Source organism: Bidens hawaiensis, unplaced genomic scaffold (assembly GCF_021521415.1).
Source record: "Bidens hawaiensis isolate Kalapana, Puna unplaced genomic scaffold, B.hawaiensis_p1.1 tig00040240_1, whole genome shotgun sequence".
Lineage (NCBI taxonomy): Eukaryota > Viridiplantae > Streptophyta > Magnoliopsida > Asterales > Asteraceae > Bidens > Bidens hawaiensis.
Window position 1 is genome coordinate 84,127 of NW_027497111.1, and position 72,089 is coordinate 156,215.

The window sequence follows — 72,089 nt, forward strand, 5'->3', positions numbered from 1 at the left end:
GCACTTGTAACATAAACTTATAAACGATTTTTAATATATTTATTATTAACTACATTATACCTTTTTGATAAACAAAGCTTTAATAACACTGAATGTATGTTTACACATTTCTTTTTTCTATTTTCTTTTTTAAAAATGATACGAAACATAATTTTCAGTTATCGAATACTATTTTATTTTCTTAAAAACGAATTAAAATATGTGTTTTAATTAAGATGTGTATACGAATCAATTTATGTTAACTAGAGGCGCAAAGATATTTCTCCATTATTTTTTTACTTATATTTATTTTACTCAATTTAAATTGTTTCCAAACTTAGCAACAAAATTCACAAATTTAGTTGTGGTCTATATAAAAAACAGTATTTTGGTTTTTAAGTAAGATCATACAAATTATTTTTTTATATTTTAATTTGAACTAAAATTTTCATAAACACATTATGCTAAATAAAATCAAAAAGACCAAAATTATTTTGACTCATAGATTGGTTTTAAAAGTCCATGTGCCAATAATGTTAATAAGCTATGTGAATCAGAATAACGGTTTGTGTAATGAAACTAAATTGCGAGTAATTAATTTGGGTAGGCGTTTTGTTGAAGTAAAAGTTATTTCAGGTACTAATACTTGTTATCGCACTTATATAATTCGTTGTGGTCAAACACCTTCAGATAAGAAACTTTCGTTTAAATTGAAGAGAATATAGTTTTTCTCCAATTGTGGTCTGTTTTGCAATGAACATTAACAAAAGTCAAGGTCAATCTCTAGCAAAAGTTGACATATATCTCAAAGAACCGGTGTTTACACCTAGATAACTCTATGTAGCTTTATCAAGAACGAAGAGTGGTGTTAAAATTCTTATATTAAACAAGGAAGACAAAGTTTCAAATAAATAATAAATATGGTTTATAAGGAAATCTTTTTTGTAGCTTATAAATTTTACATTTTTAACATTTGATTATGTTTTCAAATATTGTAATTTGAATGTTATTTGGGTTTATTTTTGTGTTTCACAATCATTTGTTTTCGTACCAATATCATTTACAACTTTAAGGATGTTGTCGTCCCGAATAACATATAACAACTTATGTTGTCCTTTCAAATGACATGTGTTTGTTCAAAAATATCAATATTTTCACACTTGTCGTACACGGGTTAATAACCTAGTATTCAAAATAAAGTGTTTAACATAGCCTCAAAATATTGAGAATTGCCTATCATATCTCATAGATTTTACCAGCTTGTCATCCTATTGAGCATTAATCTTTTCCCTTTTTCAGCAACCAACTCCGCAATTATTCCTTTTAACCTTTCTTTTTCTTATTTTTCCTTTGTGTGCCCCTTAAAACAAAGTTCAACTTTTCAATCTATGTTAATAACGGATCAGAAATTCAGGTTATAAGTTTTGCATAGAAAAAAAGGGTTAAAAAAATCAGGTTGTAAGTTTTTGCATGGTTAAACAGTTGATGAGTTGTGATGGAGTCGAACTATAAATGGGTTGTATACAATAGGTTATAAACAAGTTGTAAACGGGCCGGTAACTTATAAACAAACCTGTAAATGGGTTTTATTGTAATAAACAGGTTTAACGAGTTGCAAATGGGTTAATAAGTTGCAACTAATTTGTAAATGTAAACATGTTCAATAAAAGAATAAATGAGTTGTAAAATAGGTCGGTGACTTATAACCAAACTGTATTTTCGTTAATAAGTCTTTACTAAAAATTCATTAGAAACTGTATCTTTAAACGAAACGAGTTTTCACTAAACCAGTCGAATCGAGTTCCATTTGAGTCAAGTCTCATTCTAATTGAGTTTCATTCTGATCGCATTTTGTTGGTGCATAAATGTCAGTAGTTCATATGTCTAATGTCTGTAATATTGTTTATGTATTTGTTTGTTTAAAGCGAAGTTGTTGACAAGTTCGCTTAGGCGAACTTGTTAACCAAGCGAAGTTGTTGACAAGTTCGGTTAGGCGAACTTGTTAACCAAGCGAAGTTATGGACAACTTCGCCTGAGGCGAAGTTGTCGTGTATTTATATAGGTTACGGCTTAGTAGTTCAAGTAGTGAGTGTAAGTCAATTGTTGTTCGTGTGAGTCAAGTGACGTGAGGTTGAGAGTCTGTAACTGTGATTATATCACGTGTTGAGTTATTAATATAACGTGTGTTTGTTCGTATCGTATTCGTGTGTTCGTGTGTTTGTGTTCCACGTCCGTAACGATCTACACAGGGATTCCGCACCTGTGTATATCGGGATATCTCGTGTGATCCGTCCAAGGAACCTACACATTTCATTATAATCGAATCGCGTTTCATTAAGTCGAATCGAGTTTTCTCAAGAACTCGATTCGAATATGCTTTTCCATGCCTTTCAGCTATAAACGTTCTCTTTTAATCTTATATGACTGTCCAAACAACTAGTTCATCCCGACTAGTTCGTCCCTTTCAGCTATAAACGTTTCAGCGTTCTCTTTCAATCCTATAAACGTTCTCTTTCAATCCTATATGATTGTCCAAACAACTAGTTCGCCCCTTTCAGCTATATCACTAGTTCGTCCCGACTAATTCCAAACAACTTTTCTTACCAAAAAGTTTATATTTTTCTTACACCTCATCCTACCAAATCGTTTTGCCAAACGATATAAAATACACAACCTTTAAGTTAAAACTTATCTCTTTTGGTTTCGGGTTCGAGCATAGATGCAGATTTGAATGTGTTTCTTGCTTCGGATCTGGTTCAGCACTCAAATCTGACTATGATTCTTGTTGCTAGACGATGCAAGACTAGAAACCTACTCTCCTTTAGCTCGGATTTGAATCCAAAAATAGAAGGAGATATGTTTGTGTGTGTTTTTCAGTGTGTATGGAGGCTGGTGATGGAATGAGAGTTGTTTTAGGCTTTTAGGGCGGTTTAAGGGTGTTTAAATACCCCTAGACTTATGACCCATGGACATAAGTCTCATCACCATCCCTTATTCAATCTTTTATTTTCCAAGCTCACACTCTATTATTATTAGTTAACCTAATTAAATAATAACACACAATTAAGTAAACAAAATTCTTTTATTTATTATTATTAAAAGTAGAATGTTACACTTATAACCAAACTGTAAACCGATTTCGTTATCGAAAGTCAAAAAGTTTTTTTTTTTTTGAAAAATGTGTTCGTATAACATACCTCACGCTCTTGTCTGCCACATACAGACAGTCAGTCATTAGCATTACTTAACCCATACACTTTTTCTTACTTCATGCCCATCGACAACTCATGACCACAAGTATGTCAAATTGGGATGTTTGATACATTCATCATTGTATTTCTCCACAAGATTTCCATCGTAATTAACATGCGGGTATAAACACGTAACCACATTATTGAAGTTTCACTATTTATTTTTTTTGGTAATATGTTGTTTGGATTTACTAATTACCAGTCAACTTACCCATGTCTCCTCTCCTCCATCATCAACACAATTCAAATTTTCTTCTTGAACATTTCCTTCCGAATCAACATCTAAAAATATCAAACCACTTAGATCTTTATCCTACGGCCTACTTCCTTACTTCCTTTCCTGCAATGTGATTGCTTCCACATCTCATAAGATGTCAGTTCACAGACGATTGTCTTTTCCTACAACAATGGAATCATCAAATCATGACTACTTTAACAAAATATAAACTACCACCAAAATCCTATAGAGGTATAACAACTTTTTATTTGGAAAGGCACAACCATAATTATCAACATAGAGGGCTTTTTGCGCTTAAGCGCATTTAATGGGCGTGGCGAATTAATTGCGAGTTCCATGCCTCAGATATATAAAGCACAGAATTTGCTCCCAAACTTCTTGTGCATATTAAATATCATTTAAACAACATGTTCCAATTCTCTAGCAAAACCTAAAACTTTATTATCTAAGGGGTTCCATAATAAATCTTATAGCACACAAAATCATCAAGAAACTCAGAATTTACAGGTTAGTTTTGTAGTCTAGCAAAACCTAAAACTCCACTAGTTAAGCCTAAACGCCACTATCAAGAAACTTCATGTTTTGGATTTTGTATTTTGGTTGTTCTATGAACTCTTTCAAGAATGAATGTTTGTTTTCTTATTAAGATGTTCTACGTTAGTTAAAATTTAGGTTTTTTAATGTGAGCTTTTGTTTAAAAATCGAGCGCTTTTTTGCGCTTATTGCCTGGACGCTAGGCCCCACCTCAACGCTTTCGAACGCTTATCTCATTTGATAACTATGGGCACAACTATAATAAGTTTTACATCTTCAACCATCTTTGATTTCTTTACAGCAAAAAAAATCAAATTACAACTTAACCAATTTCACATATTTGAAACTTTTGGCTAAGCATATATAAGAATTAGGAGGTTTAGAGGTAGGAATATACAGTTTCTTATAGACAGTTTCTACTATATGAAACTGTTCAACAATTGATCATGTAACCCACTAGCAAGAAGTTATGAGAAGCTATAATGGTCAGCACATAAACACATTGGATCTTGATAAGTTATTGTTCCTATATAGTTTCCCATGGTAGCAAATTAACTAAATCATATTAACTAAAACCATGATTAAAGTTACATACACCAATTCCTAAGCATCCAGAAACAGACTAAAATCGATATCATAAGTCATAACCAATGTATTACAGTATGGCACATGTATTCTAGCTATATTTTTTATGATCATCAAACAACTAACTAAACACTAGAGGCACTAACTGAGCATTTCAACATCTGAAAGGATCTTAACATCCAATTGTCAATCAATCGCTTCAAATTCTATAACTCTATAAGCTAACTCATACACGAACTATAAACGAACAGTGCACATACAATCAAACTTACAAACGAAAATTACATTGTGCAAAACAATAGCCAAAGAATCTTGACATTCTCCCAAATCCATGAGCCCACATATCTAGTTGAACATCATTAATCCAAATCCAATATTGATTATAAAATATGACAAGCATAAATCTAACCTTCCTGGTAAAAAAACTCCAACTGGAGACAACTAATTCAAACTCAATTTGTAAACAAAATAGCATCTAAATAACATTAAAGCTTCAACTTCAAGTAAATCAATCAACTACATGCATGCAACAAATATCAACTATCCAAAGGTCATTTCAGGTATTTTAAAAACAGTAAGCAAAAATTATAAGAAAAATCAACAGTATTTTACCGTTTTTATTTTTGCAATCACATAGGTTTGAGATCCAAGTGTATGTTTGCCACGGTTGATTTACTTCTAAGATCACTATTTCTTTTAGGCTTTGCTTTCCATTCAGGTGTGTTCCAAATTGCAAATTCTTCCCATTTTGCTAGGGACACTTTACTTCTCTTTGAAGCTATTTTTCTGATTAAAGTTAGCGCAGTACATAATTAAATTAATATGTACGTATTGCTTATTAGCAAGCAAAGAGTCACTATCATCAAGTGTATGATGTGCTGGTTAACAAGTCGGAAAATTACAGAGAAATCAAAGTCAAGCGTGTGGTGTGTCATGTGTCAAATTTAGGATTCACTTTTAACAGAAACCCGAAACCTGACCAAAAAAACCCAAACCCGAACTAACCCGACCCAAAAAACCCAAAAATGAGAAAAGACTAACCATAACCCTGAACTAACCCGACCCAAAAAACCCAAAAATGAGAAAAGACTAACCATAACCCAAACTAAAGTAAGTCTGGTTGGTTATTGGGTCTGATTTTTGAAAACAAAATATGTTAAATAGGAAACTACTCACATGACATCTAAGTTGTCATATTAATAGTACGGGTTTCATCTATTAACTACTATGAGGTCTATAAAAAATTTTATGTAAGGCCAATTTTAATGACTTACGATATCGTATTACAAAACCCATTATATATATATATATATATATATATATATATATATACGGTCAAGTTAATAGTTTAAGCCGACGAGGAATCTGGACACGATACAAGAGCTTCGGTGCACGCGTTTAGCTTCAACGGGAGATCTTCTTGTTTATTTGTATTGTGTTAGGCTATAAATATGTCATTTTGTAGTCATTTATGTGTGCGTTGTCTGATGTAAATCACCACCCAAGGGAAGCTCACCTTGGGTGGGTCGGTTCTTCGTTTATCATATACATATTTTAACTGATTACGGAGTCGTTCACTATACTTTTTATCTTTATATTTTTGTTCAATCGTTTGATTTACCGCACCCGTCTCGAAAACCGTATCGAGAGCAAAACCGTTCGATGGTCGTTTTGGGACCTACAATTGGTATCAGAGCGGGTCGAATCTTATGATTCAACTTTGCTCTTGATATTCTGGTTATGTTTCCGCTATTACCCGAACCGAGACGTTAAAACCCGTTGAAGTTTTGAAAAAAAGTTTGAAGATCTTGGATATAAAGTTTGGAAATAAAAGTGTCTGAAGTTGTCTCTAGTTTCAGATCTGGATTCTTAGTTTTTTTTTAAAGGATGATGTTGGCTTTCCGGTTTTGGGTAAGCTGGTCAACGACGGTGACGAGTGGTTGTGGCTGATGGATCTAAAGACGGCAGCTGGTGTTGGATATAATGTTCGGCGTTTGGAGATGGTGGCACGAAATTGTTTTTCCGGCGTTTATTATTTGGTGGCGGAGCTTAAATAGAAAACAAGTAAGTCCTAAACACTTTATATGAATGCATAAGTCAACAAGACTAGTAAGTCCATGGTTCAACCTTTACATATTGTTTGAAAGAAAAGTTTGCAAAAAGTCTATGAAGCTCAAAATATTTTGATCAATCAATAGGGGGTTGGATTCATTCGGGGTGATACTGATGAACAAAATTATGCCCGATGTATGATGGAGTATGTAACATGTTGGATTAACAGGGGACCACACAAGTATTGTGCACAATACCTTAACGTATCATGGTGAAATCAAAATACTTGTTAAGTTTAAAGTGGACCAACATATCTACAATCGACTTTGGGTTCTTCGTAAAATAATATCCAAATAGAAGTGTGATCTATGACACTACAGACAATGTGATTCCCTGTTGTGATCTTTCTCGCAAAATATTAAACTCATTAGAAAATTATGTAAATATTATTGTTATATAATATTAAATTCATCTTTACTCCTATTTTTTTCATTTTTCTTGTTTTATTTTATGTTTCAACTTTAATATATTATGTATATATATATATATATATATTTGAAATATTTGATATATGAAAATTCCAAAAAGATTATAAGTTTTTATGTGTTCGTACATATTTTATTAAACCTTTGTTTTTATTCAAAATCATGTGTTTTGTTGTCAAGGTCGTTCATACAAAGTTCGTTGAAAACCTGGGACTTAAACAGATCATTTACAAGTTGAGAGAATAAAATTGGTATTTTATGAAATGGATAACAGTCTTTGGAACATCAACTTTGAGGTCGATTTCCGGAAATGGATAACAGTCTTTGGGACACGCCTTGTTCAGATCCATGAAATCTATGCACATTCGCCATGCCCCGTTGATTTTAGGGAAAATGACCGGATTGGCGACCCAAGTCTGGTATTGGATTGGGCAGATGATTCCAACATGTAAGAGGTCCTGAACTTGTTCGTTCATTGCTTTCTTATGTTCCGGACCCATCTTACGCTTCTTCTGCACAACTGGAGCAAACGTTGAGTTCACTCGCAACTTGTGTTCAGCAATCTTTCGTGGAACCCCGGTCATGTCCGCGGGTTGTCACGCGAAGATGTCAACATTTTGTCAGCAACTACTTCAAAAATGTCCTCACTATCTTGGAGATAGCGGGTCCAATTGTTACAGTTTTCTCTGGGAATTTCTTGTTCAATACCCATTTCTCATGTTCAGTCCTCCGAGTCTGCTTCGGAACTTTGCTGGGTTTAGAACTCTCTGTCGTGAAGCAATGGAGATTGATATAACTGATAGCCACACCAGTGCGAGTCAGAACTCCAACTGCGCCGTGTGCTGTAGAAGGATGGGCATTGAAGTCACCGATCGCCTCCCGACCCAAGGTAATGTTATGCTTCGATGTTGCTGGTAGAACTAGAAACTCAACCTCTTCCGTTTTTGAATGGATTCCGTCACTGAGAGTGACCTGAAAAGATATCACCCCTCGCGGGTGCATTATCTCTCCTCCGAATCCAGATACAAGAGCATGAATAGGTTTCAATCTCTTCTTATCTTCTTCATCTAGCTGCTCGAAGCACTACTCGTACATTATATCCAACGTGCTACCAGTGTCGAAGAAAATGTACTGTGAGCGATAATGGCCAAAAAGAGCAGTGATGATCAAAGGATTCTTGTTGCAAGGGCCTCCTTTGACTCGTTGAAAACTCACAGGCTCATTCTTTCACTCTTCGTCCAGGAATTCTCTCCGCTTCCCGCCAACCTTGTGTCCACCTTGAATCATGTGAACGTTTAAATCTTTGATTTGCTTTTTGGGCAGGCCCTGGTTATCTCGCGCGAGAGCCTTACCAGTCCTAGGTTTTCCACCTTTTAACAAATGTCCGACTATCCCAGATTTCACAACGACCTCAATCTCATTTTTTAAAGCAACAAACTCGTTCGTATTGTGACCGATGTCATCATGGAACGAATAGTGTTTTCTCGTGTCAAGGAACGATCTCCTTGTGAGTGGCTGTGGTTTTCTGAAATCATATTCTCCATAGTGAGGATTTCAGCAGGAGTTTTTGAAAGTGGAGTCTAATATTTTGAGCCTCGAGCCGAGGAGCCTGCTTTGTTCTTGTTTCCAATCAAGGATCTGGCATCGAAAGATTTAGACGTCTCCGCGGACGGCTGAATCTAGACCAAATAATTCCTTTCGCCTGCCTGTTCGGCCGCGGAGTTTGGAATTCGACTTTTAAGTTCTGTTTCTGATTGTTGGTTGCCAAAATCTTTTGGGTTCTTGCAAACAACTTTTCCGCAGTCTTGATTTCATCCCAAGACTTGGGCATACCATCTCTTCCAGTTAACGGCCAAATTAGTTCGTCGCTTTTCACATTCTTGAGAAAAGCTCCTCGCAACATATCATCACTTACTCCGCCGCTATTAAGACTTTCGTTATTTAAATGGGTAATGAAATCTTCGATAGACTCATGTTCCGCGTAACGACGTCTAATATCTCGGACAGATCTCTAGTGTGTTTTTTCTGCTGGCTAAAGTATTGTGAAAATTTTGCAACAAAATCATCCCAACTTTTTATTTGTCCATCCGGAAGCTTCTCGAACAACTCCCGTGCCACCCCAGTGAAGGTTAGTGCAAACATGTGGCACCAATATGGAAGAGTCCAACCTCTAACTCCTCCAACGGCAACAAAGTTCATCAGATGGTCACTGGGATCAGACATTCCGTCATACTTCCCTACAGATGTTGGGATCTTAGCATTGACTGGAAACGGGGAAGTTGCAATCTTTGCGATGAACTTCGACTTTTCAGCAAAAGCAGCCGGACGATATGGCTTGGAAAAGTCTTCCTCGGCATCACTATGATAACCCGCCCGACGAACTACCGCCTACGGACGGCTAGTTCCCACATGTAGGTGAAGGCAGCTATCACCAGTGTAGTAACTGATATCACCTGGATTGTACGACGCGTCGTAACTGTCATACTCGTCAAGGTAAGATGGTATGTGCATGACCGTACAAGGACGGTCCCGCAGTCTTCGAACTTCTCTAGGATCTCTCTCCGCCTGAATACTATGGCGGATCTGACTCCTCCTTACTGCTGGAGGAGGGGAGAGGGGTCTCCTAGGAGACTCTTCATAATTAAGAGTTCGAGCTTGGAGTCGCTTTTCGCGTACCCGTCACTCATACTCTGCTACCACCTTTTCTTGTTGGAGACGGAACCAATCGTCCGGAGACAAGGGTCCCCTACCTCTAGAATCATGATGATGGGTTCCTCCTTGCTCAGACTCGTCAGAATCGTCCTCCACACCTAACTCTTAATGAGTCCGACGAGTTTCTTTCATAATCCGCCCGGGGTTGCCGGATCTGGAACCTCCTGGCGCTGTGACATGCCCTAGGTCCGTCAGAGTAGGACATGCTGGGATGGTGACATGTCCCAAATCGCTTGGAGCAGAACTAACAGGAGCAGTGATACGTGCGAAGACACTCGAGGCAAAGCCTATGGGTGTTTCATTATCGGTAACACGTGAAACAGGTACAGGAGTTCCCGTTGGCCTTTCAGGAAGCTTACTCATATCGTACGAACCAAAAAGCAACGAAAACTTGTGCAGTTCTAACACCAAAACTGATGGCGCCAATGAAGAAACACCGATACAATCCCCTATACGGGTCCTAGATCTAATGAGTCAACCGGTAGGTTACAATAACAACCAACACGATATGAGCACAACTTCCCAAAGTCCAGTGACCGGAACCTGCAAAACAGACACCGTGAGCTCGTTACGGGAAGGACAAGAGTGGGGGTCTTCCCGTAACCACCCTCCGGCGTGAGAATAAGTACCGTTCTGACGTAGAGAAAGTACTAGAGTATTGAGAGTAAATACTTGGGAGTCAATGTGTACCTCATGCAGATGGAGAGGGTATTTATAGCCGAAGGATGTGGGAATTGTGATTGGGCTAGCTGTCCCTTTCTAGAAGATCTCTGATAACCGTCTGGACGCGTGCCCTTATGTGATAGGTTGAGCTATACGTCCCATGTGCATGGGTATAACAACAAACAGTCACCGTGAACTCATTACGGGAAGGACAAGGGGGGGTCGCGTAACCACCCTCTGGCGTGAGAATAAGTACCGTTCTAACGTAGAGAAAGTACTAAAGTATTGAGAGTAAATACTTGGGAGTCAATGTGTACCTCATGAAGATGGAGAGGGTATTTATAGCCGAAGGATGTGGAAATTGTGATTGGGCCAACTGTCCCTTTCTAGAAGATCTCTCATAACCGTCTGGACGCGTGTCCTTATGTGATAGGTTGAGCTATACGTCCCATGTGCATGGGTATAACAACCTGGACACACGTCATTCTATGATAGGACGAGTTTATCCCTGGCCATGTGCACAGTTATAACAACCTGGCCAGGTGTCCTCCATCCATTGGTTGATAAGTCACGTATTCTGCATGTAACAATCGTGGTTATTCTTCTAGAAGATAATTAGTAATTTACAGCTGTCCTGTTTGGCATTGCCTTCAGGTCAACTTGGCGAATAGATGTGCTATCATGCGGGTGACGTCTGAGGGTGCCCGATGCTTCCACGTGTGGTGTAAGGATATTCTTCCTCTACCATGTTGTGCAGGTGATCTTTATGCCCCGCGGGTGGTACATGAGGGATTCCTCTCTGACCCGTGGGTGGTACTTAAGGGTATTTGGGTCCTTTTAGTACCCTATCTCTAGAATATCAGAAGATAAATTTAAAACCTTCGAAAGTGTATAGTAAACATAAAAACAACAAATAATCTAAATTCTATAAAAAGCCATACCTTTAAAGTATGTAACCTTGTCAAATTGGAACCCGAACTCAAAGCAACCTTTTTAAGACTCATTTTCATAGGGCTTAACATAAAACAAAACTAGTGAAGATTATTAACATACAGCTGTTTAAAAACTATGAATATATATATTTGGGTCATTATACAATCAAAAACATATTTAATCATACCTGACCAAGTGCAGCCTTCTTCTTTATGTTGTAATTATTGATATCTATTATGAATGCAAACTTCCTATCTAAGGGGTAGGAGTGGTCCAATTTCCATCACTCACCACATCCAATGATGGTGTGCCACCTCACCCCACCACATTTAAGTAGGAAAACAAGCTTTAGATGCGCTTGGGTTTTATTTTTTGACGCGGTCCACACACAAAACCTCGTCTAAAAAGGTTTCTTAATACCCATAAAAATTTGTTGGGTAAAAAAACCGCATCTAAAGCTACAAAACCACATAAAATATTTTGGATCTCATTTTTAGCCACGGGTTTTGTAAAAACCGCATCTAAAGCAAGGATATATATTTGATAAAAAGAATAAAAGAGCTGATATAAACTATGTGAATTAAAGGGACGGTTAGCAGTTAATATAATAAAGAGGCTGTAAACAATTAAACATACTCCAAAACCCTAACAAGTTCGTTTGTAGCAGTTTTCAAAGGATCATCTTCTCCCTCTGCTCCCAAATCACTATGAATGGAGCTAATTTTCGCTGCGATTATGAAGAACATCCACATGGTATTATTATTCCGCCCCAAAAAAAAATCAATTTTTGCTCATTCATATTGTTAATTCGTTTTTTCAAAATTGTTGACGGGGTTTTGTTTTTCAATTTCCGTGTTATTGTTGTTAGATCTTGGTCGTTTTATTACGATTAGTGTCCGGTTGTTGGCGACTTAACTAAACTCGGTTAAATAAGGTTAACCGCCACCTCTGGATCCATGGGCGGTGATGGTTCCTGGTTTCTACGGTGGAGATGGTAAGTTTTTCCATTAACCATTAAACCTCTCTTGAGAAACCGAGAGTGCTTGGATTGGCTATGGTTTGCATTTGGTAAATTTGTGGATTTGGTTATGTTATATGGAACTCCAAATAACTTTGCAGGGTCAATGTACAAAAAACGAATGGGCAATCATGGAGACCAATGGGTTCTGAGCTGGGTTTCATGTGTTTTCACAGGCTTGTTGTTCTACGTTTAGTGTATCTGTATCTTTTTGTTGTTGTGTACTTCTCAAAGTCCTTTGTTATAGTTATAACTTATAGGAGCATAAAACTCCTTTAATTATCAGGTTAATATTTGAGTGACCAAGAAACTTTGTTTAGTGCTCTTGGATGGGTGCAAGTTTGAATCTATGATCATCAATGATACATGTTTAATTTTCCAAATGTGATTTGAAGGTAAGCAGGACAATCTGGTAAAACTTTACTAAACTGAAAGTAGAGAAAAACATAACTCTAATGTGTGCTCGAGCACAACCGATTTATCTAAATGTTTCAAACGGTTTGACTGGTAATAATCAAGTTGATGACTTATAAAATTATTATCGATTTAAATGGGTCATAAACATGTTAATAGGTCCACCTGTTTTGCTTAATGTGTAACAAGTGAAACAGAACACAACCCGTTTAGTTATGGTTATAACCATGTTCATTATTTTTAATATGTTTAATTGAAATGGTCATAGTTGTCAATAGCGACAATAGCGCTCGATATAGCGCGCTTCATAGCGTATCGGCCATATGCCGCTACGTGTTACTTGGCGGCCAAATGGCCATAATATAGCGACTTCTGGCGGCGGATTCCAGTGTCGGAGCTGCAGTTTTGCCGGAAACAAAGAAGAAGAATACCTAGCTGCGTAAGCGGCTGTATCTTTGTTTTAGGTTTTTTAGGTTTAAATAACTTCACATATTTTAACATTTAACCTCTTTTATCTTTCAATTGTTCGTATTTGGTCTCTAAAACTTATCAGTTTTAACATAAAGAGTTTGAAATTAATTTGTGTATTTCAATATTTAACCCTTCTATTATTACTACTTTACATTTAGTCCTTAAACTTATAATTCTATACATAATTAAGTTTAAAATCGAAATTATATCTTTATAAAGATTATAAATAGATATTTTTTATATTTATAATTTTTTTTACTACTTTACTGCTAAACACGAAATAACGGTCGCTATTTACCGCTATTCGCCATGTAGCATATATGCAGTGTGTCACTATTTACCGCTATTCGCTATTGACAACTATGGAAATGGTTAACTTTTAACTATAGCTATACTTATATGATTAGTTGTTTCTGTTCATGTGATCTTTTGCTTATTAAAAAGTCTTTTTTTTTTTAATTTATGTCTTTTTCTTTATTTATATTTTTAATGAAAGAAGTTTGTCACAGTATGTTTGAAATCCCACAACCAAACAAACCCTAAATAATCAATGCTTTCACATTGGATTATCCATACTCTGCAGTTTACATGAAAAATCAGTTGCCTCACAAGTAAGAACCCATATTAATCTTTTTCATGTTATCCGACATTGCATTTTCTAAAAAAATTAGAAAAATATTACTCATTAAGATAGCTCACAGGTAATTTGCTATGTGGATATGAAGCCTGATATTCTTCAAGCTTAGAAGACTATGAGGACAACACCCTAAGGGTGTACGTGAGGCAGGTGAGACAAAGTATGTGCTTTAGCCCGGGTTTTGGGGGCTTTGGTCTGAGTGGCTGACATATTTTATATTCAGATATTGAGGTAATATATGCATATACATGCTGTAAAATTTAAAGGCTATAAATATATGCTTATATTTGTTTATTTAAACATTATATGGCTTTGCATAATATATGTTGTTGTGAATTGTTATGGTCGTTCGATTCAAGGAGTGCTCAATTAACTTTAGCTAACAGCCAGACATATCCTACATGTGATAGGTAAGTTATATATTAGTTTATCTTTTTATTATATTAGTATTCACTATAATAGTTTTTTTTTTGTTAATTTTAGATTTTAAGCGCCTTAACTCACACAGTGCATCTAGGCCATCTCAAACCTCACCCCAAACACACACTTGTGATATCAGAACGAGTGTTCAAGGCTGTGGATTACTAAACATGACATGTTACATGGTGATCAAATATATGTTTGCTTATGTGTATACTTATTAAAACAGTTTTCCCTACCTTGTAAGTATTTAATATTTCATAATTGTTTGTTTTTTTAATGTTGACTTAATATATTTATTTCTTTTTTAGATGGCTCAAGACACAACAGTTGGTTGGTTGCTACTGAAACAGATAACGAAAACTTAAACTTGCTCGAGAATATGATGCCACGCATTTTTACAAAGTTTGGTATTATTTAATTAGAAGTATTTGTAGTTTAGATTCATATTTTGTTTAATAGATTTTGACAGTCTATAATGTAAAATTCTAGATTTAATGCATTTTGGTCCAGTAGAAAATTGTATTTTGAAGTTTGTATTGTAAAATTTTGGATTTAATGCATTTTGGTTTATTGTGTTATTTTTGGCCAATTTTGGTTGTTAAAGTTGTGAGGTTTAAATAGATTTAGGAGGTTGAATTTGAAATTTGGCGCTATATTTGCAAATTAACGTTTACTAAATGCTCTTTTGACACGATTTAAAAGTGCATCTAATAACAATTTTCTGCATTACTTGTCGGGCTTAGGAGCATTTGACGCAGTTTAAAAGTGTGGCTAAAAATAATTTCCTACGTATGCTAGTTTCTTATTTGTCGCGGTTCGGTAGTATTTGACGAGGTTTTCAAAACCGCGTCTAAAGATAAAGGGAGCTTTTGCATCACCATTTTTTGTCGCGGTTAAAAACCGCCTCTAAAGCTCTTTTTCACCGCGTCAAAAGCTAGTTTTTCTATGAAATTTAGTGGGGTAGTGGTAGTGTGATGGGTTTTGATATATATATTTATATATATAGAAATAGGTTTTTGTGTGAGTAAAATAATTATAATTAGGGGTATATATATATTATATATAGAGGGAGAGAGAGAGAATGAAAGAGTTCCGTGATCAACATCACGCTGAAATCTCCACCACGGGTGATGGGGTGGGCGGTGTTCCACCCTCCATCACAAGTGATGGAGCCCCCATCACGGACCACCCCCACCCCCCCTAAGATTACATTGAGTTCTTGAGGAAAACTTTGCATGGGATCAAGCTACAATATTGATATGTAAATGTAATGAGTGTTACATAGACATACATAATTTAAAATTATACAAAGCAGTGTATATAGTTATAATACAGCCACAACTGAAAATATAATTGCCTCCACATACTAACTCGTGTGCCGACTTGTTCAACAACTGTTTGTGGTCACGATCAAAAAAGTGTGAGACACTGCACCAGTTGTGTCTTGCACATGAATTAGAATCTTTAATCTATTATAAGAAAAGATGATCATTAATAATATATTTTAATTTATTATTATAGGCAAAAAGTATATCAATAGAGAAAGAAATAATATAAAACAAAAATAAGGAATTGACAGTTTGTTTTGATAAACCATTTCTTGTAGTTTGTAATCTCGTATATATAGTCATTGAGTGGTAGTCTTGAAACAACGTTACCATATGAATTATAGCGTACGGGTTTCCTGTAAGTAGACACTTAATAGGGGGTATTTGGGATTTCTTATTTTGCCTCTTTATAACTTATTTAAGGCATAAGTTATAAGTTACAAAGTTGTAACTTATACACTCATAAAACCTAATTTTCCCAAACACCTTATAACTTATAACTCATAAGTTATAAGATATAAGAAGCTAAAATAAATAATCCCAAACACTTAGTTTCAGTTAATTATTTAGTATATATATAGTTGAGAATAAATAAATTATAAAAGAGATTAATGAAGATAAAATAAATGAAATTGTTTTAATAATACCACATAGAATTGAAGGACAATAATGAGATACTCTTCATTGGGATTTTCGGCCACATACTTAGTAAGTGGAACAAGGTTGCCCCTACATATTGAAGTATAGATAAGAAAAATTAATTGAAGTATAGATAAGAAAAAGTGTAATTACTCTAAATCAGCAAATTCCGTTGTCCTGCGATTTTGATATTGAGAATCACACAAAAATGAATTCATTTTCTTAAAAAGCATATGCTATCATGCCCAAAACATCTGTATAAAGAATAAGGAAAATTCTTTAAATAGTCATTTAATGTGAGAGAAAAGGAGAAATAGCCTAAAATCTCTACACATTCCTAAAATAACCCATTAAATTTGGACTGGGTCGACGAGATCTGCCGAAATCTTTAAAACAATAGAAGTCAGACAAGTGTAACCTTTTTTGAAAATCCGACGATTTATTTGAAAATCTTGGTGACCAGTCCATATTTTCCACTAAATCTTCTTATAAAAAAACAATCTTGTCCGACGGTTTAATAATGTTTTCTACCGGATCCCTTCAAATTCCAAAACCTTGGAAAATTGTGCCTTCAAACTCAGTCTTTCAATACGCATTTCGGGTGAATTTGTACCAAGAAGACGAGTTAATTAGTAGTTTATTTCTTATGTGTGTTTGAAATCTAGTCTAGACCAACAAAATTAATTTTTAATCTGTCTACACCGACAATATTTTATGAGATTCCATCTACTCCGACATAATCGTCTAAAGAATATACATGTGTTTATCTTCATCTTCCTCATTCATACCACCCTAAACCTTTAATGAACAATCCGGTTCATACCACACTAAACCTTCAACTTCCATTGAATTTGATTCAAGAATTAGAGTTGATTGTTGAAGAGATGTGAATTATTGAGGAAGATGATACTATACATATAATGTAAAATATGGACGGGCACGTAAGATTTAACTAATTTATCGTCTTCTTAGTATAAATTTAACAGATTTGTGTCTTGAAAGACAAACTTGGAAGGCACTTTTTTCCATGTGTTCATAACTTGTATGGGTCAGGTAGAAATTCTTAATAAACCGTCTGACAAGACAACTTTTAATAATAAGATTTAGTGAAGGAATATGGACGGGTCCCTCAATATTTTCTAAATTATGATCCACTTGGTACAAATTTGCCAAATAAGTGTCTTGAAAAACAAAATTAAAAAACACATTTTTCCATGTGTTTAAAACTTGTGGGGGTCAGATAGGAAACCGAAATAAACCATCTGGCAAGAAAGCTTTTGAGAATAAGATTTAATGAAAAAATATGGACGGGTCCCTCAATATTTACAAAATTATGGTCTTGTTGGTACAAATTCACCCGAAATGCGTCTTGAAAGACTGAGTTTGAAAGCACAATTTTCCAAGTTTTTGGAATTTGAAGGAATCCGGTATGAAACATTATTGAACCGTCGGACAAGACTGTTTTTTATAAGAAGATTTAGTGGAAAATATGGACTGGTCCCCAAGATTTTCAAATAAATCGTTGGATTTTCATAAAAGGTTACACTTGTCAGACTAATATTTGTTTGAAGATTTCGTCAGATCTCTTCAGCTTAGTCCAAATTTAGCGGGCTATTTTGGGAATATGTAAGGATTTTAGACTATTCCTCATTTTTTATCACCTTAAAATAACTATTTAGAGAGTTTTTCCTAAAAAAATATCATAAGTTAATTATTAGTGATTTTTTTTTCTGTTAATAAATTATGAGTATAGATGATATAATATAAATAGGAAAATTTATTTAAAAATATTATAAAAAATTAATAAATTACAAGTACCTATGGTTCCATCTTGAGATATGTTATTTATTTTTATATCAACAAAAGTAGCGTACGTTAACCCATATAAATGACCTTTAAATTCATATAAGAATGCAAAAAATTAGGTGTCATCATTGAAGCAGAGTTTGTTTGTTGGGGGTGGTCAATATATCTGTACTTAGACAAATTTGATCATGGGGCGGCTTCCTAACAATTAATGCCTTCTTCTCAGCAAGATGCATATCATACCTTGGAATACAAGCCTTCACAACATAGGCTTGGATTCGGTTTCTATGTATAATTTACACGTATAATTAGTATCATTATGGATGAAAATTTAAGGTACATATTAAATAAATATGGAATTACCATCTCTTCTTGTAAAGTCATATCTATGGACTAGTCTTCACCAGGTTTGTTATTGTCTTTTAAACGCCATAGCTTCATAATGCGAACCTTCATAATATAATCATTATTGAGGACGTCCAACTAATTCAACAATATGATTTTGTTTTGTGACTCCATTTTTATTGTTCTTTTTGTAAATTAACAACAATAGAAAGAGGTAGTTATACAGATATTCATTAAATATTAGTAATTAGGGTATAACCCATGTTACACACAGGTGAAATACATTGTTTTGGTCAAAAATCGGCTAAGTATATTGTAACCAAATTAGTTTAGTGAGGTTTAGTGCTAAGGTGACAATAATGAATATGTGAATAAAATAGAGATAAACACCGTGATTTGTTGCGAGGAAAAACCCCTTGATCTTGATTAGATCAAAGGAATAAAACCCCGGGTGAAGACAAATCGTCTATCACCACTTTATTAATATTGAAAAAAGGGTTACAATGGTGGAGTTTATGATCAACGAATACAATGAAGCTAAGTGTGTGTGATTATCGAGAATTATGAGGTAATGTATGCGAGTATATGCTAATCGGTGCGTGTGTTCCTAGTTTATCAATAACTCATTTTATACAAAATCACAACTAACTATCTTTCCTATAATTGCGCCATCTTCTCCACTAGTCGTTTCTTCTCTCTTGATCAAATGCGGGAGTTGTCCAGTAGCGCAAGAATAGGATGACTTAGTCTCCCAGCCGTTATATCTATCAAACACAACACCATTCAAACACAATTATTAATAAACAGATAATACCAAGAATCCTTGATCCTTTACAATCTGGAACATATCACAAGGATAAGTGATCCATAAACTATTCAAGGATAGAGGATCCTTAGCATAATTTCTATGCCCTAACATACATGTCAGCAAACATAATAAATTTAAACAACAATTTCAAGAAACAAAATACTTCTTCAAACTTTTAGACCAAAATGTTAACCATTTACATTGTCTATATATTAAAAGTTAAAAGTTACAATAAATTAATGTACACCGAACCACCAAAATACATCAACAAAATATCTAAACATGTTCTTTCATATTAAACCACCATCAACGTCTTCAAACATTCTACCAAAAGAAACTCATTTTTGCTAAACCACCTGACATCCAAATTAAATATACAATTAATAGAATAATATGTTTAATAATGAGTAACATTTCAATATTAATAAAGTTGTTAAATACAAGTAACAAATCTTCAATCAATCATACCCAGTGTAGTCCCACCAACAACAAAGCTATAAGTAGGGTCTGGAGCGGGTAGGATGTAGAAACATCGTACCTCTATCCAAAGGGATAAAGAAGTGGCTTCCAGAGAGACCCTCAGCTCTAAAGTACATATGTATGAAGTAATACAAAGAAATCAAAGTTCAACAGTAATATAAACATTAATAATAATAATAATAATAATAATAATAATAATAATAATAATATATGTATAGAAAATATCATTATGGTGTGTGACAAAAAAAGGAAAATAGAAGCCCTAGGGTAATCATTTATCCCTAAAAATCCTTAACTTTAATTATACTTCTCCAAGAATTCCTATCCTCAACCATATCCTCGGAGAATTTAGGTCTGTCAAATTATTCCTAATCCTTTCGTCCCAAGTCAATTTAGGTCGTCCTCTACCCCTCTTCCCCTCTATATTAATATTTTCTATGGTTCTAACAGGATTCGTCGTCAGTCTTCTCTTCAAATGTCCAAACAATCTCAATCTCCACTCTCTTATCTTGTCTGCTATGTTCGTTACCCCTAATCTCTCCTGAAACACAACGTTTGTTATTCGGTCTAATCTTGTGTGTCCACACATCCAACGTAGCATTCTCATTTCTGCCACCTCCATTAAAATAAACTAATTAGAAACTCTATACAGGTTTAAGCATGTACTACTTGTGTTAACCTTAAAAAATAGTCAAAAGTCAGTTATATAAAAGAATATTATATAAGATAGACTATAGACTATATTTAATTTGAACATTTATTACTATTGATGTGCTAATAGTAGTCAAAAAATTATTAATTAAAAATAAGCTAATCTAGACACTAAGTAATAATTCTAGACTCTTAACTTAACTAAAACTACTAACTGGCAAGTGAACAAGTCGACTCTAGTACAGCTAAGTAAGTCCGGATATCGAACCCACGAGACTCTTTAAATTACGTTAACTAGCTAACTTAGACTTACTATTGACATGACTATTTATTTATTATTATTAAGGGGGATTTTACTAATAACTATACTTAACTAATTAAAACTATTTAATAAAACTTAAGACGACTTAACCCGGACTTTATTCGGATGATGACGAACAACCACCTAGGCTGTTATCCCTAATGTATCAATTATCAAATAGTTGGAAAATGCTAAGTTATGGAACCAGGATCTTAAACTATTCACTTATGGAAAACCGAACAGGACCCTTGACCCTTCTCAAGAAGACACCTATGGAATCCCAATAAGCTATTAAAATTACCGGTTTTAATTAGACTCCCTTACGGTCGCTAATTTATTTTATGACAAGTACCTTTATAAGAAATCCTACCTTACAACGCGGAAATCAAAGGTAGTTTAAAGAATTCACTCGACTAGATAAACAAAGCTGATAAATCAAACCTAGACGGACTCCTTACGAAGAACTAAATCTAGCAATTTAAACAACCAAGACTTATCATATAACCTATCACCTTACATCTATTTAGATTAGCAGCACACTTAAGTCTACTTGATTTATTAATACTGTTCCTATGGTATTATTGCAAATTAACCATAAACTAGTCAAAAACACACAGTAGATCACCTAACAGAATCCTATTATATGACAGACAATCATCAAGGAAACTGTGAAACAATAAAATTCATCAAACAATTCTAAGCACATATATGCATCGAATGAAATTCAAGAAACCTTTTACTTAATGATAAACCATAGATGAAAACAAAATCCAAATCAAAATCCAAAATCAACAAAAGTTCATCACATGCCTAGGCGATTTAAGGATTTAGACAACAACCATACTCATGTACAAAAGAAAATAAATTGGCTTAAATATGAATTCATAAAGATAATAATAATTCAAACCAATAATAATGATGTTTGGTTGAGTAGATGTTGAACCCGAACACTTTTATCCTCAGTTATATTATATAGATGTTGTAATATAGTTGATGTGGTCTAAATTATACATATTATTATATAAATATTCTCTACACTATGAAGTACTTTGGGCCAAATTATCTATAAATATTATAAATGTTTCATACAATTTAAGTACTTTTGAGCTAGGTTATATTGAACATTACTCATATTTAAGTTTTAATGTCTCAAGTGATAACAAAATGAAAAGAAAAGAGTACTTAAATTTTACAAGGACATGTCTATATTTTATGAATGTATCCTTAAGAGAAAGACATAATTTAAAGCTATTGTAACGAGAGGATTTCTTGATAACAAAATATTAATAGTTAAATAACAATAACAACAAACTAATAATATGCTTTCACGTGCACATGTACAGCATGTCACATTCTTGTGATTAGTTATTATTTATTTAATTAGTATTATTTCTTTTTACATCTTACAATTAAAAGAACATTATCAAATTTACATAAAGGTTAATGGGTTGTGAGGCCCATCACGTGAACTCTTTTACAACTCAGGCCGGCGCCATATATTGTGGAGAGATAGGCTGATTTGTAAAAATAGATCCCTACGCATAAAGTGAGAAACACAGACAGGGGGTTCGATATTAGGAGAAGAGCCGCAAAGTAAAGAAAGAAAGATAAGGAACGAGTCGTTGGGTCGAGCAGAGAAACAAATTCTTCTCCTAAAAGTTATTGAAAGTGTGTTACCTTAAACTTCATTATCAGACTCAAAATATTCTGTAACATCATCAAAATCACTTTCATAGTTAGCACATTCGACTAACCATTTAACCTTCAAACTGACTTCCCATTCCAATTCAACATGTGCATTTCTTTTCTTGCATTAGACAACTTCAAAATGTCCGGCTCTCTAAGTAGAATCAAATCATCAGATTGCAAAAGTAATTTAGGCTTCAAATTCTTATATTGTACATTTTCGAACTTGATCACAACCTTGTTTTGATTCGGGTAATAAAACCATTCTCTTACATGTACATACGGGGAAACCTCCTGCTGATGATCTTCAAGAAAATCCTGCAAAACATTGATCAGATTTATTTTCTCTTCACATGGAAACTCTTTCCTAACACCATTATGATGAACTTGATGTTTAAACAGATTGTTGAACAACATCATCGATTTAATATTATCCCTTTGTATTCTAGCTAAATTGCTAAACACAAACTCGTATTTAGCCAACGCGATACAAAATTTCCATATCACAATCAAAGATATTTTGAAAATTTTAGATATGTTGAAAGAGATACAAAAACCTTTGGATTGCAAAACAAAAAGAAGATTGAAAATCAATATTAGCAATAAAAATCAGGCGAAGGTTGTAGGTTTCCAATGTATTGAATCATTATATCTATATCTAATGGAGTATAATCAATAATTAACCCTATTTTTGTGATTTTTTATTAGATAGTATTTTAAATATTTTAATAATTTACCTTAAAAATTAAATTTTAGAATTGCAAGATATAAAAGATATCTACAAAATATAGATGGTTATCCGATAATTTTTGGTATATTTGAATGTTAAATCGTTATTTTAAATAAAATAAGAAATTATAACTTAAGTTAACGAACAAATTTACAAAAAAATTTGAAGTACTTTGATAAAAATTTTAGAATACAATAAAAAAGACTATAACAAAAGTGTAGAATAAACACTTACAAAAATAAAAAAAAAACATATTAGTAAAGAATTTTATAAATTATAATTTAAAACAAAGTTTACAAATACATACCAATTATAATATTAATCACACTATGATGTGGTGTGCTGTGTGGTTAAAGATGAGAGATTTAGCTTTCGCACAAGATCGTGTTTTAAATTTATAAAGTGATTTTTACTAAGACTAAGCACACACAAAATAGGCAAGTGTATCTATCGTATATATAGAATAGTATTGACAAGAACCAAGTATTAATCTGTGGACACAAATGTTTCTAATAATGAATCTTCGTTTTACTTTAATCGGAGAGTTTAATCATTTTTGTTGTTGATTTGTAAACTTTAAATAAAAATACTTATATATAATAGACAACATGGCAAAAGACGTCCTTTACGTTTACACGGTTTTTCAATGGACGTCCTTTGGCCAAACATATAGCAGATAACATACTTCATGTTTCAAATCTATTTCACGTCACGTCCTTTAACACTAACCCCGTTAATTTTTCTCGTTAAATCTAGTCATGTGCAACGCACATGAGGGTAATTTTGTAATTTTACAATCTATTTATTAACAAATAATCTAAAAGAATAAATATATAAAAAATCTCTCTCTCTCTCTCTCTCTCTCTCTCTCTCTCTCTCTCTCTCTCTCTCCTCATATCCACCAGTAAACCATCTTTATCTTCTTCTCCCACAATAACATCCGAACCATCACCACCATCACTCACCTACCAAACAACCACCCATCACCTTCCACCGCAGCCGCCACCACTTGCCTCTCTATTACCGTAGATTTCATCCACCGATTTTGTCTGCAGCCGCTACCATTAGAAGAACAACCACCGATTTCGTCCATAAACCCTAGATTTCGAAACCCTGGGGCTGGAGACAAACACAATACCTGCAATTTAGGGCTTTTCACAACAGAGAGAGGCGCCGCGGATGGTTCCGAACAGTGAGTAGATCGTTATTGTGGTCGCCGAAGAGAGAGCCGTCTTGGTGGTGGGGGTGGTGCTTGGTGGTTGTTGGTTCCATGCTGCTGGCCGGGACTGGTGATCGTGGCTGAGAAGTTAGTAAGTGAGAGAGAAAACATAGTGGTGGTTGTTTGGTTGGTGGATTGGATGGATTGTAAAGGAGATGCGGATGAAGTTGATGGGTTGATGAAGAAAGAAAGAGATTAGAGAGAGAGAGAGACAGTTTTTATTTTACGCTTAGAGGGTGGTGGTGGTCCGAAGAAGGATGGTACGGAGGTGGGTTTTGTCGGTGGTGGTGGGAGGTTGGATGGGATGATGATGATGGGTGGTGGTTGATGTTTGGTTGTGGTGTTAATGGTGGGCTATGAATATTTGGGGAAGAAGATGATGGTTAAAAAGAAATTTTTTTTTTTATTTATTTAAAGCCCAAAGTTTTAAGTCAATTACACAAATAACCCTTGAGGGGGTAAAAAGACTAAATTGCCCTCACATGAGGTGCACATTACTGGATTTAACGAGAAAAACTTTCCCTCGTTAGTGGAAAGGACGAACCGTGCAACGTTTTTTTGAATATAAAGGATGTTTTCTGTTTTTAAGTTTGCCAAAGGACGTTCATTGAAAAACCGTGCAAACATAAAGGACGTCTTTTGCCATTTTGTCTATATAATATATAGGTGATAAGAAGAGAAATTCTAAATGAGTAAATCAATTATATGAAGGTTACCATCTAAGATCAAGAATCCACTTCATTCTTCCTTGATGATTATTAAGTAAACATGTGATAAACTTTCCTTAATAATATAGGATAGAATAGCATCTCATTTCTAAGTGAACATATTCTATGAAACAAAAGAAAGTAGCATGCATATTTTCAAGTCCCCCTTGCTTAATCTCATACTACCACGAGAATGTCAATTTAAGTAGACAAGTAGTTTAGTAAAGTAGAAAGATTATGATTGACTTCGATTTCTCAAATACCAATTCTAACAACTTTGGGTGGTTATAGTTCAGTCACACAACCTCCTCTTGGTTGATTTAATTAGGTTATAATTACACATTCCATTAACATAAGATTTCTTTAACTAGCATGATAACCTAAGAAATTGTGTTAACAATGTTATTTCAGAATTATCAAAACTAGAGAAATAGATCATAGCTTATATCACATCATTTCTAAGTACAATATAAGGATCCATGTTTTATTTTGAATAAGTTATCAAAGCATTCTCTTTATCATTTCTAGTCTCCAAGAACATGAGTGAATCAAGAATGGTTGTTAATCTTCAACCTTGATTTGTTAAGTTAAAGTGATAAAACATTTTTCATCAAATGATAATTGGATAACTATGTTCTTTACTAAACCAAATCACATATTTAAGATAATCGTCAAGTAAAACAAAGCTTCTTCATAGAAACTATATGGTAAATGGATTTTAGCTCATAATGAGCATGGTTATGAACATTAAAAGATATGAAGATAACAAACACATGATCAAACTAGAAAAATCTAACCAAATATGTATGAATCTTCCTTCTTCAATGGTGATGGATGTTGATGATGATTGATGTTGATGATGATGGATGATTGTAACATCCCGAAATTTCTATGAATAATATTTAATATATTATTTACGTCAGAAGAATTAATTGAGTTAGTAGGATAAAAATACTAATAAGATAATAATAAAGATAGAATATGGTAGGATTTAAAGATGGAATTAATTATGGACCAAAAAGGGAAAATGGGCCTAAGGTCCATGGGCTTAAGGGAGTATAAATACCCCTTAAACCCTAATCCTTTCCATTTCCATACATCTCCACACTATAGTCTACACCTTCAAAAACACAAACTTAAGCCAAACACTCTCAAACACAAACCTCCTTGCGGCCATGAGTCAAGATCCAAGGACCGAGCCTAGATATTGATATATCTTTAGCTAAGCAAGAAAGAACGAGTCCATAGTTGTATGTTGAAGTTAACCGTAGCCTATAAAACGTAAAAAGGTACGTGCGTTACGTTATAGGTTGTGTTTTTAAGAACGATTTGCCCTAAGGCTTGGTACTAAGGAAAGTCGGGTATTTTTATACCATAAATATATAAACTTGATGTTAAAATTGGACTTAGTGAACCCGTGAGTAAGAACGGTTCATGAAGAAACCCTAGATCTAGCTTAAACGAGTTCGAAATCAATAAAGGTGTAAACTTTATTGATAAGTAAGCTAGATATTGGTCTAGAATAGAAAGGAACATATTTAAAAGATAAAAGAACACTAAAAAAATGAGAATAGATGTCATAATATGAAGTGAAAATGATAAATATGGTATTTAATACCCTACAGTGGGTATATTGGAATAGAATACTCCAGACTTAGAAATTAATTCCATTCAAATGGAATACCCTTTTCGAATAGAATACTCCAGACTTAGAAATTAATTACATTCAAATGGAATACCCTATTTGAATAGAATATTCCAGACTTGAAATTAATTCCATTCAAATGGAATACCCTATTCGAATAGAATACTCCACACTTAGAAATTAATTCCATTCAAATAGAATTATACCCTATTTGAATAGAATACTCTAGACTTAGAAATTAATTCCATTCAAATGGAATACCCTATTCAAATAGAATACTCCAGAATTAGAAAAATGGAATACCCATTCGAATAGAATGTCCATTAGAATAGAATACTCCATTCAAATGGAATACCCCATTCGAATAGAATACTCCAGACTTAGAAATTAATTTTATTTGGAATACCCATTCGAATAGAATATCCATTAGAATATATTAATCCATTCAAGTGGAATACCCCATTCGAATAGAATACTCCAGACTTAGAAATTAATTCCATTCAAATGGAATACCCATTCAAATAGAATGTCCATTATAATAGAATACTCCATTCAAATGAAATACCCATTCGAATATAATGCCCATTCGAATAGGATACTCCATTAGAATAGAATACTCCCTTCAAATGGAATACCCCATTCGAATAGAATACTCCAGACTTAGAAGTTTTAGGAGGAAACTTAAATGATGTGTAAAAGGTTAGTGATTTCTATATGTAATTATCATACAGTTAGCCGTGCTCAATTAAAGAAGGTGATTACTATAAACTCGGAAAGAAATAAGAGAAATGTAAGTTTTTAGCCCCATTTCCTTGTTATGTTTTCGGGGCTGTATGCATACTCAAAGTGAATAGTTAATAAACTTACCTTAAGTGGTAAGTGAATGATATGTGAATGTTTATGAATGATATATGTATAAATTATATGATATGTTAATGTTCATGAATGATCTATGTATAAATTATATGATATGTGAATGTGTATGAATGGTATATGTATGAATGGTATGATACGCGAATGTGTATAAACGATATAAGAAGTATGTATGGAAGTATTCCATGAAAAGGATATGTGAAGAGATGTATGTATGATTGAAGTGAAGGAAAGGGATGAGACCCTAATAATATCTGAGATAGAGAGGTAAGGGATCAGACACTAATAATATTTGAGATAGACAAGGAAACATGGATAAGACCCTAATAATATCTAAGATAGAGAAGTAATGGATCATACCCTAATAATATCTGAGATAGAAAAGGAAAGAGGGATCATACCCTAATAATATATGAGATAGAAAAGGAGAGGGATCAAACCCTAATAATATTTGAGATAGACAAGGAAAGAGGGATCATACCCTAATAATATCTGAGATAGAAAAGGAGAGGGATCAGACCATAACAATATCTAAGATAGACAAGGAAAGAGGGATCCGACCCTAATAATATATGAGATAGAAAAGGAAAGGGATCAGACACTAATAATATCTGAGATAGACAAGGAAAGAGGGAACATACCCTAATAATATCAGAGATAGAAAAGGAAAGGGATCAGACACTAATAATATCTGAGATAGACAAGGAAAGAGGGAACATACCCTAATAATATCAGAGATATAAAAGGAAAGGGATCAGACCCTAATAATATCCGAGATAGAAAAGATAGTACGTATGTAGTATGGATGTAATAAATTATGAACATATGTATGTATGTATGTAAGTATTTATGTATGTATGTATGTATGCATGTATGTATGTATGTATGTATGAAAGAAAGGTAGTAAGTAAAGTATTTAATATGTGTCTTCGGATGCATATATGAAGGTAAGTGTATGTATTGTATGTTGCCTGATTAACTAGAACTCAGTCAGCGTAACTGACTTTTAGTATGCACGCAAGTGAGTAGGCTGAGACAGATAGCTTGAGGAGGACACATAGCCGAAGAATAAGAAGTTGGCATCAAAAGACTTATGATGTATTTATGAATTATGTTTTATTATGAAAGACAAAAGATATTTGTTTAAGACAAGTTTTTGAAATGACGTGAAATGTTTATTGAAAGTTTTATTTTCCGCGAAAGTTTTAATGAACTCTGATTTGTAGAACTGTGTTTATGAGTAAATCCAACATGAAATGTAGGGCACTGGGGCTGGGGCCTTACAATGATTGTGATGATAACCTCTAAGCCTTCAAACTCTCCACAAGACCTTCAATATGTGTGTAAAGTGGGTTTTTTTATAAGAGAAACCCGTATAGAAGTTTTCTTCAAGCACACCCAATGAGTGCAACATGCTGCACTATTTATAGGCTGTCTGGGAAACCAGGCATGGCCCCGTGCCTTATGAGGCACGTCCCCATGTCCATATGTCCTCTTGCATTTAATGCTCTGTCAGATCGTACATGATGACTCACAACGGGGGCGTGCTTCATGAGGCACGACCCCGTGGTTTTTGGTTTTGTTATATTTTCTTTTGTCTTTTATGAAAGGTGACCACGACCCCATGCCTTCAGAGGCACGACTCTATGCCCATCTGTCCAATATTTTGTCTCTTATTGCAGATTTTTGTTTTTTCTTGCACATGAAAGCACATGGGCGTGTTCCATGAAGCATGGGGGGTGTTTTTCAGTGTTTTTTTGTTTTTCTTTGACTTTTCGTTCGTTTCTTCGTTTGAGGCTTGGGGTTACCTGAAAATACATTTTAACATGATAAGTAGCTATTTGAACTACATTATTTGATAGAAGTTGCAGTTTTTATAGATTATTTGATGCTAAAAAGATGTATAATTTTATATACACCAAACATCCCCACTCTTGAACCTTGTGTTAGTGCACGGTTTTGGTTTCCGTAGCCTATCAAATAAGTTAAAGATAGTCTAGTTTGTATATTTAATGTAAAATCGCCATTCGCTATGGTTTGTATAGCGAATGGGTCCATTCGTTAGTTCACTAGGCTATTCGTTAAGTTAATACCAACCCATTCGCTATGGATTGTATAGCGAGTGGAGGCCCATTCGTTATGAAGGCATAACAAATGATGGCTTATTCGTTAAGTTATTACCCATTCCTTATGGAGGCATAACGAATGGTGTCTCATTCGTTACTACAGTATAACGAACGAGACCAACTTAACGAATGGGAGTTGATGGCCTATAAATAGGCAGCTCATGCTCATAATTTTAGAGATATCCGAGCCATAAGTTATTCATACCGTTACCATGCCGGATTCTCTCCATAACTTATCCTTATTTCATCCACCATAATGCATTTATCCTTACTTTATCAATAAAGTATTCCTTTAATGTAATCGTATATGTAACGTAATTTATGTATCGTGTTAGCGGCTAGATCTTGGCTCGTATAGCCTTTTTACACCTTGCTTGTCCTCAAGCAAGCTACTTGTAAATACTCTCTAAAAATAGCAAGTCAGGACCATAGCCTAAACATCCACTAAAGAGTTCCAAGAAAATGGAAAAATATGTAGTGATATATAAAAGGCGATTTTGTTTTTATGAGCTTCTGTTTATGCAAAACGTCAGTTCTCACAATGTTCACTCACACTCGTTTTTATATCTGATCATACCTGTGATGTATATTTATGAACACTCTTTGCCAAAATGTGACCTGTGATAAATAAGCTTGTAACAAATACAAATCTCTACCTTTGTGAAGGGTTGCATAGATCAAAAGGTAATATAGGTCGGTTTTGTGAGAGTAGGGATTTGGTATTTTGTGGTGGTTCAAGGGTTTAGGTTAATGAGGATGAGGATGGTAAATACAACTTCTGCTGATTGTCGGGAGTCTTAAGATGTCTTCAATGGTTAGCTTCTTTCTTTCGTTTGTTGATTTTTTTAGAGCAAACCTAGTGAATCTTTTAAGGTCAGATCGTTAAGAAGAGTTTTTTTCGAGGATGTGAATTAGTTCTTCCTTAATCATGCTATGAACAAAACTCCCAACTCTAATGGATTGTTCGGCTTTGAGCCTAATAGCCCCCACCCTCATTAGTTATGTATATTCATGTTGAGACTGAGTTTGACTTTTTCTACACATCCCTTCGTGGGACTAGTTTCCGCATCCTAATCATCGTTCATATCTTTTTGCTCTTCTTTCCATTGCCCTTTTAGAAACTCCACAAAATGGTGACCTTTGTTCGTCTTGGCGCCACTTTTTCCTCACCTCATTGCTAAAGAGAAATATTATCTCCCTAAGTTCTGGAGGCAACATAGGTTTTGCGAAATGTATTCAGTAAAGGAAATTGAAATCTAAAGAATGCATTTCCAGTTCTTTAGGGTTTGCCGGTAAAAGACCAGTGTTGTATTTTACCTGTGAGAGGGATATAGTGGTAAGGTTTTTGGTAAGGTTTTTGGGTATTGTGTTGTAATTTGGAGAATGGTTTGAGGGAATTGTGATAATATTACCTTCTTCTTTATGCAACGCTTCGTGCGGTCTTGATATGGACATTTGCGACAAGTTCTAAATCACACGAAACATATGACTCACTCAAAGTTTCCAAATTTTTTTTATACGGCTTGAAGTTTATCTCACAGTAACAGAGGGACTGGGTATAAACGCCATATTTTGCATAAATTTAATCTCAATATTACAAAACTTCGTTTTACCTTTTTTACTTTTTTAGTTATATTTTGTTGGTTATTTGCAAAAAAAAATTTTGGATTTTATTTTGGGTTTTTTTAGTCTTTGTTTGCTACAAAAAATTTGTTATTAGAGAGTCTTATACTTAGTTGAGAAAGCAATTGGTCAAGTAATTCCCATCCCCACACTTGAATCTCACATTGTCCTCAATGTGAAAAGATTTATAATAAGATTCAAATGAAGTATGGTGGGTAAAATGGAAAGAAACTTCCCTACGGGCAAACGAAATTTCGACAGAGCGTCTCCTGTTTCTTGTCCGTTTCCTGTAGTGTACCTAAATAATAAAAATTGCATACAACCAACAAACAATCAAAGCAAATAGTACTAAAAATTGGGTATGAAATCATCCATACCCTGCCCACACGGGCTAAATAAGTCCACGGTCAAATTTCTCGGCACACCCGGCCATAATAAGTAACAAACAACCAAATAGAAATTGTCTCGAACAAACATAATAATAATGTCAATAAGTACTACCCACCCATGACCATGCCTATACCCAGACCTACCATCGCCGTCGCTCGTTAGTTACCCGGGTTCTCCGGGTCAAAGGTTCCCCAATGCCGATCCATACGTTCACCTAACTGATGAATCTCCCGCCTCGTCTTTGTGTACTCTGCAGCACGCTGTGCGTCAGATGCAACAATCTGCCCTGATAACCTATCAAAAGAGCGGTAGTGTATACCCAAGAATATCGAGAGAAATCATCAGTTATCACCAAGCAGTATGATGTTCCACCTAGGCTTTTTACATTCACGGGACCGAAGAGATCCATGTGAAGTAGGTCTAGGGTACTGACTATTGAATTAACCTTCTTGTTGTGATGAGATTTCTTGTGTTGCTTTCCCTTTTTGCAAGATAAGCATTGGTCTTCAAAGTTGAAATTTTTCATGGGAACACCCAGAACCAGCCCATTCTTGACAATGTAGTTCATTTTCCGAAGATGAATATACCCCATTCTTCGATGCCATAACTCGGACTCCGATTCAGTTGCTTTTGACAGAAGACACGATTCTTCTGTTGCCATCTTAGTCGACCTCATGTCCATAACATACGTATTCTTTTCCCTTGGAGCCTTCATTACTATCCATTCATCTGGTATCTTGAAACCAGGATACAGTACGATCGCTTCATTCTTGGTAAAGTGCAGAGTGTAATCTTTGTCACAGATCTGCGATACACTCAGCAGATTATGCTTCAGTTCTTCAACAAAATTCACCTTCTCTAACGTCATTTTACCATTAGTCACCATCCCAATTCCAGTAATCCTTCCACCACTCTCTCCAGCAAAACTCACTCTTCCTCCCTGAACAGGTTTCCATTCGTGTAACAAGTTCTTGTTACCCGTCATGTGCCGGGAACAGCTGCTATCCACAACCCATAGATTGTTTGCAGCCCTGTTCAACTGTTCCTGCACGATTAAAGCAGAGGATTAAAATCTGGGGACCCAAGACCTATTGGTCTTGGGTCGATACATCCCGTACTTTGGCTGTCCAAAGTTAGTAATAGAATGATATCTGTAAGGCCTAAAAGGATACCTTCTTGTAGATTGACTATGAGGCCATCCAAACATTCGTGAATTAAATGAATTATTACTAATGGTTTGGTTGTTAACAGGGAAAAACTGAGATCGATTTCTTTGAAAACCTGGATTAGTCCAATGTCTGAACTTTGATGAGTTTTCATTTTTACCATTATAGTGATTACTGTTAGTTCTATTCTCAGTTTTTGAAGGCCTTATACCTCTGAATCTCTGCTTCATAGGGCAATCAGCAACCAGGTGTCCTATTTGATTGCATCTGAAACAACTCCTGTGTTCAACTTTCGTATCAATCGTTGTTTTAGATGTTGAGGCTGCGTTACCGCCCGTTTGTCTAACATATGGTGGGACATATGGGTTTAGTGGAGAATTCTTTTCAGTTGTTTTATTTTCCTCTCCACGTTTTGGTAACATTGCCTCTTGTTTTGTCTCACTCGACTCGGATGACTTGTCCGAATTTGATGAGACAAAACTAGGAACAGAAATCTTAACATTAGAAACAGGCATACTCGTTTCTCCTTTACTAACTTTTGGATCTTTAATTGTAACCTTAACCGGAACTGTCTGACCAATTTCAACATCAACAGATTTCTGATTAATAGGATCATAAGTATAGTTATGATTATAAGGTGGTGGAACTTCATTATATCCAATTCCTCCCCTTTTAACTGGGGAACGTTGATCACTTACGAGGTGATCAAGTATAGCGGAGGAATTTCTAAATTGCTCAAGTTTTATGTTTAGTTCCACCACTTTCACCTGTTGATCAGCTATCTGTTTATCCCTTTCAGCTTTTAGTTTGGTTTTCTCTTCTAACACTTCACAGCTAAGATCAATTACTTGTATTTTTTCAGCTAGACTGGCCTTAAGACTTCTGATATCTTTCTCACTAGCTTTTATTTTTACCTTGTAATTATTTTCTCTAGCTTTAGTGTAATGATGATCTTCTTTTAATGTTTTAAATTGAGCATCCAAACTAACAAACTGATCAGTTATTGTTTTCAATTGTTCAGTCAGATTTTCACATTTCGTACAAGGGAGTTTAGTACTTACCTCGGAGAGCTGGTCTGTCACTTCTGCCATGTAAGCTTGATTTTCTCCATTCACTTTCTCACTTCCTGCAGTTTCGATGGTCACCAAATTGGCCTGTTCGAACACTTCCTCCACATGCAGATTCCAGTTGTACTCCCCGTTCTGTCTGGATATCATGGCCCTATTCTCATTACCACCCCCACTCTGTTGTGTAGACCTGTTTTTGACTGCGTTCTACATGTTCATTTGTGCACTCTTTAGCAAAGTGTCCATTCTGTTGACAGTTATAACACCGCACCTTTGACTTATCAAAACCTGGTCTTTCACCAACAAACTTTCTACCTTTCTTCTTCATAAACCTCTTAACCCTTCTTACAATCATCGCCATCTGCCACTGCAGATCCATCTCTTCCAGATCATCAGCATCGATCTGATCATAGTCTTCGTCTAGAGTTGCAAGGTCAACAATCTTACCCTTAATGTAATTTTCTTACGAAGCAATGAAAGATGCATAGAGAGCAAACTGTTGTTCAGCAGATTTAACACTCATGGCCATCTTAGAGTAGTTGTTGTTAGGAACACTTGAAGCGAAACTACCCTTGGTTGCTTGAGGTTTAGAAGCATTTGTTCCTCCAGCTACAAAACACACATCACCATCCATGTTGAGAGTTACATGACCTTCATGTGTTGAGTTAGCGCCCGAGTCTCCCTTTGAGTAGTAAGCAGACGATTCAGACTTCGAACTTGAACTTGAGTTAACTTTTGCACCATACATTCCCGGATCCTGAACTTGATCAGTTGGTGTCTCTTTTCGAACCATGTTATAAGTTCAAAAGTTCGTAGTTTGTTGACTGCTGTTTCCAAGTCATAGTCGGCAAACTCTTTGTCTTCTCTCATCAAGACAGTGTACATCTCCCATTTCGGTGGGAGAGCATCAAGGAGTTTTTCCACGATCTCATCTTCTTTGTAAGTAATGGAATAATTGCTGAGTTCGGTCATTAGGTGATAATATCTCGTGATGATATCATCAAGTGATTTATTCTTCAAGTACTTGAACACAGAGAATTGGGTTTTAAGTAGTTTAATCTTTGATGCACGAATCCCCACATTACCTTCAAATCGGTTTTCAAGTGCTTCCCATAGCTCTCTGCGGTTTTATACTTCCTGAAGGTGTGAAGAATCTCTTGTGGAAGAGCCATTGTGATCGCTGCATGAGCTTTGCTTTCATCCTCATACATTTTCTTTTCTTCCTCTTCCATCTTGTTGTATTTCTTAATCTGTTCACGACCCTCATACAAAGCAGTTGGTGGAATGTATCCATCTTGAATGCACACCCACATCTTAGCATCTTGGTATTTAACATACTGCTCAAACCGATCCTTCCAAGCCACGAAATCGGTACCCTTTAGCATCTTCGGTGCCTTAGTAGCTGAACCCGCTTCCACTTCCATCTTCACTAGTTCCGTAATATTTATTGAAGTCATCTTTTACAAAACGAAAACACAAAGAAACCCGAAAAATAAAAATTTTATCCTTAACAGTACTGTAGGCGAAGTTGTGGATAACTTCGCTTAAGACTTAACTTCGCTTGAATTCTTAACTTCGCTTTCCTTTTTAAATTCGCCTGATTTGGCGAAGTTGTGAGGTAGGCGAAGTTGTGGATAACTTTGCTTGAGATAAGCGAACTTGTGAGGTAGGCGAAGCTGTGGATAACTTCGCTTAACCTTATATCTTCGCCTAAACCCTACAAACAGTAGCGGCAACTTCGCCTGATGAACACGATGATTTTGCAGTTTTGATTTTGACGTTTTGCGAGGTATGCGAAGGTGTAATTGGTTGTTTTTGATGGTGGGAGGTGAGTAGGACACAAAAACTCGGTAAACTCGTCCCGCGAATAGTCGAACGGAACGATTTCTACACCCGCGTGATAATCCCGAACCACACAATCACGAGCAAAAGCTCTAATACCAATTGTAGGTTCCCAGCCGGATCTACACGGAATATCTCGTTCTACGTAGGTGCGGAATCCCTACGTAAGACGATACGAGCGTAGAAGACGATACACGTAACACGATCAACACACGTTACAATAAACAAAGACACGTTGTATTGCAACTGTAAACACGTGATTCACTGATCACCGATTACACAACTCGTAAACTCGTTACCTCTAATGTTATGAAACACAGCCGTAACCTAGCAGTTTATATAACACGACAACTTCGCCTAGCATGTTTAGGCGAAGTTGTTCCTAACTTCGCTTGTTCCACAAGTTCGCCTATATTAGCGAACTTGTGAGAACTTCGCTTACATCCAAAACACAAATCCAACTAACTCGATTACAGACACTAGACACTGAACTACTGACATCATGTACCAACATATCATCCTTGGGATACCATAACCCTACGTCAGGATTACCCCTCCGATAGTGAAGTATACGTTTAACCGCCGCCAGATGAGTTACTCAGTGACTTGATTGGTACCTGGCACACAAACAAACTGCAAAAATTATGGTAGGAAGAGAAGTAGTTAAATACATTAATGAACCGATCATTGCTCGGTAAAGGGTTGGATCTATGGTATCCTCCATTTCGTCTGGTAAAAAATTGTGACCCACAAGAAGAGCGTCGAAGGGATTTTCCGGCAGTTACCTTGAATCGGCTCAAGACATCGTTCACGTACTTAGTCTGATGAATAAAGATTCCTGTATCAGACTGATGAACCTACAACCCTAAGAATAAATTCATCTCCCCCATCAAGCTCATTTCAAACTTCGTTTGCATAAACTTCTCAAATTCCTTACATAACTTGTCGTTTGTTGAACCAAATATGAAGTCATCAACATATATTTGGTTAAGGAGCAAATTATCACCAACGTTCTTGTAAGTGCAGTCCACAGTTCCTCTATTGAAGCCATTATCGGTAAGATGGTCAACAAGTGTGCCGTACCAAGCTCTCGGGGCTTGGTGTAGACCATATAGGGCCTTGTTCAATCGGTAAACACGGTCCGGATAACATAGATCTTCAAAACCAGGAGGCTGCAACACAAACACTTCTTCATGAAGTTCCCCATTCAGAAATGCACTCTTGACATCCATTTGATAAACCTTAATGGTTTTGAAAGCCACATAAGACAAAAATACTCGTATAGCTTCCAATCGTGCAACTGGAGCATATACTTCCGTGTAATCTATGCCTTCTTCCTGATGAAAGCCTTGAACAACCAATCGTGCTTTGTTTCTTACGATAACCCCACTGTCGTCTTTCTTGCACTTAAATACCCAATTCGTCTGATTTGGTTTCTTAACTCTAACTAGTTTATTAATGAGATCCCATACACTTAGTCGATTAAACTGTTGCAACTCTTCTTGGATTGCTTCTACCTATGATGAATCCTCAAGTGCCATACGAACATTCGTTGGTTCCACTTGAGATAGAAAGAAAGTGTATTTCACGAGATTCATGATTCCTGAGGAGTGAATTTCGGCATACGCACACAATATGTTAGTATCATTCGAAGTAGCAACCTGATGACGTGTTTGCACACCGACATGAAGATCACCAATGATGTTTTCCTGTGAATGATAAGTATGAATCCGAAGAATAGGAATCTCAGACACAACAACAATGTCAGTTAAATTAGTTAGATTCTCGACGTGAGGTCGAAGACTCACTAAAAAATAAACCGATTACAGCTAATTAGACAGCGGTAAGTGAGTGTTGAAACAGAGATTTTGTGGAAAATGTGTTACTAAGTAGCCTTTTAATTAATCTATATTAAACTAAATGTAGAAAATAAATTCAAGTATTTGATTTGTTGATTTTGATTAACGAAAATAACTGAAAACAAGTTAACAATTTTAACTGAATTAATAAAAAGAATGCTCCCTCCCGATATCAAGTTTCCAATGCTAATAATGTTAACGTTTACTTTTGGGATGAACTACCTAGACGTAGTTCGTGAAAATGCGTTTGATTGTGATAAAAGAGGACTAAGTACTTGGGTTGTAAAAACACAAGGTTGTCACTCCATAATCAGTTTAGTATAGTTAACCCTAATTCCTTTCCATTAAATTCCTATTGCCTATGGCATCAAGAATTGATAGACAAGAACATGAATTATACTATACTAACAATTACTAATCAAACTCACAATCACCATAGCAATACAACCATAAGATCAAACTACTTTCCCACAAATAACCTAAACGATTCACAAGTATTCAATTGAAAACCTTACAATTTGGGAGAGAACATAAAGAGAATTAGCCACACATAGTTTGATTCCTCATCACCTCAATTAGGTTATGCACATGAACTACAAACACCAAGCTAATGATTACAATCCCAAAATATTGTTCTTGGACTCCAACATTCGTCCCTAAGATGTTCTTGAATAAAAGATTGATGAAAAGACCCCCAAAACGTAATAAAAATAAGTGTTTTTCGGCAGTTACAGCCCGAACCGTGGCCCACGGTCCACATCGTGGGTCACGGTCCCATCCACGGTGTTGCAAATGTCCACGGTACGGTGGCTTCTGTCATCTTTGCTCAATTGGACCGTGGGCCACGGTCCAGACCGTGGGCCACGGTGGACTTTAACCACAAACTCCAATTTTCGCTATTTTGACCTCTCTAGAGTCTCCGGTTCCTTCGGTTGCCTCGTTATACACCATAATTTCTCCGGAACCTCCTTTTAACCTGCAAAAACCACATAACAACAGTTATCTCGTTCCCATGCAATTAACATTTAGTGCATAGCTTTTTATATCGATCAAACACACTTACGAGTCATACTCCGATGCACCCGTCACATCCCCACACTTAGCCGTTGCTTGCCCCCAAGAAACACCTATTTTCAACTTATAACCACCAATCTTACCAACAATTCCGGTTCAGTCAAGGTCCCAAATTCATACCCTATTCCCTCACGTCTATCGGTTTGGACTAGTACACTTGATGTTCTATTTAAACCATAGAATTCTAACCAAACCTAACATTCTTTCGGTTTTTACCCATACATAACATACATTTACACATTAACCCTCTTCATGGTGTTCATACACTTATTTTCACAAATAACCAATTCTCCTCGCATACGCTTGTACAATCATCCAATCTTGACCTATGTAAATTCTTTGACATAAATTCAAATCAAGAGGTCTTAAAATAGGTTATAACGGGGCTAGGTGTAAGGGGATGGAAGGAAATATTTAAAGTAGCTCAAACTATCCGATCCGGCTTATTACAAAACAACTAAGTAAACAATAAAATAAAAAACTATAGACATCACTAACTTTTTTTTCTCTCTCTTTTTTTTTCACTATATAATACTTGAAAATTGCATCTCTAACACAATTGTGTTTTTCAATTAAAGCATAATAAACATAATGCTTAATACATCCTATTGATAAATACTAAAACAATTACAAAGAAACCTTTTAAGTCGGATCGTCTCGCAATATAACACCATGGTTGATTGAATGAAAGAATAGGCCCAACAATATTTTCTATGGGAACTAACCCCCCACCCCTCTCATTATCCACACTCATATATGTAATGTATGAGGCCCAACCCCAAAAACCCACACTCGCGCTCATCCAGATGAGGCTCAACCTAATTGCCTCTATCACTTTTGCACTCATGCCAAGCTAAGATCTCGAAATGCACTAATTGTACAAGTTCTATCGGAGAATATCAACCTTCTCACCAATCATTACTTTCTCAATCCTCGAGTGTAAACGAACATGTTATGCAAGTTATTGCACCGAAAGCATGCTTTCCTTGATTAGAAAACTGCATAATCTCCTTTTTTAAAATAACTAGGCAACATGGTATTTAGGGAATTGTGACAATGAAAAGGGACCAAAACCTTACCCCGCCATCTTACCACTTTCCGACTTCTTTAAAAAAAATTATAAAATTTCTGATTTTTTTATTTTTTTATTTTTTTTAAATCAAATTAAAATTTTTAAAACAAACAAAATTTTCCTCATCCCCACACTTGGGATACATTGTCCCCAACGTATGATTTTGAGAAAAATGAAAAAACTACTTCTTAAAAACAATCTTCTTTTCAACACAACCCACAATACTTAATCATAAATATTTCGTCCTCCACCCATCCACCCAAAAAATAAATAAAAACACAAATGATAACAACTATACAGAAATATACAGAACGGTGTTAACTTGGTAAGACGAGACTCAATTAGAAGTAAGGCGGTTGGGCCGGCCCGAAGATGGACGTCACGTCGCCACCACTACTACCTTTTCCTTGGGGGGGGGGGTGGTGGTGCCATTGACTTCATTGGATTAACCCACATTGAATGATGAAGAGGTGGTTCAGCATAGCGTATAGAACCATCATACGGTGGTAGAGTCGTGTAATCCACAACTGGTGGATCCGGTACAACTGGTTCGCCTGCATGCCATTGACCATGCATGCGTCTGTTCCTAGCATCCATATATCGCATGTTCATCTCTTGCTCCCGCCCGTAAGCTTGGGCAATGTTCCACATCTCCAACCTCTCGTGTCTCTCATTTTCGGCACGCTCAGCATAGGCCTCTATAAAGGTCTGATGGTCAAATAAGGCACGCGAATCTTCCAACCAATTTTCATATGTTGAAGGCCGATGCCTTTCTACCACCTCGTTCATCGACCCCACACGGGCCAAATTATTACCATATGAATCATAAATAGCAAAATAATCCCTACCCCCTATGTTGGGAACCACTACCACCACCTACATCTATGAAATCTGGCTCACCCATTTCCCCACTTCTTCCACTTGTTCATCCACCTCCGCCTCCACCATATGAATCATAACCAGCAGAATAATCCCAACCCCCCGTGTTGGGAACCACTACCACCACCTACATCCATGAAATCTGGCTCGCCCATTTCCTCCACTTCTTCCACTTGTTCATCCACCTCCGCCTCCACATCTTCTCTTATCACCCTCCATCTCACATTATCGCTCACAAGTTGATGATGTCTATCCATTTGTGTATATACCCATCCAGATAGATCTGTTAACTTGAACTCCTTGAACACTTTGGCCATTCCCACATAATCCTCATTAATCACACCATGATTCTTCAATAATGCTGTGATCAGTCGACAATGCGGTATTAACTTCCGCTTGTTGCTTTAACGACTGATCCAAATGTTGTGCATCACTAAATAGCGGAAATAAATGAGGGGTTTTCCACATATTAACGCGTACAACACGGTAATTTCACTGTTTCTCACAATCGAAATGTCCCCCCGATGGGGCACCACATTGTATAAACAAATCGACATCAGCAACTTTGCCTCAATCTTCAGGTCCTTTCTGCTAATATGATTACTCAAACCTCGACCCCCTTTAAGAACCTTTTTTAACATGGTGTGCCATTGTGGATTCTTTTCGAGACTTTCAAACAAATCTTTTACTGACGAGTACACATTCGAGTTGCTCGGTTGCTGTCAAATAGAGCGATGTGATTGAACTTGTCAAATGACATCACAACTTCATGTCCACTCACCGTTCCAATCAATTTCATGTCGGACCCCTTCTTGTATGTGGGACAACTCAACGTTGACACCCACTCCTCAATCTAATTATCATTCAAAGTATTACTCTCTCTCCATTGTAACACTTAAGCGCCGCTTCTCAACCTAACACTTTAAAATTTTCAATTAATCCGAAAGTATCAAAGCCGGGATCCATTACCTCTTTTGCACACATATACCCCTCGATCCTATTTTGCAAAGTGGCCATTTTATCAGTGAACAACTCTGGTTGCCATTCTAGCGCATATGTTTCCAACGCTTTACCCCTCCAGCTGGGTTTTTTAGTGGGTACATGCACTCGTGCTTGTTATTCGTGCAGTCTTTGCCTTTTTGCTTGGGCTGCTCGGCCGCTAGAAGATGAGGCCTTCTCTTTCCCTTTGTCCGACGTTCTACCCATCTACACACAACAATTCAACCCAAACAAACCAAGTTAATTCAACATATTCATTCCCACACTTGCTTGTTACTATGGTTGTGAATATTCACTCATTAATCAATTTAACAAAATTTCAAAATTTGCTTCAACACATGATTTCCAAATTATCAATATAACAACCATATATTTCAAGCACTTACCCACTATCCACAACCATAATGTACAATCATTATACTAATTACTCAAACATGGAAGTGGGTATATAATTCAATTCAATTCTATCTTAACCAATTTTTCAATATGTACAAGAAAATTGACAAAGAATATACCTTGATTGTTGAATAAGATGAACACTAATTCTTTCTTCACACAATAATAGAAACTCCCAAAATTTCCTAAGAAATTCGTCACCCCTTTTGCTCAACAAACGGATTAACACTTAACAATGAGTTGAATTAGGCTTTTTATTATTATTCCTCACGAAAATCCAATGAAAATAGGGTTAAAAATATTTGAAATTGATGGTGATATGAAGAAGTAAGGATGGTGATAGTTAGGGTTTGTAGATATGATTTGGGAAGAAGATAGAAGATAGAAGAGAAGTAGACGAAAATTGAAAGTAAATAATGAAGGTATGTGTGATTTTAGAATGGTTTAAAAAATATTTTTTCTCTTGTTTATTTAACTAAAATCGAACCCATTGGAACCCTTCAGCGCCGCAGCGTGGGCTACGGTTCACACCGTCCGTCGAAGGTGGACCGTCGCCCACGGTTCAAACCGTGGGTCATGGTCAATTGTGTCAAAAAGTGTCAGACTCCACCGTACCGTGGAGGAGCCTTTCATCGTGCCTTATTTTCCTTCACCGTGGGGCATGGTATCCACCGTGGTCCACGGTTCACTAATTTTTTTTTATTTTTTTTAAGAAGAAAAGAACCAAAAATAACAGAAATGACAACACGTTAACTTACAAAATAAAAATAAAAATAAATAAATAAAAATTAACATACCCCCATGAAAAACCCGAGTTGTCCCCAATACGGTAAAGATATTCATAAAAAATTTCCCACACTTGATTTGGACATACTCCAAAGCGAGAAATGTAATTTTTATAACCAAAGTTGAAAACAAAACTAGATAAATTATACAACATACCTGGACCTTTACTAGGTGGAAACATATGGTGAGCTTAGGAAGAAACTCACCTTGTCTTCTTTAAGCATATTAACATCTTTACCTTCTAGGTATGGTTTGAGGCGATGTCCATTCAAAACTTGTTTAATTGGATTGTGCATATCTTCAATCTCTACATCACCAAACCTCCCTACTCTTGTGATGACATACGGACTCATCCACTTGCTTTTTAGCTTCCCAGGAAACAATTTGAGTCTCGAATTGTACAACCATACTTTTTGCCCAACTTCAAATATACTCTTCCTTATCTTAGCATCATGTACCCTTTTTAATTTTTCTTTATAAGCCGAGGCAGATTCATACGCTTCATCCCAAATTTCCTCTAGTTCACTCAACTTCAACTTCCTCAACTCGTCGGCTTCATTATAGTCCATATTAACACTCTTAGTTGCCCATAATGACCGGTAAGCTAACTCCATTAGCAAATGGCAACCCTTTCCATACACCAACCGATAAGGAGTAGTATCAATCGCTGTCTTGTAAGCGGTTCGATATGCCCATAACGCATCATCCAACTTAACAGACCAATCTTTCCTATCCACACGAATCGTTTTCACCAAATTAACTTAATTTGGCGATTGGAAACTTTAACTTGGTCACTTATTTGAGGGTGGTAAGGTGTTGCAATTCAATGATTAACACCATAATGTTTTAACAACTTACCAAATGTGAAGCATCTGAAGTTCGATCCACCATCACTTATAATTACTCTTGGGATACCAAATCTTGAGAAAATGTTAGCTTGTACAAACTTACAAACCACGAAGTGGTCATTAGTTCTTGTTGCAACCGCTTCAACCCATTTCGAAACATAATCAACCGCAACAAGAATATACAAGTACCCACACGAGTTCAGAAACGGGCCGAAGCTTACGGGCGGTAGCATGAGATGAGCATGCGATATATGGATGATAGGAACAGACGCATGCATGATCAATGGAATGCGGGCGAACCAGTTGTACCAGATCCACCAGTTTTGGATTACACGACTCTACCACCGTATGATGGTTCTGTAGGCTATGCTGAACCACCTCTTCATCATTCAATGTGGGTTAATCCAATGCAGTCAATGGCACAACCACCACCACCACCACCACCACCACCACAAGGAGAAGGTAGTAGCGGTGACGACGAGGTGTTTAATTTTGGGAAATTTTCGGACTTCATGACGTCTATCTTCGGGCCGGCCCAACCGCCTTACTTCTAATTTAGTCTCATCTTACTAGGAGAACATCGTTTTGTATATTTTTATATAGTTGTTATCATTTGTGTTTTTATTTATTTTTGGGTGGACGGGTGGAGGACGAAATATTTATGATTAAGTATTGTGGGTTGTGTTGAAAAGAATGTTGTTTTTAAGAAGTAGTTTGTTTTCATTTTTTTCAAAACTATACATTAGGGACAATGTATCCCAAGTATGAGGATGAGGAAAATTTCATTTGTTTTGAAAATTTTCGTTTGATCTAAAATAAAAATCAGAAAAATTTTAAATTTTATTTTTTTAAAATTTGACGTGAGGTCGAAGAGTCACTCAAAAATAAACAGATAACAACCAAAACATGCAAGCATGTTCCACAAACTTAAATAACTGACATATTTTTCAGCGAGAGAATTAAATAAAAAATGCACAACAGTCGCCCCAACTACTTTCCATTATCAGGTAAATGGCTATCCCGAACATCTACACGTAAATATCAGGACCAAACATATATACGTATATGTCCTTCAATTTGAGTAATTGGCATAATTTTAAGCAAAAGAGTGCAAAAATATTTTTGGTTTTTCTCTGTACATACAAACTCACAATCTTTTTGATTTTTCAGAATTTTAATGTTTTTGGATTTTCAAAATTTTTCAATGTTTTTGGATTTTCTCTATACAAACAAAATCACAATGTTTTTGTATATTTCATTTTCTCCCCCAAACCCAAAACAAAGAAATAAATGAAAGAAAAATAAAAAAACAAAATAAAGATAATTATCCTTGTTTAAGGATCTTAGCAAGAGTTTTTAATCCATTTAAACCAAACAGAAAGTTAAAACGTGTTTTATCATATGCTTTGGTAAACAAATCGGCCTTTTAAAAATCTGTGTGCACTTTTTCAATATCAATTAGTTTCTTTTCAAAGCAATCACGTAAAAATGATATCGAATTTCGATATGCTTTGTCTTTGAGTGATGCACAAGGTTTTTGGTGATACTTATAGCAGCATAGTTTTCAATAAAGATGGGAGTAGTAAGAAACTTCATACCGTAATCCCGCAAGTGTTGCGGAATCCAAACAACCTGTGAATAACAACTCGAGGCTGCCACATACTCTACGGTTGAAGTGGAGACCATTGTCTGCTTCTTAAACTTCCAAGAAACAAGCCGGCTTCCTAGAAATTGACAACCCGCTGTAGTCAATATAAAATTGATCTTGCATCCTGCATAATCAGAATCGGAAAACACATTGAATTCCAAGCTATCATCCTTGGGATACCATAACCCTGTGTCAGGATTACCCCTCAGATAGTGAAGTATACGTTTAACTGCCGTCAGATTAGTCACTTGGGGACTTTATTGGTACCTGGCACACACAAACTACAAAAATTATGTTAGGACGAGAAGCAGTTAATTACATTAATGAACCAATCATCGCTTGGAAGAGGGTTGGATCTACGGTATCCTCCAATTCGTTCAGTGACAAATTGTGACCCATAGGAAGAGGCGTCGATGAGATTTTTCCGGCAGTTATCTTGAATCGGCTCAAGACATCGTTCACGTATTTAGTCTAATGAATAAGGATTCCCGTATCAGATTAATGAACCTACAACCCTAAGAATAAATTCATCTCCCCCGTCGAGCTCATTTCAAACCTCTTTTGCATAGACTTCTCAAATTCCGTAAATAACTTGTCATTTTGTTGAACCAATAAAAAGATGTCATCAACAAGTATTTGGACAAGGAGCAGATCGTCACCAACGTTCTTGTAAAAGAGAGTACAGTCCAATGTTCCTCGCTTGAAGCCATTATTGGTAAGATGGTCAGCAAGTGTGCCGTACCAAGCTCTCGTGGCTTGGTGTAGACCATACATGGCCTTGTTCAATTGGTAAACACGGTCCGGATAATCCAGATCTTCAAAACCAGGAGGCTGCAACACAAACACTTCTTCATGAAGTTCTCCATTCAGAAATGCACTCTTGACATCCATTAGATAAACCTTAATGGTTTTGAAAGCCGCATAAGCCAAAAATATTCGTATAGCCTCCAATCGTGCAACTGGAGCATATACTTCCGTGTAATCTATTCCTTCTTCCTGATGAAAGCCTTGAACAACCAATCATGCTTGGTTTCTTATGATAAACCTACGATCGTCTTTATTGCACTTAAATACCCATTTCGTCTGAATTGGGTTCATAACTCTAACTGGTTTGTCAATGAGATCCCATACACCTAGTCGATTAAACTGTTGCAACTCTTCTTGGATTGCTTCTACCCATGATGAATCCTCAAATGCCATACGAACATTCGTTGGTTCCACTTGAGATAGAAAGCAAGTGTATTTCACGAGATTCATGATTCCCGGGGAGTGTATATCGGCATACGCACGCAATATGTTAGCATTATTCAAAGTAGCAACCTGATGACGTATTTGCACACCGAAATCAAGATCACCAATGATGTTGTCCTGTGGATTATAAGTATGAATCCGAAGAATAGGATTCTCAGATACAACAACATTGTCAGTTAAATTAGTTAGATTCTTGACGTGGGGTCGAAGACTCACTCAAAAATAAACTGATTACAACTAATTAGATAACGGTAAGCGGGTGTCAAACACAGAGAGTTTGTGGAAAATGTATTCCTAAGTAGACTTGTAATTAATCTATATTAAACTAAATGCAGAAAATAAATTCAAGTATTTGATTTGTTGATTTTGATTAACGAAAATAACTTGTAAACACCTTAGATTTATCAATACGATATCAATTACCTTAATAGATCTAATACCTTAAACGGATCTAGTTCATGATTATACTCTTAATTAGGTTATATATATGTATTAGTTATTAGATATGTGTATTAGTAATAGGTTAAGTGAAGAAATGATCGAGAGTATTTTGACAGAGGTTCGTTACTCAAAATCAAAACTTAAATTAATAGGGTATGAAACACCCTATATATAGACGATGGAACCAATTCGTTACACATCCCGTAACGAATTGGATCAAGTTCATTAACTTTCAGACTCAAAAAGGAAAGCATAACGAATCAAAATTCGTTATTCCCCCATTCGTCAACATTCCATGACGAATGTGAACATACATAACGAACTAGCAGTCCATTCGTTAAACATCCTTAACGAATGGACTTTACATTAAACGAACTGGCTAATTCATTAAACATCCTTAACGAATTAGCCTTACATTAACGAACTAAGATAAACTAATATAAATTACATAAATGCCCTTAACATTAAAATATTAATAAATTACAAAGGATAAGTACAAAGACTCGAGATGACAAAATTGTGCACTAACAAACACCCCCTCGTCTTGAGCTCTTTGTCTTTACTTTACTTGAAGCGCTTTGACACCCAATCTCGACAACTTGGAATCCCGAACTCATGACATACACGTACGACATTCTGGAACTGCATAGCTCGGTTATAGTCTTTCTGGCACTCTACCAGTATCTTATTCTTGAAAAGCACGTCATTCTCAGTCTCTGATAAGTTAACGAGCCACATAGGATCGATAACTCTAATAAAGTTAGTTTTCAAACCTTTCCCAGGGACAATGATGGCCTCACCGATATGATTGTCGTTGTACCAACGGTTAAACGTTAGGTGAAGAGCTTGCGGGAAAGTCTTCTCAGGTACGTACTTCATCGTTTTTGGTGGTTTTACCTTAAGCACGAGCTTCCTCCATCCCGTACATGGATCTTTCTCGTCAATACGCTTACAGATCAGAATCATCGGCTTAAAGTACTTAAACCCGCGGTTTACCTAGAAAAGCAAATGTTGATGAAACCATTATGCTTGACGATTTCCACCGCGGTTGATGAAAGGTCGACTTGCGAGGGTATGTACATCCCAACGCGGTAATGAGATAACGTTAGTGATTTTCTGATAGTGTTGAACACCATTCTCCCATTTGATTATACATACTTTAAGCTTAGAATCATAAATCCAGAAAACGATATCACCTTTAACAGTCGACATGGCTTTGAACTTTGTCTTCTTATTGGCTTTAGCTCGTGCGATCGCATCCTGCTTCTGCTCTTCGTTCACGTACCTATATGCTTCAATAATCCTATGAGCTTTCTTGCTCCGGTACGCGAACCAACCCTGAATATCCTCAACCGATGGATCAGGATTCCAATCAAACTTATTCCCTTTACCTTTCGAGACCTTTTCCAAATGATTTTCAGCAGCTTTGACATTTTCTTCGTTGAAGGTAGGAATACCCTCATCAACATTGGATCGTTGATAAATATCAGGGCATTTCTATGTTGTCACATCCTCGATCTCGACCTCCTCATCTTCATAAATAAATGACGTGTTCATCTCAGGAAATGTCGGATCTTGTAAGACTTCTTCATCGTTTGTCACCTCCACATCATCCTCCGCTTCAAGCACATTGATTTCTTCATCATTCAGTCCCAACAATAAAGCAATCTGTTGACCTATTAGGGACTGATCAACGAACTGCCCTTCTTCTATATCGTCAAGATTGGCAGAACTCCTCACGATACCCTTCTTGTTATCCATGAACAGGATGGTGTTGGCTTTGACCAACTCAATTGGTTGAACATTAGTCGAGTCATGATAAACCACCAACCATTTATCACCGCCAACACCGCAACTCGTATAAGCACCAGAGGATGAGCCGTGAGCTTGTTTCGGCTCATTACCTCCAGCACCCGAGGCATCAGGATCATCGTCATCATTTTTCAGCTTTTTGAGTTGATCGTCCTTGCATGTGAGCTGAAGAATTAGATCCTCTTGTTCCTTGATCTTCACCCCCTGAGCCGTGACAATCTCACACAGCTCCTTTGTCTCTTTCTGGCAGTATGAGACAAAGCCCATCAAACGCCTTTGATTGTTTAACATGTGCTCTTAAGCTTGACTATCGGCCGCCATTTGATTCTCATAATGATGAATCAAATTCAAGAGCATGTTCATTTGATTCTCCTAAGGCATAGCATGGAACAATGGAGGTATCGGCTGCACAGGACCTTGAGGACAATTAAGTCTCATGAACGAAATGTCCATAGGCTATGTCGGCATCATAGTCGGTGTTGGAGAAACCACCGATGTAGCAGCAGTAGGCCTTGGTAATGTAGATAAGACGGATTGAGGGATCATACCAAGACTAGGATCGGATGTCAGAGTTTTCGTCAATGTGTATTCCGGGGTGCTAGTAGTAAGCGGCACCGCCAGTCTTTGAGTATCAGATGTCCTAGGCTCACGAGAACCTATTGTAATTCTAGATCCATAACGAACACTACGTGAGGACGGTTCGTCAGAAGCAAGCTCTTTTCCCTTTTGTTTATGTGGTTCAGCAGATGAACTTGCCACCACAACCTTAACATGATGTTGCTCACCCTCTTGACCACAATCTCCACCATTTCCATCATCATCTCCATCATTATCATCTTCGTTCCTACCTGGACCCTCTTCACGTTCGGAATATGAATCATCGTGGATCCAACAATCATTAGAAGGACAGACATACGTCAGATTTGAAATGTGACCAATCAAGCGTTTGATCCTTGGTGTATCCTGACGATATAGCTTCATTCTTCTCATTGTATCAGCTTTCATTTGTTCAAGCTTCAACACATCGTTGCGAAGCGTTGGATCAATCTCCAGATTAGGAATCGCATCCTGAATAAGAAACTGAAGAAACCGTGGATACAAAAGAAATTTGTTTTATCGATGCTTGACTAAACAATTTTCTCTGAGATGATAGAAAATCATCTCAGAGAAACTGAACGGCTTGTTCAATATCAGTGCGACGAATGCTGATTGAAGCATAATCCGGCACTCTTCAAATCCACCTATTCGTCCACCAAGGCAATGAATGAGTACGTGCAATAAATACTTGTACGTGGGGCACAAGTTTGCCTTGTTATACCTGGACTTGTCCAGTTCACCCTCATAAAGCACTCGGCTGAACAGACCACGGATCAACCGCTTATCAATTTCACACGGGTTGTTCATATTGTCACCAAACCTCAGCACCTTTCGAATTACCTCGGTTGATATCACAACCGGTCTTCAATTCACCTCAGCAACTATATGATCCTCAGTCTCCACGTATCGAGCTGAGTTCCAGAACTAACAGATAATACTAAAATGAATCTCAGGGTTCACTGTGATAGCATAGCTAATACGTGAACGACGTATAACAGCTAGAATATCCCCAAAAATATCTTCAACAAAGTTCGTTCCGACAAAAGCGCATATGTTATGCTTCTTGTCGAAAGGCAGCAACGGGAGTTCCGGATCCTGTTGTTATGGTACCGGTTGTTGCTCAGCAGCAGGGACAACTTGAACAATCTCATAAGCCATAACTGAAAAATGTAAATCCAAGATTTAGTAAAACGAAACAAACTAATATAAATATTTTTTTAATATTTAAAATAAATTTAATTATAATTCGTTATATTTTCTGATTCGTTATAACGAGTTAGGTGCTTTGTTATAACGAATTGGTTAATTTGTTATCATGTAAAGAACACGAACTATATATAACGAATCGCAGTTGAAGAGATAACGAATCACAATTGAAGAGATAACGAATTAAAGAACAAATGTGAATTAATTTGTTATCATTTTTCACGAATAAGGTTGATTCGTTAAGTGATTAGTAACGAATTGAACACGAATGAGTTGCAATTCGTTAGCCTATAACGAATTGGAACCAATAATGTTCAATTTTGACTATCTGGAGTCAAAGTCAAAATTGACAAGAACATTGAAGGTCAAACGTTTCAACACAAAATCAATTACCCCATAATACAGGATGTAATAACCTACAAAATGCACAAATCATCTCGGAAATATATCGATAACTGATTTATGATTAACATGTTGACAAGAAATCAATTTAAGTTGGTTTAATTAGAGTTTCAGTTTATAAGTTAAAACCGATTATGAAATCGATTTATTAACCCTTGTAATGACCATGTAATACAAAGAAAATCATCACGTTTTGATCCTTAATACCTTACGGTGCTTCGATGATGATCAAAAACAAAAATAGTGAAGGTTGAAATTTCTGGAAAAAAATTACGATAGTTTGCTTAGTATGGAAGAAATGAAAAAAATGAATGAAGACGAATCGATCAACACATTTCACTATATAGGACGAATTGGCACAGTTTTCAAGGCAACGAATCACTTGATTCTATAATTTTGAATTAATGAAATAGCTGGTTCGTTGTAAGGCCCTGAACGCGGTAGGCCTACTTTAACATCGGATTTACTCATAAACGCAGTTCTTACAATGAGAGTTAATTAAAACTTTCGTGGAAACGTCAACTTAAAGAATTTGTTACAAAATATTAAATCTTTACTTTGATACCATAACACAAAACATTATATTTAAAACATCGCTTCTTCTATCCTCAGATGCCAGCCGTTTAATCCATGCCATGTGTCATCCTCATGCTAACTCTCTAGTCAAATCACCTGCGTGCATACTAAAAGTCAGCTACGCTGAGTAAGTTCTAGTTAATCAAACAACATGTCATACAACCACTACAGGCATTTAAATACGTGTCCGAAGGCACATAATCCACTGTCTAACCTTTTACTACTTAACCACTTAATTACTCTTACAGCTTAGCCACCTATGCCACTTCAATAACGAATAATGTTATGCCACTTTGCCACTTTAATAACGTATAACGTTATGCCACTTTGCAGCTTTAACACTCTTACTAGATCCATATCCACTTCTATCACACTCTACTTCTACTTGTCTACAACACACTTCCTATCAGTACATTATTTACATAGTAAACAAGTCACATCATAGCAAGCATACACACTAATAACCACTAGACAATCATTATCCTTGACGACACGTGCAATATCCGAAGATCGTTCACGCATCGAAAAACATTAAATAATAGTTACTTCAAACAACATCTATAGCATACACTTACCACTTAAGGTAAGTGTATTCACACTTCACATCGAGTATGCACACAACCCCGAAAACATAGCAAGGAAATGGGGCTAGAAACTCACCTGAACTCGGTTACTTCTTTTGCTACTGGTTGTTCCCACTTGAGTTGTGCGCGACTAACTATTTATTAATTGCATATATTAATTACTACTCACGCCATTCTTATTGCTACTTAATAAGTCTTACGCGTATAAGCCGGGTTTAGTTCTTTGAATCATTACCCGGTTAGTTAATCATTACTCGTTAACCTTTTAAAGATTTCTTTCATCAATTCAATGTTCAAGGGCTATTATGCAATTAAACCATTCTTGTCTAAGTCCAGGGACTGTTCTTGCCATTTGCTTAACTTCTGGTTCGTTAGTCATTCTTAACGAATTGGGCTAGCGTAACGAATTGGTTCTCATAGAGAATTGAACCCTTAACGAACTAAACTCCTTAACGAATAATTCCATAGCGAACCAGTCCATGTAACGAGTCAGTCCTTCTAATTCGTTATCTCTTCTAACGAACTGACTATAACGAATTAAGGGTAATTCGTTATCTTTCCCTTAACGAATTGGATACAAACTAAAGCTAGTTCGTTATTCCCCCATTAACGAATCAGCTAACGAATTAAGGCTAGCTCGTCAACCCTTCGTTAACGAATTACCTTTGATTCGTTAGATTCCCATAGCGAATTAGGGTTAGGTCAGAATGTCAGAACAATCTCTGAAATCCTCGTACCTATATTCTCCGGCGCCGCCTTTCTGGCTCCGCCGTTGCCGGAGTAGCGGGATTTTGCAGGAAAAGAGAGATCTCGCTTATTTCACCACCACTTTCACCGTTTTTCATCCCGTTCGATCCAGATCTGAGCTAGGGTGATCCCTATGCTCATCTTAGGTTCGGTTTATACTCGATTCCACCCGGATCTCGTGACTTCAACGGTTTTGGTGTCGGCTCATCGTTTCGCAACAAGATCTAACGATTTTGGACTTATACAATATCATACTCTCATTACCTCGGGTCGGAAACCGATTCTCCTTCTTCTTCTTCTTGGTTTCAGCTTAGAGAGGGATAGTAGGATGAGAGAGAGCTAAGTGTGTGTTTCGGGCGGTGTATGGAATATGTGTAAATGAATGATTTAGGCAAAATGGAGGTATTTATATGATGGGTCATGGGCTAGAGCCCATGGCCTATCTTCCTTCCATTTTAACCCAAGTCCATTGCCCATATCTTAACCCAACACAAGCCCGACTCGTATTAACTCCTATTTGATTTTATTATTTTCCCACTAACCCGAGTAAACCTTCCCACCAATATTAAATAATATAATTAATATTATTTTAAAAATTTTGGGATGTTACAAGTCTTCCCTCCTTAAAGAGGTTTCGTCCCCGAAACCTAACTTGTCTCTTGTAAGAGGAACTCTCCTTATATTCACACGCTTTATTGAATCGCCTTCGCTTTATGGGTTATCCTTCTTACTCCTGACTTGCAGTCATCGAGTGATGTTCATTGGTTTTAGCTATTCGAGGTAGCTTTTCCTTGAGGCCCTCGATGTACCAAGTCTCGTCTCGTCCTTCCAATGGGCTTGGTTTCGTACTATCTAACACTATCATCTAAAACAACATTTTATCATAACATAATAATCATTCATCACCCAACTCAGTATATTACACGTCATAGATAAGCATAAGTTTTAAACCTTAACACAAAACAAGTTCTTAGGCAATCAAAAATTAAAACAAAATAAAACTATTGCATAAGCAATTATTCCTTCATCGAGCGTAGTTTTCCCTTGGCCTAAGTTCATATCCCCTTCGCGCCTCCTGCCTCCGTCCCCTTACACTCCCTTGCCATGTGATATGTTTTACCACATTTGAAACATTTTGGGCGATCAGGGCATTCCTGAGAGAAATGTCCACTCTTTCCGCACCAAGTGTTCACCAAGCTCTTAGGCAATCAAAAATTAAAACAAAATAAAACTATTGCATAAGCAATTATTCCTTCATCGAGCGCTCCCTTCTAGCAGTTTTCCCTTGGCCTAAGTTCATATCCCCTTCGCGCCTCCCGCCTCCGTCCCCTTGCACTCCCTTGCCATGTGATCTGTTTTACCGCATTTGAAACATTTTGGGCGATCAGGGTATTCTCAAGAGAAATGTCCACTCTTTCCGCACCGATAGCACTTGTCCGTTCCAGTCTTGCATTCTCCCTGGTGCACTTGCCCACACTTCTTACATACATCCTTGTTTCCAACCTTAGTCTTTCTCTCATCAGTCGTTGCCATCATCTCGCCAGACCGCTTAGCTGGAGTAGTCCATTTCTTCTCCTTCTTTTCCTCCACTGCTATAGCTTCTCTACAATATCTTGCCATATGACCCGACTTACCATAATCGTAACATTTTTGGTCCTCGGTGAATTGACGAGATATGTACCCCTTCCTCCCGCATCGGTAGCACTGGTTTGGACCAGCCTTGCATTCTCCCAGGTGCATCTTCCCGCACACTTTGCATGTTTCCTTCCCTGTTACCTATGGTGTCCTTTTCCCCGCATACTCCACGACATCTGCATATATTTTGGTTCCTTTCGCTCCTCCCTTATTATCAACACCCTTCTCACACCTTCCCCCTGCCTTCTTAGTGGCCCTTGCATGGCTTTCAGCAGACTTGCCAGGACGAAATTTCTTCACTGTTGCGGCTACAGCGTGAGTAATGGCAAATTGAACAACATGATCTAGCCGATACCCTTCACCGCTACTTGGTCCTTGCAGAGTTTCACTTTTCTTCTTTCTCGTGGTAGTAACTGGTTCTTCAGAAGGTTCCTGGATAACACGTGGCCCACGAGGATGTCCAGTGTGACCTCCCTTCCCAACAAACCTTCTTGCTCCATCCATCGTATTCTAAAGGGAAAACACAAACGTCATCACTCTAGGAATTATTTAGCACATGATTCGTAAGGTAAGTAATTAATGACAGTGGCCAAGTGTAATTAACTATTTGCTTTACTCCTCAGGTTTTACATACTTCCCTTTATGATTTCACTTGTGCAAGTTTCTACATCTAAACAGTTAATCAATCAAACAAGTAATCAACCCTGTCCCTATTGCTCACAGGTTCTTTCTTTAACAATTAAGTTAAAGTTATAACGTACTATGTATTCATACACTTTTACCTTTATCGAGGTTGCTTGAGCGACACATGGTTGTCTTGAACTGGCATATTCTTTCGTTTATTACTTAAATCCCATTCTCTGTTCGAGTCTAAGCATGTAGGATGCTTAAATCTCTCGAACTTTGCTCTGATACCAACTTGTAAGGCTCCGAACCCGGTAGCCCTACTTTAACGTCGGATTTAATCATAAACGCAGTTCTTACAATCAGAGTTAATTAAAACTTTCGCGAAAACGTCAACTTAAAGCATTTGTTACAAAACATTAAATCTTTACTTTGATACCATAACACAAAACATTATATTTAAAACATCGTTTCTTCTATCTACAGATGTCAGCCGTTCAATCCATGCCATGTGTCATCCTCATGCTAACTCTCTGGTCAAATAAATGCGTGCATACTAAAAGTCAGCTACGCTGAGTGAGTTCTAGTTAATCAAGCAACTTGTCATACAACCACTACAAGCATTTATATACGTGTCTGAAGGCACATAATCCACTATCTAACCTGTTACTGCTTAACCACTTAATTACCCGTACATCTTAGCCACTTAATTACTCCTACAGCTTAGCCACTTATGCCACTTTATGCCACTTTAATAACGAATAACGTTATGCCACTTTGCCACTTTAATAACGTATAACGTTATGCCACTTTGCAGCTTTAACACTCTTACTAGACTCCTATCCACTTCTATCACACTCTACTTCTACTTGTCTATAACACACTTCCTATCAGTACATTATTTACATAGTAAACAAGTCACATCATAGCAAGCATACACACTAATACCCACTAGACAATCACTATCTTTGACGACACGTGCAATATCGGAAGATCGTTCACGCACCGACAAGCATTATATAATAGCTACTTCAAACAACATCTATAGCATACCCTTACCACTTAAGGTAAGTGTATTCACACTTCAAATCGAGTATGCACACAGCCCCGAAAACATAGCAAGGAAATGGGGCTAGAAACTCACCTGAACTCGGTTACTTCTTCTGCTACTGGTTGTTACCTCTTGAGCTGTGCGCGACTAACTGTTTAATACTTGCATATATTAATTACTACTCTAGCCTATCTCATTGCTACTTAATAAGTCTTACGCTTCTAAGCCAGTTTTACTTCTTTGAATCATTACCCGGTTAGTTAATCGTTACTCGTTAACCTTTTAAAGATATCTTTCATCAATTATCAAAGTTCAAGGGCTATTATATAATTAAACAATTCTTGTGTAAGTCCAGGGACTGTTCTTTCCATTTGCTTAACTTTTGGTTTGTTACTCATTTTTAACCAATTGGGCTAACATAACGAATTGGTTCTCATAGCGAATTGAACCCTTAACGAACTGGAATCCTTAACGAATCAGTCCATAGAGAACCAGTCCACGTAACGAATCAGTCCTTCTAATTCATTATCTCTTCCAACGAACTGATTATAAAGAATTAAGGGTAATTCTTTATCTTTCCCTTAACGAATTAGATACAAACTAAAGCTAGTTCATTATCCCCCCATTAACGAATTAAGGCTAGCTCGTCAACCCTCCGTTAACAAATTACCTTTGATTCGTTAGTTTCCCATAGCGAATTAGGGTTAGGTCAGAATGTCAGAAAAATCTCTGACATCCTCGTACCTATATTCTCCGGCGCCACCGTTGCCGGAATTGCGGGATCTCGCCGGTAAAGCGAGATCTCGCTTATTTCACTACCACTTTCACCGTTTTTTGTCCCGTTCGATCCAGATCTGAGCTAGGGTGACCCCTAAGCTCATATTAGGTTCGGTTTGTACCCGATTCCCCACGGATATCGTGAATTAAACGGTTTAACGGTGTCGGCTCATCGTTTCGCAACTAGATCTAACGGTTTTGGACCTCTACAATATCATACTATCATTACCTCGGGTCAGAAACCGATTCTCCTACTTCTTATTCTTGGTTTCGTCTTAGAGAGATAGAGAGTAGAATGAGAGAGAGCTAAGTGTGTGTTTTGGGTGGTTTATGGAATATGTGTAAATGAATGATTTAGGCAAAATGGAGGTATTTATATGATGGGTCATGGGCTTGAGCCCATGGTCTATCTTCCTTCCATTTTAACCCAAGTCCATTCCCCATATTACTTAACCCAACACAAGCCCGACTCGTATTAACTCCTACTTGATTTTATTATTTTCCCACTAACCCGAGTAAACCTTCCCACCAATATTAAATAATATAATTAATATTATTTTAGAAATTTTGGGATGTTACATTCATTATCACATTCACTACACGTGGAAACAAGTGTGTAACACATGGCAAATGAATAAGTGATTGGTTAAGACTTAACATGAAGCAGTAACGAACTAGAATTAATTCGTGCTTGATTCGTTATATGATGGATGACGAATTGGGTCATTCATTATAGAGTGGCGGAAGCGAATTAGATTTGTAACGAATTGAAGTAATTCGTTAAAAATAACCCCACTTGTTATTCATAAATAACGAATCAAGTTTGATATCTTTTTCAATTTTCTTTTATTTAATTTAAAAGAAAATAAATAATTAAATCAATTAAATAAATGAATAAATAAATAAATAAATAAATAAATAAAATTACGATTCTTACCCAACGTAGTAAGATGAAATACCTTAACGTGTTTCACGCTCAGAACACGTAACTTAAAATAACTTTAAAAAATGATTAAATAATTTGTAAAAGAAAAAATATAAAAATCTTTTTGGTATTTTTCTTTTTCGTATCAAAATATATACATTCAAATCCGAATAATAAGCGTAAAACATAAATTATTTTTGTGTGTTTTTCGAAAGTGTAACAACTAGGGTTTTCCGAATCAATACTTTTATTAAATACCCGACTCATTTATATGTTCGGGAATTTTTATTCATAAAATTATCGCGTTTATCGAGTAACCACTATTTTATTATTATTTGTTTATTTTAATTATTTAATTATCAAAATATAACTATCAACTACATATAAATTTCACCTTTAACAATAATTTAACCTCATTTCATATCCAACTCCATAGTTAAAGGGCCTAATTGTAAATCTGTTATAATTATATTATAATACCCATATCCTATACCCAAACCCATTAACCAACCGGTAACCTGACATAGCATGATATTATTAACGAACCCGACGTACACGTTTTCTTGTTTTGCAATCTACACCTCATAATAACTCAATTAAACGAATATGTATATTCCTGTGATGCTCGCGAATCATAACCCTGACCCCAATTTCATCAACTACCTCTTAAACCACTGTTCTTGATCCGTCTTTGGCCGCCAGCCTTGTCTCGTCATTTACGCACTTCTCGTTGGAGATTAAGGTAATCAAATCATGAATCAAGATCGTCTTTATCAGTTCTATGAAAGCCCTAACATTAATTCATCAATTAACAAGCAGATTCATCGATTTGGGAATTAGGGTTTACGTTGATTTAGGGGGGATAAATCGTCTGTCTGTTTTTATACGAGGGTTTCTGGGTTTAAGCAATTGGTTTGTGTAGAACAAATGGTTTGGGTGTTGTGTTGTTCACGTGAACCGGCCATCTGCCCAGGTTCGAATCTGGGCAGAGGCGGTTTTTACTTTGATTTTATTTTTTTATTGTTTAAAGAATTATTTAATTAATTATAATTAATATTAATGATTTAATAAATATAAGTTTATTAAAACCAACATCTTGAAGTTTGTGTTTCTCGTCAAATCTCGTAAAACCTTTCGTTTACATATGCATATATGTTTTATATGTACATATGTATGCATTATAAGTATACTTTTATAATTATGGAAAACATAATTCTTTTTATTTAAAATCCGACACTTTGAGTTTCGTTTCGTCATCAATAAACATCTTTATAAACTTACTTATATTTATTTTATATATATACGTATGTATGTATGTATGTATGTGTATGTATATATATATGTGTGTGTGTGTGTAGATATATCATATATCTAATAAGCGTAATAAATAGATTTTCCTTTTAAGATTTAAACAAAATATTTATATCTTACTTTATATTTAATTAAATTATTTTCTTTAATTTATCTATTTAATCATTTATTTATTTAGGTTTTATTATTTCAAGTATATCTTATATTATTTAAACTATTTAAGTATTTTAATTGTATATTTTATCAAGAATATTTATTGGTGAAACTATAATTAATATGATTAATAATCCTAACTATATAAATCAATCGTTCAAATCTATAATATTATAACCCCAATACTTAACCCTAATCACATAGAAATCTTAAATCATTAAATCATGTTGTATCATTTATAATTAATTTATATTATTGTATTTAACTAGGAATCCTTGTTGGTGTGTCCCGAATGGTTCATCTCTCCCTCATCTTCACTTATATTTCGTTCATTCAATCAGGTGAGTAATCGCTCTCCTATTTTACTTGTTTTCAAATGTTTTGGGAACACTTGCGTACCATTTATCATATTAGTTATCTTATTATTTCTCAAAAGCAAACTGTGATCTTTGTGCTGTGTATCAATTGAATGATTGCCCATTACTTGCTATTTGCTTACTTGCTTACTTGAATCGCATTCGGAGAGGTCCAACATAATCTCATTATAGTTTGATCATACGACTGTCGTAGTGGCCGGAGCCCGATCGCATTGGCAATGGTTTCACCGACACCTCATTTTTGGTAACCAATGCCTATTCGTATGGCAACGGTTTAGCCCTTTCTTTATGGTTGGTTATTTACGTATGTGCTATGGTTTAATTGTTTATACTCACATATAACAGTTTTGCCTATTTTTATTCCCTTATATCATAATATATTACTACCACTTTTGTTTGTGTCAAAACTGGTGATCTACTCACTCAGCATGTGTTGTTGACAAACATATATTTTGTACGCATTTGCAGGTTATAGATTTGGATTGCTTATCGAACTGAAGCTCAGGTAGAGATGACTTTAGGATAAAACATATACAAGAATAGTTGGTTTTGTATTTGTAATTTTATTTATTTTTGTTGTATATAAATGTGTTTGATAATAAATAAATTAATTAGATATTGTCGCTTTATAATTTCTTGATAGTAACCTTGTGAGCTGTGACAATCAGTTCACGCCCCGGCATTTCCGTCATAGGTTGGGGTGTGACAGAAAGCAGTACATATTTTTGTATTTTTGGTGAGTTTAAGCAAAGAATCATATTGACCAAATTGTCCTTCCATCACAGTTTTTTATTTCAGCGATATTATGATTGGCGTTAAGTCGTTTATTGATATTGTTGTCTACTTAAATCTTATAACAAACTTTCAAGCGTTTTTGTGATATGATTAATTGGTTCTATTAAAGCTCAATATATTAGAAACTATCAGCCTCTAATGTCGGTTCAAGTTTAATTTGATTTTTACCATATCACCCCAACTTGACTTAAACCATTATGCTATCGATCAAAATTTTTTAGTTGATAGATTTTGTTTGATGCACTAAGATTCTTTTACTATGATTGAGTATTGTTACACCCCGACCAAAGGCGACGGAACATGACGAGGTGTAACGATTTCCGATAAGCGCATGACACTATTTAAAACGACATTATTTAACAAACTCATTTCATTTCACAACATCAAAAATGTCACATAACAATATTCATAAGGTAGTAACAATAATATATAACCAAATATAGCAAATCAAGTATTGTTCATTTTTGCTAATATCCTAAAGGTCTCGATGTCGTTTTCTTCAACTCCACAATCAACCTAGATGCAAACCTGTAACATTTCATAAAATAAAGTTTGTCAACACAAAGGTTGGTAAGCAATTCATAAGTTTGAGCATATAAATATATAGTTCGAAAGAGCCAGAAAACTCGTATACGAAACAATAAATAAAAGCAATAATTTGGATAAAATCGCTAAAAGATTTACGTTAGCGATACCTAACTATAAGGTGATGCCAAATAGTCTAGGATTTTATAGTTATCGTTAATTGCATTACGTTAACGACACCTTGCTATAAGGGGATGCCAAATAGACTAGGATTTTATAGTTCCACCAACCAAAAGCGATAAACACATAGGCATATAATCATAGAACACCAAATCGAGCAATTATTCAAGTAACGTATACAATAACGTTTGTGGTTTAAGATTCAAGTATTAAATATTTACTTGAATAAGTATGAAATGTCACCCCCAAAACAAAAGATAGAAAACGGGGTATGAAAGTACTCACATTCAAGTAATAAACTTGAAAAGTCGGTAATATGGAGATTTGCCAGAACGACGGGTTTAACGAACAAGTTCTAGATAAAAGAAAGTCTTGGATTTAGAAAGGTTGTCTTGAAAGTCTTTAAGTAAAATAAATGTTAAGAATTGTAAACAGTTAAAGTTTCAAGGTTTAAAATGTAACTATTTGCAATTTATAATAATAACCCTTTAAAAATGTAAGTTTTCTCGAAACCGGGTTAAAGTATCTAACCTTAATATTTACTCAACCTATGTTAAGTAATAAACTGGGCAAAATGCAAGAATGCAAGTCCCTTGGGAATAAAGACACTAAAATGGGTTTTAACGAGTGTTCGGGTTGTTGGTTCGGGTCTTGATTATTGGTCAAACCCAGAGTCAACTTTCCAAAATATTAAATATTATGAGATAACTTATAAAAATTAAGTAAGACTTAACCAAGTATGTAGATCTATTGTTTTAGAACTAACAACGTACGTTAAGCAAGTGTTCGGTTTTGTCGGTCCAAACTTTGTTATGAGATCAAGTTGGAACTAACAACGTACGTTAAGCAAAGTTCGGTTTACGGTTTAGAGCTATTTAAGGTTAAACCGAAGCATAGACCCTCAAACCCATAACCATGGAACTTGTAAATAAACTAAAATGAGCAGAAGTTAAGCATGGTTAGTAAGCAATAATAAAGTTAGATTGTTAGATGCGGAAAATATATAACAAGGACCACGTAAGTCCTCCATGAAGCCTTACCTTACAAGGTTCGAAACCTCACCAATCGGAACCGGAGAAGTAACTACCAAAGGTAATAAGGGGTGTATATTATATATCTGTTGTACAACCATAAACAAGTGTTAGTAAGACTATATAAACAAATTAGAATGAAAGGTTAAACTCAATTTGACTTTTGGAAGTCAAACCTTCAAGAACAAATAATAAACAACCTAGAATCTTTGATGTTTGAGAGAGTTTTTAGAGTTGTAGCAGTGGAAAATGAAGGGAAATGGGGGTGTATATATAGGGTAATGTTAGTGGTCAAGTACAGGTGTTAAACACAAGAAGTTTCATGCAAAAAGGGATCAAAACAAAGCATAAAACAACAAAACCTGTAGCCTACAGCTGCAGGGGGTCGTGCCACGCGACCAAGGAGGGTTTCCCCCGTCGCGTATCGCGATTGGGTGATGACCATAAAATTCCAAGTTTCAAAATTGGTAGTTTTAGCCCCTGTAGTTCGTTTTAGGTGATTTTAACGTGTTTTAAAGACTGAAAATGATGTTTTTAAGACCCAACAACTGTAAAACAATATTGTAACATATAATCCATCATTTTTATTATATCCAAGGTTTCAAGTTTACAAAACGGGTCGGTTTACATAATAAAAGTATACAAAACGAATACGAATGAATACTATTCAAGACCCGAAATTTTGGAATGTCACAGTATCTCCTACTTTAGGAAATTTCGTCCCGAAATTAAGTTGAAGACGATGATGCAAACAAATGTGGATACTTTTCTTTCATTGCGTGTTCTCTTTCCCAAGTAAATTCCGCGCCACGCCGTGATTCCCATCGAACTTTGACTAACTGAATACGACTACGCTTGGTTTTCTTCTCGTTGCGATCCATGACCTCAACGGGTCATTCAACCATAATCATCGACTCATCGACATGTACTTCTTCGAGAGGTATATGGAGATTACCCTCGGCTAACCACTTTTTAAGATTCGAAACATGAAATGTCGGATGAACACCGGCAAGTTCTTGTTGTAGTTCAAGTCGATAAGCTACCTTCCCAACACGCTCAAGAAATTTAAAAGGACCAACAAAACGAGGAGCTAGCTTACCCTTCTTTCCGAAACGGACTACCCCCTTCCAGGGAGATACTTTTAGAAGGACAATATCGTCAACATTAAATTAGATCGGTTTTCGCCGTTTGTCGGCGTAACTCTCTTGACGACTTCTAGCGGCTAAGAGGTTCTTACGGATTTTATCGATGACGTCGGTAGCTTCTTGGACCATTTCGGGTCCCGTGATTTGAGCTTCACCGATTTCGTTCCAACTAATTAGGAAACAACATTTACGACCGTAGAGAGCTTGAAAAGGAGCCATATCAATGCTAGAATGATAGTTATTGTTATATGAAAACTCAATGAATGGAATGTGAGAATCCCAATTTCCACCGAAATCAATAACACATGCTCGTACCATATCCTCAAGTGTTTGAATCGTACATTCGGATTGACCATCCGTTTAAGGAGGATAAGCGGTGCTAAGATCGAGACGAGTTCCCAAGGTTTCTTGAAGTGAACGCCAAAAATGAGAGTTAAAACGGGCATCACGATCAGAAATGATAGTCAATGGTAAACCGTGTCGGGACACAATTTCCCGAACACCTCTTTCAATTTGGCGTTTCTTTATGTTTATATCACATACTTTACTCTTATGGCTTGTTTAAGACCTATCAATGCAATTAAGCACTCAGTCTTTTAAGCTTATTTCTTTCTGGATATGGGACCAGATGATCAATGACTATCATTTTCTCTTTATTGCTTCAAAACTCAAAATTTTTGAGGAGCATAAAAATAAATTCAATCGCCCCAGTTACTTTTAGTCTATAGATTAATGGCTATCATATTAAACCACAAGTGGATAGCAGGATCAAAACATGCAAGCATGTTCCACAAACTTAAATAATCGACATAATTTTCAGCGAGAGAATTAATTAAAACACATAACAGACGCCCCAGCCAATTTCAATTATCAGGTAAATGGCTATCCTGAACATTTACAAGTAAACATCAGGGCCAAACATATACAAGTATATGTCCTTCAAATATAAGTACATGTAATAATTTTATGCGAAAGTATGCAAAAATCCTTTTGGTTTTTCTCTGTACATACATTAAAAACACAATTTTTTTGTCTTTTCGGATTTTTCTATACAAACAGAAAATCACAATATTTTTTATTTTTCAGTTTTTCAATGTTTTTGACTTTTTCAAATTATTTTAACAAAAAATCACACAATATTATTGTATATTTTAAAATTTTTAATGTTTTTGAATTTTCTCTATACAAACAGAAAGCACAATATTTTTGCATTCTCTATTTCACCCCCAAAACCCAAAACATAAAAATTAAATGAAAGAAAAATAAACAGAAAATAAAGATATCAACAATAGTTTTAAATCCATTTAAATCAAGCAGAGAGTGAAAACGTGTTTTATCAAATGCCTTGGTAAACAGATCGGATTTTTGAAAATCGATATGCACTTTATCAATATCAATTAATTTCTTTTCAAAGCAATCCCGTATAAAATGATATTGAATTACGATATGTTTAGTTTTTGAGTGATGCACGAGATTATTGGTGATACTTATAGAAGCAGTCAATATAAATGGGAGTAGTAAGAAACTTCAAACCGTAATCCCACAAGTGTTGCTGGATCCATAAAACCTTTGAACAGCAACTCGAGGATGCCACGTATTTTGCTTCGGCGGTTGAAGTGGAGACCATTGTCTGTTTCTTATACTGCTAGGAAACACGCCGGCTTCCTAGGAATTGACAACCCGCCGTGGTCGATTTAAAGTTGATCTTGCATCCTCCATAGTCCGAATCGGAAAACGCAGTGAAATAGAAACTATCGTCCTTGGGATACCATAACCCGGTGTCAAGATTACCCCTCAGATAGTGAAGTATATGCTTAACCGCTGCCAGGTGAGTCACTCGGGGACTTGCTTAGTACCTAGCAGACAAACAAACTGCAAACATTATGTCATGTCAAGAACCAGTTAGATACATTAAAGAACCTATCATCGCTCGATAAAGGGTAGGATCGACAGTATCCTCCAATTCATCCGGTGATAAATTGTGACCCACGGGGAGAGGCGTTGAAGGGATATTCCGGCAGTTATCTTGAATTGGCTCAAGACATCATTCATGTACTTTGTCTGATGAATGAAAATTCCTTTGTCAAACTGATAAACCTGCAACCCTAAAAAGAAGTTCATCTCTCCAATCGAGCTCATTTCGAACTTAGTTTGCATTGACTTCTTGAAATCTTTACATAACTGGTCATTCGTTAACTCAAATATAATGTCGTCGACATATATCTGGACGAGGAGCAGATCAACAGGAATATTCTTATAAAATAATGTGCAGTGTACATTTTCTCGCTTGAAGCCGTTATCAGTAAGATGGTCAGCAAGCGTGCCATACCAAGCTCTCGGGGCTTGGTGTAGACCATACAGGGCCTTGTTCAATCGGTAAACTCGGTCCGGATAGTTAGGATCTTCAAATCCAAGAGGCTGCAAAACAAACACTTCCTCATATAGTTCTCCGTTGAGAAAAGCACTTTTCACATTCATCTGATAAACTTTAATATTCTTGTAAGCCGCATAAGCCAAAAATATATGTATAGCTTCCAATCTTGTAACTGGAGCATATACTTCAATGTAGTCTATACCCTCTTGCTGATGGAAACCTTGTACCACTAACCTTGCTTTGTTTCTCACGATCACTCCAAGATCGTCCTTTTTACATTTAAATACCCACTTCGTAGGAATAGGGTTCTTAACTCTAGCGGGTTTATCAATGAGATCCCATACACCTAGTCTGTTAAACTGTTGCAATTCCTCTTGCATCGCTTCTACCCAAGAAGGATCTTCAAGTGCCATATGAGTAGTCGTTGGCTCCACTTAAGATATAAAGCAAGTGTATTTGGCGAGATTCATGATTTCTGAAGAATGCAAATCCGCATAAGCACACAATATGTTAGACTCACTAGAATTAGCAACTTGGTGACGTGTTTGCAAACCCATATCAAGTTCCCCAATGATGTTGCACTGTGGATGATAATTATGAATCCGAAGGATAGGATTCTCAGGCACAACAACATTATCTGTTAAATTAGTGAGATTCTCCTCAGCATCATGAGTCCATACACTAATCTCATGTGTTTCAGGAAATGGATCCGAGGAAGAATTAACAAAATGACTATCATCCGAAGATATAGAAATCACATCGGAGACATCAGGGAGATCATCTTGTAGAGCTTCTTCATAATTAGAAAAAGAAGATCTCGGAGGTAAGTATTGGTCTTGCAAATACGCACGCACCAAGTCTTCATCTGGTTGGTCAACTATTTGAGTGAATGAATTTAATAAACTCTCGTAGTCGAACATCCAGTCAGGTCCTTTACCTTGGGAAGGTGTGGTATATCTTTGACAATCAACATGGTACTACTCCTCTACCCAGCCCGAAGTAATGTTAAATACTCTTTCTTAGGTGATGCGTAACCTAAAAAGTAACCTTCAATTGCTTTTTCTTCAAATTTTCCTGCATCTTTCTTTAACATAATACACGGGCACCCAAATGGTTCCAAGTACTTTAAATTAGGCTTACGGTTGTTCAGAAGTTCATAACTCGTCTTTTGATGCTTATTCACAGTCAAAACACGATTGAGCGTGTAACACGCAGTATTCACAGCCTCGTTACAAAATTGAACAGGAAGCTTAGAATATGCAAGCATTGTTCGTGTTGCTTCAATCAAAGTTATGTTTTTTCTTTCAGCCACCCTATTATGTTGTGGTACGTAAGGAGCACTATATTCTCGGTGAATTCCCTTTCGGACACAAAAAAAATCCAATACATTATTTTTAAACTCTGTACCATTATCACTTCGAATACATCTCACTTTTAGTTTGTATAGTTAATCGATCTCAGTGATTAAATTTTGCACCAGAATAGGTGTCCGATCCTTTGAACTCATAAATAATACCCAAGAATATCTTGAATAATCATCAATGACGACTAGACAATACCAATCACCAGAAATACTCGCACGATTCACAGCACCAAACAAATCCATATGAAGTCGTTCAAGTGGAGTATCAATGGTATTGGTTAACTTAGATTGGTGTGACTTATTCTTCTGTTTGCCCTTTTTACAAGCAAAACAATGGTTAGATAACTTAAAATGTTTCAAAGAAACACCATCAACCAGGTCATTTGCCATTAAATAATTCATTTTCCTTACATGAATATGACCCATTCTTGTCCTTTTCAGTTGCCTTAGAAACAAAATACGTTTCCATAGAAGTTGATACTTTAGAAGTCATATTTAACAAATAAATATCATTCGATTGAGGAGATCTCATGACAACCATGTCCTCGGGAATAACGTATCCCGGTTTTAATATTAGACACACTTTATCAGTAAATACGATAGTGTATTTCTTATCACATATTTGTGTATTTTTGTGTATTTTATAATAATTTTAAGCAGAGAACGTTCTCAGTCAGATAAGTTAGATACGATTAAGGGTGCTTTACTGAGTTCATACTCAACTTTCTTAATGGTTTTGAAAGAAAATAATTATTTCGGTAATGAAGATTTGACTGCTTCTGAGTTCATGCAAAAGATCGAAGCTCATGAATATGATCTAAGGTGTCAAAAGTCTTCTAAGGAAAGTCAAGATCCAGCTTTTTATGATGGAAGTATGCCTCTGAGTTCAAAAATATCTCCGATCACTGCATTTCTCCCTCAAAGTGCAAGAGAAAATGCTACAACAATTTATAGTGATCCACGTGCATGCTTTTTAACTGCTGGAAGTTCTGGGTCATCTACTGCTTCTGGTTCATCGGGAGGGTATGGAAATTCAACTACTACAAATCAATTCTCAGCACCACCGAATGTGAACATGAAGGAGGCTGAACAAAATTTTGCCTTTTTGTCTGCTTTCATGACTTCTTATGAAAATCTGGTTAGTAGTAAAATTGCAATGAGTGAGTTGACTGATGAAGACTATGATCAAATTGATCCTGATGAGTTAGAGCTCATGGATTTAAAATGGAATATGTCAATGATTGTCAGAAAGGTGAAAAAAGTTCATGCAGAGGACTGGCAAAGATCTTCCATCACTAAACAAGAAGGTTGGGTTCGATAAACTAAAGGTTAAATGTTTTAACTGTTAAGAGTTTGGACATTTTTCAAAAGAATGTGACAAACCGAAGAAGGAATACACTGGTTCTCGAAGTCAAGATCGTAGTTCTTCTGTGAAACGGAGTAATGATGCTGATACATCTTCTGAAAAGAAACCACCTGTCTCTGGAACACAAGCTTTGCTGACTGCTGATGGAACTGATTGGTCACATAGATTGCGGTGCAATGAAAATCAAGCAAACTTAGCCATGTTCGAATCAACTGAGAATTTCCAAGATGCATGTGGAAGTGAGCTATCTTCTGACAATGATACTGAATCTGATGACTCGTGTGAGAAGCAACCAACTGCTTTTGCTTGCATGGCCAAAATTAACGAGGTTGGTTCTTCTGTTCCTAACTCTGTTAATTTATCTGCTAATGTTTCTTGTGTTGATTGTGAGAAAAACAAGCCTTAGTTAGAATCATTGAAAAATCATAATGATTGTTTAGTAAGAGAAATTGCTTCACTTAAGGATACTTATAGGCAATCTTAGAATCTCAAATGAGATCTAGGGAGAAAATTGAAGCGTTGTCTGTAAGTAATCATAACCTTAAGGCTGAATTCTCTGTCAAAATGACAATCAACGATAAAAAATTTCAAGAAATCTTGAAACATCGTTCTAAGATAACCGAGCTCGAGAATGAAGTTCTTGAGTTGAAAAATAAGTTGGGCAAATTTAGAAACGAAACATTTTTGCTAAATGAGATAATCGAAGTATCTGGTAAGCAAAAAGATTCTAAAAAGGGTGTAGGTTTTGTTGAAGTACCATCACCATTTTATAATGATTATACAGCAAATCCTTTTTCTAGAAAAGAAGAAGAAATGATTGTGAAAGAACCTATTGTTTCGGAAAAACCAAAACCAGTAGAATCTAAAAATGTTAAAGCTCAACCATCAACTCAAAAACATCATGTCGAAAGCAATAAAGTGTTTGTAGAGAATGTTGAGAAGTTTATCATTGAAGATGTGTTTGAACCTGAAGTGATACACAAAAACCAGAACATTCCAAGTTCAAATCATATTTTATGTGAACCTCATGAATTTGAGGAAGCTGTGTATGGTTCACACACAACTCAAGTGAACAAGGAGGAATAAGTTAAGGTTAAGCCGGTGAAGGCCAGGAAATCAGAAAAACCTAAAAGTTTTGATTAGGAATTGATGCGTTTTATCAATCCTACTGTTTCTAAGCCATCAATTGGTCGTGTGCTTCTGCTTAAAGGAATAAGCACCATGTTCACTGAGAAAGACATTCCACTCGATACCATCAAACCCGAATTAATTGAAAGTGTCTTTCACAATGAAATTTCTAAGGTACAAGACCTTGAAAACAAGTTTGTGAAATCTAAGACATCAAACGTGGTAGATCCATTGATAAAAGCAAAAAGTTTTTTGAAATCTGCTAAAAATGTTCAGTTTGTAAAGTCAAATGGAACTGATTCCTTCAAAGCTTTTCAAATAGTTCAAATTTGGATTTTTATATGAAAAGAAAGTCTATGACTTTTGATGACTCCGATAAGGGTCCGATTGCTGGAGTTTATCGTCAACCTTCAACTGCACATGATTTTAAGACGACCAACGTCATTTGATGATGAAACTCACATTATATTTTCTGATGTGAATCCACGAAAGGTGATTTATGGTAATGAGAATGTAAGTTACGCTAAGCCCAAGTTTGTTCCAACCGAACCAATTTGTAAGAACGTGAACTCAAATGTCGTTCAAGCTGTTTATTTAAGACGAATGTCTAAAAGGTCTGTAACTTATTCTCATGTTGCTGAACAACAATTGAATTCTGTGAAATTTGATTCCTCTCATGAAACTCAAAAGGTACCAAGACTGAGGCCTGGGCTGCCTTTTTGAACTAATCACTTTCAATTTGTGCGTAGGGCACATCCAAGACTGTGTCTGGTGAAACTAGATAATGGACAGTGGATGTTCTCCTGGTGTACTAGAAATCTCAACCTCTTAACAAATGTTAGAAATATTCAAGGAGAGTATGTTGCTTTTGCTGGGAATTCTAGGGGTATGATAACACAAGAAGGTGAAGTTTCGAATGGGCATATTACGCTTGAAAAAGGCAACTATTGTGATAAGGTTGATTATAATTTATTAAGTGTGTCACAAATTTATGATAAGAAATACACTACTGTATTTAATGATAAAGAATGGTCTGATTCTGAAACCGGGATATGTCAATCCTGAGGACATGGTTATCATGCGATCCACTCGATTGAATGATATTTATGTGTTAAACATGTCCTCTAAGGCATCAACTTCTGCTGAAACGTGTTTTGTTTCTAAGGCAACTGAAAAGGACACAATTCTCTGGCACAGAAGGATGGGTTATATTCATGTTAATGACTTGGTCGAAGGTGTTTTCTTGAAACATTTTAAGTTATCTGACCATTGTGTTGCCCGCAAAAAGGGCAAACAGAAAAAGAAGTCACACCCATCTAAGTTAATCAATACCATTGACACTCCATTGGAACTACTTCATATGGATCTGTTTGGTCCTGTGAATCGTGCGAGTATCGTTGGAGATTGGTATTGTTTAGTCGTCACTGATGACTATTCAAGATATTGATTGGTTTTCTTTATGAGTTCAAATGATCAAACACCCATTCTGATCACTAGGATCGAATCACTATACAAACTGAAAGCGAAACGTATTCGAAGTGATAATGGTATGGAGTTTAGAAACAACGTGTTAGATTTCTTTTATGTTCAAAAGGGAATTAGTCAAGAATATAGTGCTCCTTATGTACCGAAATAGAATGGGGTGGCTGAAATGAAAAGCAGAACATTGATTGTAGCAGCAAGAACTATGATTGCAGATTCTAAGCTTCCCGTTTAATTCTGGAACGAGGCTGTGAATACTGCTTGCAATACGCTCAATCGTGTTTTGACTATGAAGAAGCTTCAAAAGACGAGTTATGAGCTTTTGAAGAAGTGAAAACCTAATTTGAAGTACTTGGAACCATTTGGTTGTCCTTGTACTATGTTAAAGAAAGGTGCGGGAAATTTTGAAGAACAGACTATAGAAGGTTATTTCTTGAGTTACGCATCACCTAAGAAGTGAGTATTTAACTTTACCTCGGGTTGTGTAGAGGAATGGTATCATGTTGATTGTCAACGATATACTACTCATTCCAAAGTAAAAGGTCCTGACTGGATGTTTGATTACGAGAGTTTATTTAATTCTTTCACTCAAATGGAAGATCAACCTGATGAAGATTTGGTTCGTGCGTATTTACAAGATCAATTCTTACCTACAAGATCTTCAAAGTCTGTTTATGTTGATGCTTCACAAGATGATCTTCCTGATACATCTGATGTGATTTCGATCTCATCTGATGATGGTCATTTTGTAGATTCTTCCTCGGCTCCATTTCCTGAAACACATGAGATTGGTGAATCGTCTCATGATGCTGAGGAAAATCTCACTAATTTAACCGGCAATGT